The sequence below is a fragment of the Hordeum vulgare genome, chromosome 3H (genome assembly GCF_904849725.1).
Source record: "Hordeum vulgare subsp. vulgare chromosome 3H, MorexV3_pseudomolecules_assembly, whole genome shotgun sequence".
NCBI classification, from domain to species: domain Eukaryota; kingdom Viridiplantae; phylum Streptophyta; class Magnoliopsida; order Poales; family Poaceae; genus Hordeum; species Hordeum vulgare.
The window spans coordinates 587662753-587734841 of NC_058520.1; the positions used below are offsets into that span (position 1 = coordinate 587662753).

At 44.3% G+C, this 72089-nt stretch overlaps 1 protein-coding gene across 1 annotated transcript; it reads left to right on the forward strand.

The window, feature by feature from the left end:
* The first annotated feature begins 36686 nt into the window (after positions 1-36686).
* LOC123445400 (vesicle-associated protein 2-2-like) lies at positions 36687-42103 on the forward strand. Its single transcript, XM_045122377.1, has 8 exons — positions 36687-37053; positions 38365-38435; positions 38737-38818; positions 39272-39387; positions 39478-40038; positions 40636-40698; positions 40858-40935; positions 41754-42103. The coding sequence occupies exons 1-8, from the start codon at positions 37005-37007 to the stop codon at positions 41859-41861; spliced, it is 1128 nt and encodes a 375-aa protein (XP_044978312.1). The 5' UTR covers positions 36687-37004; the 3' UTR covers positions 41862-42103.
* Positions 42104-72089: the final 29986 nt, after the last annotated feature.

Sequence of the window (72089 nt, forward strand, 5' to 3'; positions counted from 1 at the left end):
CGTGTTAGGAGCGCTCAATTATGGAACATAACACCGGTAGCCGAAACTAAGGGAGCAAAGGTGGAACAAAACACCAGGCTAGAAAGGCCGAGCCTTCCACCATTTACCAAGTATATAGGTGCATTAAATTAAATAGCATTTAACATGGTGATATAACAAGGAACCCATGCTGCCACATGGAAGCATCTGCACCTGCAACTAGCAACTCTATCAACAGGGTTAAGCAAGCAATAACATAGCCAATCAGTGGTTTGCTAGGTCGAACAGGTTGAAGGTTTCATGGCATTGTTGAGAGGCTGACATTTAACAGGTGGTAGGCAACGAGACTTAAACGACAGCATCGAGATAACTAGCATGGCAATGATAGTAATGGTATCTGGGGAAATGATCATCTTGCCTGAGATCCCGCTTGGAAGAAGAATGCCTCCGTGAAGCAGACGAACCGACGTAGTCGAACGGGTCCTCACAATCCGACACGCTTGCGGAACTCTGTCGAGACGGGGAAACCGGAAACAAGCATCAACACACGATATTCACCACACAATGCACAACACATATGATGCATGAGCAGCTGAATATATGCAAGTCACGGCATGACAATTCACACAATCAAACACTACACATTAAGTGAAGTTCAATATGCAACGAGTTGCATATTGACGAAACTCCACGTTAATTATTTAGTTCACTCCCGGTTATCTACACGGCAGTGTTAATGTTGTCAAACATGCAAGAGGTGAAGCGGAAATTAAACTACCTGTCTAGGCATTTTAAGTGAGGTCGGAATGACATATAGCACCTCCGAAATGACCTCACATGTTAATTTACAATTATGTCCAGATCTGAACTAGTGCATTTAATTAGTTGTTAAACAACAAGACAAATAGGTTCACGTGATTCTACGCGTCAAGGCAAGCAATCTACACATAAAGAACATCTCCAACGGAGCTACGGAACAAAAGTTACGAGCACCGCAAGATATGATGGCATGAATGCAAAATGTGTGCAACGGCGGCTACGAGCACTTCAATACATACAAACAGCAAGAGAAAAATGAAACTACACGAGATTCTAAGCAAGTATCATGTAGGACACGATCAAAACGGAGCTACGGTTCGAAAACTACGAGCAAAACAAGAAAACACTACAATCTGCCAAAATCAGCCACATAGCACTTTCTTCGCCCCACAACTACGGATACACAACTCCGATGAGCTCAAGCAAGGCATGGCATGAAAGAGGGCAAGACGCACTACTACAATCAACTAACACCAACTAGCATGGCAGCAAGGAGCACTAGGAAAAGAAGACACAAAATGGCATCTCACGCACTATTTCAGACTTAGTGAAAATAACACCTCAAGAAGGTGTAGTTTTCGATCTGAAGCTATATTGACAGCAGCAAAAAACCTAAGCTACAGGTCTCCAAATGGCATGAAACTCTACAACATTCTAGAGAAACACAAGGGCTACAACTTACTCCATTGGACCAACCTCAAAAGAGCTACAGATCACAAGATGCAAGCAAGACAAGACAGCAACAAAATAATAACAGATTCCAGACTTAGAAATATTTCAGCACCTCTAAAACAGCACTATTTATAGCAAGTTGAGAGCAAGCAAAACACACCTAAACATGCATTTCTATTGCAACCAAAAATACCAGGGGCTAAACAAAACATCCAAGATCAACTCTCCAGTTGACAACTCCGTCAAACGACGCACGGAATAAATCCTATGAATTAATCAAAAGGGCAACACGGCAAAATATCTCGCGAACTAACTTACTCAAAAGCCAAAACTAATTGCACAGAAAAATCCCTGGGATTTTTCTACCCCGGAAACATATATAATATGTGGGGTTTGCAACACAAAATTATGCCGCACATAAATACAGGAAAAATAACCTATATACGGGAAAATAAACTACCGGCAATCCATACACACGAAAATACAAATGACTGGTCTAAAATACATGATAAAATGGTCCCTAAAACATAGACATTTCTAAAACGGCATTCGGGCAAACCGTACACGCGCGGAAAATAAACTACGGGCAAAAACATTATAGGCAGCACACTATTCTAGGCATACGGCGCGTTAACGACGTCAAATAAATATGCAAGTCTCAAATTCGTATTCTACGCGCGAAACTACCACAAAACCATATATAATACGCGTCGTTCCGAATTACGGAATAGAAACTACGGACGTTCTAAAATACGTCTATTTCCTGGAAAAGAAATCAATTCGGATTAAATCCTAAAAATTCTATTGGACCGAACAGCTTGGCGCAACTTAGCTAACACGTCGCCTAGGCGAAAGATCAGAGAACAGGGGGAAGGGAGGCTCACCTTGGGCCGGCCCGGTCGGGTGGAGAGGCAGGCCGGGCAAGGCGGAGCTGGGCCGGGGCGAGGCGGCCCACGGGGCGAAGCGGGAGGCCGGGCAGCTCGGGCCTGCGCGACCCTGGAGGCGGCGCTGGCGCTGGGCCTAGGCGCTCGGCCCAGGCGCGCTGGGGGCGGCCCACGCGCGCGACGGGCGGTTGCGGGAGCAGGCAACGCTCCTCGTTCGGTCTCCTCCCGTGCCCGATGGCACGGGCCTGGCGGCGCCGGCGCAAGCAGCGAGGGCGGCGGCGAGCATGGAGGCAGTCAAGGCAGAGGCGACGGGGGCCGCGAGCGGCGGATCTAGCCGGATCCGCTCGCCGGCGGGGCGAGGCAACAAGGCGCGGCTGCACGGAGACGGCCGGCGGGGAAACTCCGGCCGGGGCGAGGCAGCACCGCGGCGGCCGAGGGGCTCCGACGGGGAGGCGCGGAGAGGACTCCGGTGGCGGCGGCGGGGCTGAGATCCGGCTTGCCGGCGGGATGAGCCCCGGCGGTCGGCGACCAGCGAGGGGCGACACCGGGAGGAGAGCTCGGGCAGGGAGCTCGAACGGGGGCGGCGGCGCGATGCGGGCTCGGGCGGGCCCCGGATGGGCTTCGCGGGCCCGCGGCGGCGGGGCTGGGGAGAGAGAGAGGAGAGGCTGTGGCGGCTAGGGTTAGGTTTAGGTGGGGCGCGGAAAACGAGGAGGTTTTTGAGGGAGGCTGTCTAATTAAGGCATGGGGGCTATATATAGACAAACGGGGGGGCTCGATTAACCGGAATCGCGATCCGGATCCAACCGCGGGGTCGGATTCGGACGATTCCGAATGCGGGACGTGCTACGTGGCCGTGTAGAGGGAATATCTGGAGACGAGAGGGAGAACGGGCGGCGCGGCACGAATTTTTTTAAAACACCGACAAACGTCCGACGGTAGCCCGAATACGGTGCCGCTACGGTCGACCGTTCGAGTACCAGACGGTCTCCGATCGCGACGAAACTTGACAGGCGGCCTACCTATATTAAAATAACACCGCACGTCAAATCTCAACCCAAACAGAGAAAGTTTTGAACGCACTTTTAAAACAGGGTTTCGACGGTGCCGCGGGCGCGTGCGAGTGCGGTCAGGCTGGGAACGAACAACGACGCAAACCGGCAACTAACAACGGACGCAAGTTTTGAAAACTGGCGGCAACGGAGATGCCGATGCAATGCAGATGATGCGGCAAATAAAATAGCCACACGACGAAAACAGAAATAAAGGGGAATCTTCTGGGGCGTCGGCAACGGGCAGTCACATATATGTTTGTTGGCGTGAACTATGACCGCTGACCGAACTATGGCCATTGGCATGGGAGCCACGTCTTTATTTGTTTGTTTTGCATGGAGCCAGCCGAAATGCGACCAAGATGCCGCGTGTGTCGGATGCACCGTGTGTGCATCCAGAAAACAGCTGGACGTTCGCCACATTGTCATATCCAAACGTACGAAACCGAGATAAAACGGACGTCGTCGGTTGGAGTTGGTCTAAAAATCCGACATTGGCTACATATTTGAATTTACTCCATACTACTACACTATACACATGCGTATACATATTCGTTCGTGCATGCACGCTATTTTAGTTTACTTTCAAATCGCATAGACATCTTAGACTATCATCATCATACAAATCAGAAAGGCAGTCGATCGATCGACCAAATCGTGAGCCTTTGCGGAAAGATTGCCTTCACAAATCAGGCAACTTTTGCTGTACCCATGGCGATCCTCATCATGTGAGTCATTTGCATCATTGCATCACAAAAACATTTCTCCCCTCTAGCTAGCTTCCACCGCTTTGCCAAACAGAAATACTAAAAAAGACGGGCATGCATGCACGTACTACTGTTTGGCTAAGCAACAAAACAGCATGCAAAGCCATTTCCTTTTTCCTAAAGTGCTTTGCACCATATATATATATGTGTGTGTATAAACTTTGTGAACGTGGAAACATATGTACTCCACTGACCCATTTCTTTTGTGCAACCACCGCCATTAGCACCAGTACTGCACTAGTTAGACGGTACTGTTCCGTAGCAAGCGCGTAACTACTCTTGCACGGTTGTCACAATGCTGCTGCAACACCCTTCGCTCCTGCTCTCGTGCAAACTCCGGTCTAGGGTTTTCTTGCCTCTCGCCGGCGCAGCCGTCGGTCCACCTCGTCTTCGTGGTCCTTGGACCATGGGGGTGCGGTGGGTGCCGGCCCTTGCCGGCAGAAGAGCTTCGTGTTAGGTGTGTTTTCAAGTTTTATTAGGTTTTGTGTCAGGTTTAAGAAGATGAAGGAGTGACGGCTTTTTATAAATGGAATAAGGTTCTCACGCCTAGATAATGTCCAGGTAATTTTTAAGTGTTGTCGGAGGACGTGTGGAGGTGTGTTTTCTACACATATCATGGGATTTAATGTGCGCTTGCCTTCGATAGATCCAGTATGTATAATCGTCGGTAGATAGTCTACGGATTTGGATATAAACTATACTTGGAGCGTCCATTGTACTGCCTTGCCAATTGATGAATAGGTAAGAAATTTTCTCGTATTTTTTTTCTTGCTGCAACAGATTGCTAATTGACATGGTGTGATTGTGACGAAGACATGACGTGGCGGACTATGCATCCACGTGGAGACCTTGGTACATGGGTGCCTGGCAGGCAGCAGGAGCTACTCTTTCTTTAACCCACGCACCTCCCGACCAATGGAGTGGTTCCAGATGGCACCACCCGTGTGGACCTGCCGACTGCTTGGAGTTGGAGGGCCCATCGACAACGGTAGGCAGCAGCACAGCGTCTGAATCGGGTGACCACAGTGAGCTGATAAGTTCAAATTTATTCTAAACAAAAACAGTGGCCTGATGATCCAACATGTGCCGGTGGCAGAGGGAGAGCGGCGCTCGCTGCATTCGCTTTTTGCGCCGTCCACGTCACCGCCAACATGGCCGTGAAAGTTGCGGGCCCGCCTGACACCCTCCACCTGACAGATCTACTACATGTTTCAAGCCTGCATTGGAGTGCAAAGGACCCAAAGAGATGTTGTATTTGCAAGCAAGTACGTGCTCTCTTGCCAGTCCGAATTCCAAGCTTGTGTGCGTGAACTGTTGTGCCAAATCCAAAGTTTAGGGCTGATTTGCTTCATGACAAAATTGTACTTCCTCCATTTCGTAATGTAGTTAGTGCCTTCGTGCTTCCTGAGGTGTAAGTTTGATCATATATTTAACCAACAAGACCGATTGCGACGAAAGAAAAAATATATCATCTTCATCCTACACATCTCACGGATTGGTAAACCTTAGGTCATCCATTTGAAGGAAATTTGTTGTTGTCCTACGAAACTCCGCACTCGGAGGTCCAACAACGTCTACAAGAGTAAAGTTGTGTAGTAGACATCAGTGTCAAGTCATGCAATTTGTGTACTCTTTAACACGCTTCAAATTTTTATTACTTACTCAATATATGATAGTGAACCATGGCTATAGCATAAGGATGAAATAGAATATGGTGGTAAGTTTCAAAGGAGTGAAAGTGGAGAAGAAAATCTCGCACGAATTAGGCGTATCAACGGGCTAAGGAGGTGTCAATAGATATCAATGCGAGGAGTAGGGATTGCCATGCAACGGATGCACCAGAGCTATAAGTGTATGAAAGCTCAACTGAAGTTAAGTGAGTGTGCATCCAACTTCCTTGCTCATGAAGACCTCAGACATTTGAGGAAGTCCGTCATCGAAATATACAAGCCAATTTTTGTAATGAAAAATTCCCATTAGCAAATGGAAGTGACAAAACAAGAGACTCTCTATATGAAGAACATGGTGCCACTTTGAGGACCAAGTGTGGAAAAGGAGGTAGTAGCACTGTCCCTTCTCACTTTTCTCTCATTTATTTATTTTTCTTTCTTTTTTCCTTTCACTTTTTTTTTATTTTACGCCCGAAGTCTTATCCTGGCTTGTGGGGGAATCATTGTTCCCATCATCCTTTCTTCACTGAGATAGTGCCCTAATAATGATAATTATCACACTTTTATTTGCTTACAACTCAACATGAAAACTGTAGTATGACTCTATATGAATGCATCTCGCAGTGTACCAGGATGTGCAATGATCAAGCATAACATGTATAAAAAATGATGAACGGTGGCTTTGCCACAAATACTATGTGACCTTATATGATCATGCGAAGCAATATGACAATGGAAGTAATAGTCATATGATATGACGGTGGAAGTTGCATGGCAATACCTTGGAATGACTATGACAATGCCATGATAGGTAGGTATGGTGGCTGTTTTGAGGAAGATATAATGAGGTTTATGTGCGACAAAGCGTATCATGTCACGGGTTTTGGATGCACCAACGAAGGTTGCACTGATCCTCGAGGTGAGAACGGGCAATGCACGATGCTGAAGAGGCTAGCAAATATGTGGAGGTGAGAGTGTATGTGTATATCCATGGATTCACGTCAGTCATGAAGAACTCACATACTTATTGCAAGATTTTATTAGCTCTCTCGAAGCAAATCACTACTCGCATGCCCTGAGGGAGGAGGTTGGTAGGAGTTAACCATCGCTCTCCCCCGACTCAAACAACACTAGGATTTCAACAAGGAATAAGTATGCTCACATATCATCACCATGCCATGCATAAACATATTTGGACGAACAACAAGTTGAAACCTCTAATTCACAATACCTATATTAACCAATGATCATGGACTCATGTTTTTTCACATTACCACATTAATATCATTAACCATGGTTTCTCTTTTATGTGCTACATGTGGTTTTGATTATGCACTCATTGGATACTTATTATTTTTGAACTAATCTTATAACCCATGCAAATTACCGTTGATTTTTATTAGCTCTCAAACAAATATAAGTGCAGAATGGGAATGCAATTATTTCTTTAAAATCTATACACCATCGTGCTCTAAAAGATATAAGTGAAGCACTAGAGCAGCTCCTAAGCTCAAAAGATATAAGTGAAGCACAAAGAATATTCTAATAAATCATGGTGGTGTCTCTCTCAAGTGGGTGTATTCAGAGAACGATGATTGTGGAAAACTAAAACAAAAATCAAACTAAAACAAACAACGCTCCAAGAAAAACTCATATCATGCGATCAATAAAAACTTAGCTCCAAGTGACATACCGATGGATTGAGACGAAAGAGGGGATGCCTTCTCGGGCATCCCCAAGCTTAGACGCTTGAGTATTCCCTGGAATATTACCATGGGGTGCCTTGGGCATCCCCAAGTTTAAGCTCTTGCCGCTCCTTATTCCTTCATCCATCGTGATAACACCCAAAACTTGAAAACTTTAGCACACAAAATACAACAGAAACTTCGTGAGATCCATTATTATAATACACACATCACACACTTTAGATACTGTATAAATTGATTCATATTTTATTATTGCATAAGGTATTGTATTCTAACTTCTTCATGAATTATACCCCCACCTCCCGAGTACTGTATTCTAACTTCTTCGTGACTTATACCCCTGATGCAATCCATGGCATCATCATAACGGGCAAAGTATGCAAGCAAAAACAGAATCTATCTAAAACAGAACAATCTATAATGATATAGTTAATTACCATATTTTTGTAACTCCATTTTTTTTAATATTAGAAAGAACGGAGTAATTTGTATATCAATATTGTGTAAAAAAACTCTGATCAAAAAGGCGTTTCAATAAAATCAGAGAAATTCTGCACTGGATGCTAAAGTTTCTGTTTTTGCACCGCATCAATTCTACTATCACTTGAATCATCCCAAAGGCTTTACTTGGCACAAACACTAATTTAAACACAAAACACAACCATTACAGGGGTAAAAATCATGTTATCACACACAAACAGAAATAAATGATAACTATTGGGTTGTCACCCAACAAGCTCTTTCTTTATAGCCATCAAGATAGGCTCGAGATTTCAATGATGCTCACATGAAAGATAATAATTGAAACACAAAGAGAGTATCATATAGCATATGAAATACACATCTAAGTCTAACATACTTGCATATGCGTTTTATAGAAAAATAAATTGTCAATACATGTAATATTTAGCATATGCGGGTAGGAGGAGTAAAGTATTAATAATTTGAAGACAAAGAGAGATGATTGAGTAACATGAAAACTCCTATAAGCATATTTGCCTCTCTCATAATAATTACATGTATGATCGTAATCAAACTCAACAATATAACTATCATGGAAAACATTCTCTTTATGATTCACATGCATCCAAGTCTTATAATCTTCCATGGTAGTGGGAATAACATCAACTAAAGCCATGACCTCTCCAAACCCACTTTTAGTGGAATCCAGTTCTTTGCCGTCAGCCATGTCTTTGTCGTATGCTGGCTGATGGCAAAGAAGCTCTTTGCCGTCAGTTGGCGCAAGGCGGACGGCAAAGGGCTGACTGATGGCAAAAATACTATTTGCCATGTGTCGGGCCTTTGTCGTCGGCCAGCGGACGGCAAAGGGACCAAGGGCAGACGGCAAAGAGCACGGGTGGGTCCCATGCTTGACGTGTCCGACGGAAGGCTAACTTTGCCATGGGTCAGCCTTTGCCATCTGCCGTGGGGCCCTTTGCCGTCGGGGGGCGGACGACAAAGGGGCCGACCGTGTAACAGCCGTCTTCTCCCCCTCGCGCTCACTGTCTGTCTCCCCCCCGGCCCCACAGTACTGTCTCTCTCTCCCCCTCGCGCTCACTGTCACTCGCCGCCACCGCCGCCCCGCCTCACTCCCAACGGCGACCCCCTCCCCGCGGTGCTCGCCTCCCCGCGGCGACCCCCTCCCCGCGGCCACTCTGGCCCCTCCCCGCGGCCACCCCCTCCCCGCGGCCACACCCCTCCCGGCGACCCCTCCCTGCGGCCACCCCCTCCCCGCAGCCACACCCCTCCCCTGCGGCCACCCCCTCCGCAGTGCATCTGTTAGTTTAGGTTACTCTAAGTGTTAATTAGGTTAATGTTAGTTTAGGTTAATTAGGTTACTATTAGTTTAGTTATAATTAGGTTACTGTTAGAAGAGGAGGAGGAGGAGGAGGAGAAAGAAGAAGAAGAAGAAGAAGAAGAAGAAGAGGAGGAAGAGGAAGAGGAGAGAAAAGAAGAAGAAGAAGAAGAAGAGGAGGAGGAGGAGGAGAAAGAAGAAGAAGAAGAAGAAGAAGAAGAAGAAAAAGAGGAGAGAGGAGAAGAAGAAAGAAAAGGACCCCGACGCCGACCCCCCGCCCTTGACCCCCGACGCCTGACGCCACCAACCACCGAGGCCCGACGCCACCAACCCCCGAGGCCCGACGCCACCAACCCCGGACCCTCGACCCCCGACCCCCGACGCCACTGACACCCGACTCCCGACCCCCGACACCCGACACCACTGACCCCGACACCCGACTCCCGACCCCCGACGCCCGACGCCACCAACCCTCGATGCCCGACGCCACCAACCCCCGACCCTCGACCCCCGACCCCCGACGACACTGACACCCGACCCCCGACCCCCGACGCCCGGCACCACTGACCCCCGACCCCCAACTCCCGACGCCCGACACCACTGACCCCCGACCCCCGACGCCACTGACCCTCGACCCCCGACCCCGACCCCCTACCCCCAACCCCCGACGCCCTAACCCCCAACCCCGGGCCCCCGACACTGTTGGAATTATGCCCTAGAGGCAATAATAAATATAGTTATTATTATAATTCCTGTATCAAGATAATCGTTTATTATCCATGCTATAATTGTATTGAATGAAGACTCATTTACATGTGTGGATACATAGACAAAACACCGTCCCTAGCAAGCCTCTAGTTGGCTAGCCAGTTGATCAAAGATAGTCAGTGTCTTCTGATTATGAACAAGGTGTTGTTGCTTGATAACTGGATCACGTCATTGGGAGAATCACGTGATGGACTAGACCCAAACTAATAGACGTAGCATGTTGATCGTGTCATTTTGTTGCTACTGTTTTCTGCGTGTCAAGTATTTATTCCTATGACCATGAGATCATATAACTCGCTGACACCGAAGGAATGCTTTGTGTGTATCAAACGTCGCAACGTAACTGGGTGACTATAAAGATGCTCTACAGGTATCTCCGAAGGTGTTAGTTGAGTTAGTATGGATCAAGACTGGGATTTGTCACTCCGTGTGACGGAGAGGTATCTCGGGGCCCACTCGGTAATACAACATCACACACAAGCCTTGCAAGCAATGTAACTTAGTGTAAGTTGCGGGATCTTGTATTACGGAACGAGTAAAGAGACTTGCCGGTAAACGAGATTGAAATAGGTATGCGGATACTGACGATCGAATCTCGGGCAAGTAACATACCGAAGGACAAAGGGAATGACATACGGGATTATACGAATCCTTGGCACTGAGGTTCAAACGATAAGATCTTCGTAGAATATGTAGGATCCAATATGGGCATCCAGGTCCCGCTATTGGATATTGACCGAGGAGTCTCTCGGGTCATGTCTACATAGTTCTCGAAGCCGCAGGGTCTGCACACTTAAGGTTCGACGTTGTTTTATGCGTATTTGAGTTATATGGTTGGTTACCGAATGTTGTTCGGAGTCCCGGATGAGATCACGGACGTCACGAGGGTTTCCGGAATGGTCCGGAAATGAAGATTGATATATAGGATGACCTCATTTGATTACCGGAAGGTTTTCGGAGTTACCGGGAATGACGAATGGGTTCCGGGAGTTCACCGGGGGGGGGACCCACCCCGGGGAAGCCCATAGGCCTTGGGGGAGACACACCAGCCCTTAGTGGGCTGGTGGGACAGCCCACAAGTGGTCTATGCGCCAAGAGAAGAAAAATCAAGAGGAAAAAAAAGGGAGGAGGTGGGAAGGGAGGAGGACTCCCTCCCACCAAACCTAGTCCAACTCGGTTTGGGGGGGGAGAGTCCTCCCCCTTGGCTCGGCCGACCCCCTTGAGGGTCCTTGGACCCCAAGGCAAGGCCCCCTCCCTCCCACCTATATATACAGAGGTTTTAGGGCTGATTTGAGACGACTTTTCCACGGCAGCCCGACCACATACCTCCACGGTTTTTCCTCTAGATCGCGTTTCTGCGGAGCTCGGGCGGAGCCCTGCTGAGACAAGATCATCACCAACCTCCGGAGCGCCGTCACGCTGCTGGAGAACTCTTCTACCTCTCCGTCTCTCTTGCTGGATCAAGAAGGCCGAGATCATCGTCGAGCTGTACGTGTGCTGAACGCGGAGGTGCCGTCCGTTCGGTACTAGATCGTGGGACTGATCGCGGGATTGTTCGCGGGGCGGATCGAGGGACGTGAGGACGTTCCAGTACATCAACCGCGTTCTGTAACGCTTCTGCTGTACGGTCTACAAGGGTACGTAGATCACTCATCCCCTCTCGTAGATGGGCATCACCATGATAGGTCTTCGTGCGCGTAGGAAAATTTTTGTTTCCCATGCGACGTTCCCCAACAGTGGCATCATGAGCTAGGTTCATGCGTAGATGTCTTCTCGAGTAGAACACAAACGTTTTTTGTGGGCGGTGATGTGCGTTTTGCTGCCCTTCTTAGTCTTTTCTTGATTCCGCAGTATTGTTGGATTGAAGCGGCTTGGACCGACATTACTCGTACGCTTACGAGAGACTGGTTTCATCATTACGAGTAACCCCCTTTGCTCAAAGATGACTGGCAAGTGACGGTTTCTCCAACTTTAGTTGAATCGGATTTGACCGAGGAGGTCCTTGGATGAGGTTAAATAGCAACTCATATATCTCCGTTGTGGTGTTTGCGTAAGTAAGATGCGATCCTACTAGATACCCTTGGTCACCACGTAAAACATGCAACAACAAAATTAGAGGACGTATAACTTGTTTTTGCAGGGTATGATTGTGATGTGATATGGCCAACGATGTGATGTGATATATTGGATGTATGAGATGATCATGTTGTAATAGAAATATCGACTTGCATGTCGATGGTACGGCAACCGGCAGGAGCCATAGGGTTGTCTTTATACTAACGTTTGTGCTTGCAGATGCGTTTACTATTTTGCTAGGATGTAGCTTTAGTAGTAATAGCATGAGTAGCACGACAACCCCGATGGCAACACGTTGATGGATGATCATGGTGTGGCGCCGGTGACAAGAAGATCGTGCCGGTGCTTTGGTGATGGAGATCAAGAAGCATGTAATGATGGCCATATCATGTCACTTATGAATTGCATGTGATGTTAATCCTTTTATGCACCTTATTTTGCTTAGAACGACGGTAGCATTATGAGGTGATCTCTCACTAAAATTTCAAGACGAAATTGTGTTCTCCCCGACTGTGCACCGTTGCTACAGTTCGTCGTTTCGAGACACCACGTGATGATCGGGTGTGATAGACTCAACGTTCACATACAACGGGTGCAAAACAGTTGCGCACGCGGAACACTCGGGTTAAGCTTGACGAGCCTAGCATGTGCAGACATGGCCTCGGAACACATGAGACCGAAAGGTCGATCATGAATCATATAGGTGATATGATTAGCATAGGGATGCTTACCACTGAAACTATACTCAACTCACGTGATGATCGGACTTGGGATAGTGTAAGTGGATCATGAACCACTCAAATGACTAGAGAGATGTACTTTTTGAGTGGGAGTTTAGCATATAATTTGATTAAGTTAAACTCTAATTATCTTGAACATAGTCTAAGTCCACTTTGAATATATTTGTGTTGTAGATCATGGCTCACGCGACAGTCATCCTGAATTTTAATACGTTCCTAGAGAAAGCTAAGTTGAAAGATGATGGAAGCAACTTTGTAGACTGGGCTCGTAATCTTAAGCTAATCTTACAAGCTGGGAAGAAGGATTATGTCCTTAATGCTGCGCTAGGAGATGAACCACCCGCTACGGCTGATCAGGATGTTAAGAACGCTTGGTTAGCACGTAAGGAGGACTACTCAATAGTTCAATGTGCAGTCTTGTATGGCTTAGAACCGGGACTTCAACGTCGCTTTGAGCGTCATGGAGCATTTGAGATGTTCCAGGAGTTGAAGTTTATCTTTCAGAAGAACGCCTGGATCGAGAGGTATGAGACCTCCGATAAATTCTATGCTTGCAAGATGGAGGAAAACTCATCTGTCAGTGAACATGTGCTCAAAATGTTTGGGTACTCAAACCGTCTAGCTGAGCTGAGGATTGAACTCCCGCAAGAGGCTATCACTGACAGAATCCTTCAATCACTGCCGCCAAGCTATAAAGGCTTTGTGTTTAACTACAACATGCAAGGGATGAACAAGTCTCCCGGCGAGTTGTTTGCGATGCTGAAAGTCGCAGAGTCTGAACTCCGTAAAGAGCATCAAGTGTTGATGGTGAGCAAGACCACTAGTTTCAAGAGAAACGGCAAAGGCAAGAAGGGCAATTCGAAGAAGAGCGGCAAGCCTGTTGCCAATCCGACGAAGAAACCCAAAGCTGGACCTAAGCCTGAAACGGAGTGTTTCTATTGCAAGGGTATGGGTCACTGGAAGCGTAATTGCCCCAAGTATCTGGCAGATAAGAAGGCGGGCAAAGAAAAATCAGGTATATTTGATATACATGTTATTGATGTGTACTTAACCGGCTCTCGTAGTAGTGCGTGGGTATTCGATATCGGTTCTGTTGCTCACATTTGCAACTCGAAACAGGAACTGCGGAATAGACGAAGGCTGGCGAAAGACGAAGTGACGATGCGCGTAGGAAATGGTTCCAAGGTTGATGCAATCGCCGTCGGCACAGTGTCACTTCAGCTACCATCGGGATTAGTGATGAACTTAAATCATTGTTATTTAGTGCCTGCGTTGAGCATGAACATTATATCTGGATCTTGTTTATTGCGAGACGGTTACTCTTTTAAGTCTGAGAATAATGGTTGTTCTATTTCTATGCGTAACATCTTTTATGGTCATGCACCGAATGTGAGAGGATTGTTCATATTGAATCTTGATAGCGATACGCATATACATAACATTGAGACCAAAAGAGTTAGAGTAAACAATGATAGCGCCATATCTTTGTGGCACTGCCGCTTGGGTCATATTGTTGTAAACCGCATGAAGAAACTCCATGCTGATGGACTTTTGGAGTCACTTGACTTTGGTTCACTTGACACGTGCGAACCATGCCTCATGGGCAAGATGACTAAAACTCCGTTCTCCAGAACAATGGAGCGTGCAAGTGACTTGTTGGAAATCATACATACCGATGTGTGTGGTCCAATGAGCATAGAGGCACGCGGCGGATATCGTTATTTTCTCACCTTCACTGACGATTTAAGTAGATATGGTTATGTCTACTTGATGAAGCACAAGTTTGAAACATTTGAAAAGTTCAAGCAATTTCAGAGTGAAGTGGAAAATCATCGTAACAAGAAGATCAAGTTCCTACAGTCTGATCGTGGGGGTGAATATCTGAGTTTTGAGTTTGGTGCTCACTTAAGACAATGTGGAATTGTTTCGCAGTTAACACCGCCTGGAACACCACAACGTAATGGTGTGTCCGAACGTCGTAATCGTACTTTGTTAGAGATGGTGCGATCTATGATGTCTCTTACTGATTTGCCGTTATCATTTTGGGGTTATGCATTAGAAACAGCTGCATTCACTTTAAATAGGGCACCATCAAAATCCGTTGAGACGACACCATACGAACTGTGGTATGGCAAAAGGCCAAAGTTGTCGTTTCTTAAAGTTTGGGGATGTGATGCTTATGTCAAAAAGCTTCAGCGTGAAAAGTTGGAACCCAAAGCGGAAAAGTGCGTCTTCATAGGTTACCCAAAAGAGACAGTTGGGTACACCTTCTATCTCAAATCCGAGGGCAAAGTGTTTGTTGCTAAAAACGGAGCTTTTCTCGAGAAGGAGTTTCTCTCGAGAGAATTGAGTGGGAGGAAGATAGAACTTGACGAGGTTGTCGAACCTCTCATCCCTCTGGATGGTGGCGCAGGGCAAAGGGAAACCTCTGTCATTGCGACGCCGGTTGAGGAGGAAGTTAATGATGATGATCATGAAACTCCAGTTCAAGTTTCTGTCGAACCACGCAGGTCGACGAGACCACGTGCTGCTCCAGAGTGGTACGGGAATCCCGTCTTGTCAATCATGTTGTTAGACAACAATGAGCCGGCGAATTATGAAGAAGCAATGGTGGGCCCAAATTCCAACAAATGGCTAGAAGCCATGAAGTCCGAGATAGGATCCATGTATGAGAACAAAGTGTGGACTTTGGAGGTACTACCTGAGGGCCGCAAGGCTATTCAGAACAAATGGATCTTTAAGAGGAAGACGGACGCTGACGGTAATGTGACCGTTTATAAAGCTCGACTTGTGGCAAAGGGTTTTTCACAAGTTCAAGGAGTTGACTACAATGAGACTTTCTCACCCGTAGCGATGCTTAAGTCCGTCAGAATCATGTTAGCAATAGCTGCATTTTTCGATTATGAAATCTGGCAGATGGATGTCAAAACGGCGTTCCTTAACGGTTTCCTTAAGGAAGAGTTGTATATGATGCAACCCGAAGGTTTTGTCGATCCTAAAAATGCTGACAAGGTGTGCAAGCTCCAACGATCCATTTATGGACTGGTGCAAGCATCTCGGAGTTGGAACAAACGCTTTGATGAGGTGATCAAAGCATTTGGGTTTATACAAGTGGTTGGAGAATCTTGTATTTACAAGAAAGTGAGTGGGAGCTCTGTGGCGTTTCTAATATTATATGTGGATGACATATTACTGATTGGAAACAACGTAGAGCTTTTGGAGAGCATAAAAGGTTACTTGAATAAAAGTTTCTCTATGAAGGACCTAGGAGAAGTTGCTTACATTCTAGGCATTAAGATCTATAGGGATAGATCAAAACGCCTGATAGGGCTTTCACAAAGCACATACCTTGATAAAGTTTTGAAGAGGTTCAAAATGGAACAGTCCAAGAAAGGGTTCTTGCCAGTTTTACAAGGTACGAGATTGAGTAAGACTCAGTGCCCAGCAACTGATGAAGATAGAGAGCATATGCGCTCCGTCCCCTATGCTTCAGCCATAGGTTCTATCATGTATGCGATGTTGTGCACTAGACCGGATGTTAGCCTAGCCATAAGTATGGCAGGTAGGTTCTAGAGTAATCCAGGAGTGGATCACTGGAGAGCGGTCAAGAATATCCTGAAGTACCTGAAAAGGACTAAGGAGATGTTTCTCGTGTATGGAGGTGACAAAGAGCTCGCCGTAAAGGGTTACGTCGATGCAAGCTTTGACACAGATCCGGACGACTCTAAGTCGCAAACCGGATACGTATTTATTCTTAATGGGGGTGCAGTAAGCTGGTGCAGTTCCAAGCAAAGCGTCGTAGCAGATTCTACATGTGAAGCGGAGTACATGGCTGCCTCGGAGGCAGCTAAGGAGGGTGTCTGGATGAAGCAGTTCATGACGGATCTTGTTGAACATGTCCCCCGACCCCCGACCCCCGACCCCCGACGCCACTGACCCTCGACCCCCGACCCAGACCCCCTACCCCCAACCCCCGACGCCCTAACCCCCAACCCCGGGCCCCCGACACTGTTGGAATTATGCCCTAGAGGCAATAATAAATATAGTTATTATTCTAATTCTTGTATCAAGATAATCGTTTATTATCCATGCTATATTTGTATTGAATGAAGACTCATTTACATGTGTGGATACATAGACAAAACACCGTCCCTAGCAAGCCTCTAGTTGGCTAGCCAGTTGATCAAAGATAGTCAGTGTCTTCTGATTATGAACAAGGTGTTGTTGCTTGATAACTGGATCACGTCATTGGGAGAATCACGTGATGGACTAGACCCAAACTAATAGACGTAGCATGTTGATCGTGTCATTTTGTTGCTACTGTTTTCTGCGTGTCAAGTATTTATTCCTATGACCATGAGATCATATAACTCGCTGACACCGGAGGAATGCTTTGTGTGTATCATATAACTCGCTGATACCATGAGATTGAAATAGGTATGCGGATACTGACGATCGAATCTCGGGCAAGTAACATACCGAAGGACAAAGGGAATGACATACGGGATTATACGACTCCTTGGCACTGAGGTTCAAACGATAAGATCTTCGTAGAATATGTAGGATCCAATATGGGCATCCAGGTCCCGCTATTGGATATTGACCGAGGAGTCTCTCGGGTCATGTCTACATAGTTCTCGAACCCGCAGGGTCTGCACACTTAATGTTCGACGTTGTTTTATGCGTATTTGAGTTATATGGTTGGTTACCGAATGTTGTTCGGAGTCCCGGATGAGATCACGGACGTCACGAGGGTTTCCGGAATGGTCCGGAAACGAAGATTGATATATAGGATGACCTCACTTGATTACCGGAAGGTTTTCGGAGTTACCGGGAATGTACCGGGAATGACGAATGGGTTCCGGGAGTTCACCGGGGGGGCAACCCACCTCGGGGAAGCCCATAGGCCTTGGGGGAGACACACCAGCCCTTAGTGGGCTGGTGGGACAGCCCACAAGTGGTCTATGCGCCAAGAGAAGAAAAATCAAGAGGAAAAAAAAGGGAGGAGGTGGGAAGGGAGGAGGACTCCCTCCCACCAAACCTAGTCCAACTCGGTTTGGGGGGGGAGAGTCCTCCCCCTTGGCTCGGCCGACCCCCTTGCGGGTCCTTGGACCCCAAGGCAAGGCCCCCACCTCCCACCTATATATACGGAGGTTTTAGGGCTGATTTGAGACGACTTTTCCACGGCAGCCCGACCACATACCTCCACGGTTTTTCCTCTAGATCGCGTTTCTGCGGAGCTCGGGCGGAGCCCTGCTGAGACAAGATCATCACCAACCTCCGGAGCGCCGTCACGCTGCCGGAGAACTCTTCTACCTCTCCGTCTCTCTTGCTGGATCAAGAAGGCCGAGATCATCGTTGAGTTGTACGTGTGCTGAACGCGGAGGTGCCGTCCGTTCGGTACTAGATCGTGGGACTGATCGCGGGATTGTTCGCGGGGCGGATCGAGGGACGTGAGGACGTTCCACTACATCAACCGCGTTCTGTAACGCTTCTGCTGTAAGGTCTACAAGGGTACGTAGATCACTCATCCTCTCTCGTAGATGGGCATCACCATGATAGGTCTTCGTGCGCGTAGGAAATTTTTTGTTTCCCATGCGATGTTCCCCAACAGACACCTCTTTAGCCTCTTGTTGATCGAAAAGACCCCAACCCCCGACGCTAGTGACCCTCGACCCCCGACGACACTGACCCCCGACCATCGACGCATTTAACCCAACTCCCGACCACCGACACCCGACACCACCGACCCTCGACGGCACTGACTCCCGACGCCACTAAGCCCCGACCCCCGACACCTCTTCTGCCTTATTTTGAACGAGAAGGTGCTTTTCGGCCTTCGAGAGGCCCACGAGGTCATAGTTTTGTAAATTATGAGTTAGGTCACATATTTTCCGATTATGTTAATTATAAAGACATCGTATTTGTGTTGATCGTGTGAATTTCAATGTGCAGTTGTTCGACGACCTCCACGTGCGTTGGACGAGCTCCGCCCTTGCGTTTGTTGGTGAGCACAAATGACTTCTCCTCCTACCCCCTTAATTTGCTCTTTCCCGGTCTTCGTGCTGATGAAACTTGCTAGCTATAGGTTTCTTCAATCATGAGTATGAGTGACCAGTATGCGTCTCCCGTTCGAAAGGGCGACATCTATAAATATGCATTTCTTTGCATATTTATAACCGCCATCCTTTCGAATTGTCCAACATTATCCATGGACAGCCCGAGTATGTCTAGATTGGGTTTGTTTTTCCGTATGTTGTGCTCTGAATCCGATGCGGAATTTCGTCAGTGCCTCCCCTGTTGTTCTCTGGGTACACATTCTCTTTGCTTATTGCCGAGACGTGTATCAGAAGAACATCGGGGAGGTGCTGCCGAAATTCTGCGTCGCATCTGGAGCAAAGCATGGGAAAACGAACCCAGTCTACACATACTCGGGTGGGATTAGGACCTATCTTTACCTATTAGCGTGTAGGTTGCATGGACGTAATAAAACTGACAAACTTGATTAACGTATGAATATAGATGATGAATTATATATTTATTTCTTGTGCCCCCATAGGTAGCTAGGTAACATGAGTGATCGTGCTTGGATGTACACTGGTCACCCTAGTCAGAAAGACATGACCCATGAATGGTTAACAAAAACCAGGAGGTTTGTGAGAGCCGCATTTGCAAATGGCCAGCAAAAAACATGGTGCCCCTGTCCCAACTGCGACAACTGGAAAAAGCAGACAAAGTTTGAAATGGGTAAACACCTGCAGAAGTGGGGTTTTACGCCTAATTATACGGTGTGGACTTTTCATGGTGAGTCTAACCAATGTGCCAGAGTTGAGGTGATTCGTCGACGCACCGACGAGCATGGTACCGGGATTGAAGACATGGTTCAAGACTTTGATGATGCTCGGGATTCGGACGATGAGATGGAGGAATCTGCAAAGGCCTTCTATGAAATGTTGGAGTCTTCAAAACGTCCTCTCCACGAGCAGACTGAGCTTTGTCAGCTGGATGCCATCGCGCAAGTAATGGCTCTGAAGGCTCAATTCAACCTAGGTAGAGAATGCTACGACGCGATGATGACGATATTTGGACGCTTTCTACCCAAAGGCCATAATTAGCTAATTATCCTACGAAATGACATAATTAGCTTAGTTAGCTCCAAAATGACCTATTTAATAAAAAATGACCTACAGTTAGCTAAGTTCTCTCCTAAATGACATAATAAGGCTTACATAGCTGCAAGATGACCTATTCCCCCTAACTTAGGTATTAAATGGCCTATAATTAGCCTAGCTAGGTCAAAAATGGCTTAATAAGCATAGTTTGCTCCGGAATGACCTATTTTACCCAAGTTAGCTCCGAAACGACCTATAGTTAGCTAGGGTTCCACCTAGATGACATAATTAGCTTAGTTAGCTCCTAAATGGTCTATTTAATAAAACATGACCTATACTTAGCTAATTATCCTCGAAATGACATAATTAGCTCCAAAAAGGCATTCTTAGCCAATTTAGCCCGAAGAAGGGGACAAGAGGAGAAGAAAGAGGAAAAATGAAAGGAAGGAAGAAGAAGAAGAGGAGAAGAAGAAGAAGGAGAGGCAGGAGGATAAGAAGAAGGAGAAGAAGGAGGAGAAGAAGGAGAAGGAGCTCCTCCTTCTCCTTCTTCTTCCTCCTTCTTCCTCCTTCTCCTTCTCCTTCTTCTTTTCTTCTTATTCTCCTCTTCATTCTCCTTCTCCTCCTCCTCCTCCTCCTCCTCCTCCTCCTTTTACTTCTTCTCTTTCTCTTCTTCTACGTAGCTTAGACTCATCCAAGAAAGGCTAAATTGGCTAATTATCCTACGAAATGACATAATTAGCTTAGTTAGCTCCAAAATGACATATTTAATAAAAAATGACCTACAGTTAGCTAAGTTCTCTCCTAAATGACATAATAAGGCTTACGTAGCTGCAAGATGACCTATTCCCTCTAACTTAGGTATTAAATGACCTATAATTAGCCTAGCTAGATCCAAAATGGCTTAATAAGCATAGTTTGCTCCGGAATAACCTATTTTACCCAAGTTAGCTCTGAAACGACCTATAGTTAGCTAGGGTTCCACCTAGATGACATAATTAGCTTAGTTAGCTCCTAAATGGTCTATTTAATAAAACATGACCTATACTTAGCTAATTATCCTCGAAATGACATAATTAGCTCCAAAAAGGCATTCTAAGCCAATTTAGCCCGAAGAAGGGGACAAGACGAGAAGAAAGAGGAAAAATGAAAGGAAGGAAGAAGAAGAAGAGGAGGAGAAGAAGAAGAAGGAGAGGGAGGAGGATAAGAAGAAGGAGAAGAAGGAGGAGAAGGAGGAGAAGGAGCTCCTCCTTCTCCTTCTTCTTCCTCCTTCTTCCTCCATCTCCTTCTCCTTCTTCTTTTCTTCTTCTTCTCCTCTTCCTTCTCCTTCTCCTCCTCCTCCTCCTCCTTCTTTTAATTCTTCTTCTCTTTCTCTTCTTCTACATAGCTTAGACTCAACCAAGAAAGGCTAAATTGGCTAATTATCCTATGAAATGACATAATTAACTTAGTTAGCTCCAAAATGACCTATTTAATAAAAATGACCTACAATTAGCTAAGTTCTCTCCTAAATGACATAATAAGGCTTACGTAGCTGCAAGATGACCTATTCCCCCAAACTTAGGTATTAAATGGCCTATAATTAGCCTAGCTAGATCCAAAATGGCATAATAAGCATAGTTTGCTCCAGAATAACCTATTTTACCCAAGTTAGCTCCGAAACGACCTATAGTTAGCTAGGGTTCTGTTGGGTAACGTAGCATAAATTCAAAATTTTCCTACGCATATTCAGATCTTCCTATGGAGAGACCAGCAACGAGAGAGGGGTAAGAGCATCTTCATACCTTTGAAGATCGCTGGGCGGAAGCGTTGCTAGAACGCGGTTGATGGAGTCGTACTCGCAGCGATTCCGATCTAGTGCCGAACTACGGCACCTCCGCGTTCAACACACGTGCAGCCCGGTGACGTCTCCCGCACCTTGATCCAGCAAGGAGGAGGGAGAGGTTGGGGAAGAACTCCAGCAGCACGACGGCGTGGTGTCGATGGAGAGACGAGGTCTCCCGGCAGGGCTTCGCCAAGCACCGGCACAGAGGAGGAGGAAGAGGGGCAGGGCTGCGCCGAGAGGGAGGGAAAACCGTGTGTCTCAATGGCCAAAACCCCTCTCTATTTATAGGAGGAGGGGGAGGGCTGCGCCACCCCTAGGGTTCCCTCCCTAGGGGCCGGCGGCCACCAGATGGGAGAGGGGGGCGGCGGCTAGGGTGGGAGGGGGTGTGGGGCACCACCTGGTGGGCCTAAGGCCCACCTGTGCCTAGGGTTGCCCCCTCTCCCCACCACTTGCGCATTGGGCTGGGTGTGGGAGGCGCACCAGCCCACCTAGGGGCTGGTTCCCTCCCGCACTTAGCCCATCTAGCCTCTCGGGGTCGTTGCCCCCCTTCGGTGGACCCCCGGGGCCACCTCCGGTGGTCCCGGTACGTTACCGGTGACGCCCGAAACACTTCCGGTGTCCGAAACCATCCGTCCTATATATCAATTTTTACCTCCGGACCATTCCAGAGCTCCTCGTGACGTCCGGAATCTCATCCGGGACTCCAAACAACTTTCGATAACCTCGTATAACAATTCCCTATAACCCTAGCATCGTCGAACCTTAAGTGTGTAGACCCTACGGGTTCGGGAGACAGGCAGACATGACCGAGACACCTCTCTGGCCAATAACCATCAGCGGGGTCTGGATACCCATGGTGGCCCCCACTTGCTCCACGATGATCTCATCGGATGAACCACGATGTCAAGGATTCAATCAATCCCGTATACGACTCCCTTTGTGTGTCGGTATAGAACTTGCCCGAGATTCGATCGTCGGTATACCTATACCTTGTTCAATCTCGTTACCGGTAAGTCTCTTTACTCGTTCCATAGCACGTCATCGCATGACTAACTCCTTAGTCACATTGAGCTCATGATGATGTTCTACCGAGTGGGCCCAGAGATACCTCTCCGTCACACGGAGTGACAAATCCCGATCTCGATTTGTACCAACCCAACAGACACTTTCAGAGGTACCCGTAGTGCACCTTTAGAGTCACCCAGTTACGTTGTGACGTTTGATACACCCAAAGCACTCCTACGGTATCCGGGAGTTGCACAATCTCAAGGTCGAAGGAAAAGATACTTGACATTGGAAAAGCTTTAGCATACGAACAATACGATCTAGTGCTATGCTTAGGATTGGGTCTTGTCCATCACATCATTCTCCTAATGATGTGATCCCGTTATCAATGACATCTAATGCCCATGATCAGGAAACCATGATCATCTATTGACTAACGAGCTAGCCAACTAGAGGCTTGCTAGGGACACATTGTGATCTATTTATTCACACATGTATTACTGTTTCCTGTTAATACAATTATAGCATGAACAATAGACGATTATCATGAACAAGGAAATATGATAATAACCATTTTATTATTGCCTCTAGGGCATATTTCCCACAGTCTCCCACTTGCACTAGAGTCAATAATCTAGTTACATTGTGATGTATCGAACACCTATAGCATTGTGGTGTTGATCATGTTTTGCTCGTGGAAGAGGTTTAGTCAACGGGTCTGCAATATTCAGATCCGTGTGTACTTTACAAATATCTATCACTCCACTCTGGACATGGTCCTGGATGGAGTTGTAGCGGCGTTTGATGTGCTTCGTCTTCCGGTGAAACCTGGGCTCCTTGGCTATGGCTAGGTTGGTGATGAGCTCCTTCATCCAAATTCCTTCATGAGTTGCTTCTGAAGAAGCTATGTACTCCGCTTCACATGTAGATGCTGCCACGACTTCTTGCTTGCTGCTGCACCAGCTCACTGCCCCACCATTTAACACATATACGTATCCGGTCTGTGACTTAGAGTCATCCGGATCTATGTCGAAGCTAGCGTCGACGTAACCGTTTACGACGAGCTCTTCGTCACCTCCATAAACGAGAAACATTTCCTTAGTCCTTTTCAGGTACTTAAGGATATTCTTGACCGCTGTCCAGTGTTCCATACCTGGATCACTTTGGTACCTCCCTACCAAACTTATGGCAAGGTTTATATCAGGTATGATACACAGCATGGCATACATTAGAGAGCCCACGGCTGAAGCGTAGGGGACAGAACTCATCTTCTCTCTATCTGTTGCCGTGGTCGGCGACTGAGTCTTACTCAATCTCATACCTTGAAAAACTCGCAAGAACCCTTTCTTTGAGTTTTCCATATTGAACTTCTTCAATATCTTGTCAAGGTATGTACCTTGCGAAAGACCTATGAGGTGTCTTGATCTATCTCTATAGATCTTGATGCCTAATATGTATGCAGCTTCTCCAAGGTCCTTCGTTGAAAAATTCTTGTTCAAATAGGCCTTTATGCTCTCCAACATCTCTATATTATTCCCCATCAATAATATGTCATCCACATACAGTATGAGGAAAGCTACCGAGCTCCCACTCACTTTCTTGTATAGACAAGCTTCTCCGTAAACCTGTATGAATCCAAACGCTTTAATCACCTCATTAAAGCGAATGTTCCAACTCCGAGATGCTTGCACCAACCCATAGATGGAGCGCTGGAGCTTGCACACTTTGTTAGCACCCTTAGGGTCGACAAAACCTTCTGGTTGCATCATATACAACTCTTCCTTAAGGTTCCCGTTAAGGAACGCTGTTTAGACGTCCATTTGCCAAATTTCATAATCATAAAAGGCGGCAATTGCTAACATGATTCGGACTCATTTCAGCTTCGCTACGGGAGAGAAAGTCTCTTCGTAGTCAACTCCTTGAATTTGTCGAAAACCCTTTCCGACAAGTTGAGCTTTGTAAACGGTTACATTACCGTTTGCATCAGTCTTCTTCTTGAAGATCCATTTATTTTCTATGGCTCGCCGGTCATCGGGCAAGTCCACCAAAGTCCATACTTTGTTCTCATACATGGATCCTATCTCGGATTTCATAGCCTCAAGCCATTTGTTGGAATCCGAGCTCGCCATCGCTTCTTCATAGTTCGAAGGTTCACCGTTGTCTAACAACATGATTTCCATCACAGGGTTGCTGTACCACTCTGGTGCGGAGCGTGCCCTTGTGGACCTTCGTGGTTCAGTAGTAACTTGATCTGAAGCTTCATGATCATCATCATTAACTTCCTCTTCAGTCGGTGTAGGCGCCACAGGAACAACTTCCCGCGCTGCGCTACTATCCTGTTCGAGAGGGGGTGTAATTACCTCATCAAGTTCTACCTTCCTCCCACTTACTTTTTTCGAGAGAAACTCTTTCTCTAGAAAGGATCTGTTCTTGGCAACAAAGGTTTTACCTTCGGATCTAAGATAGAAGGTATACCCAATAGTTTCCTTAGGGTATCCTATGAATACGCATTTCTCCGCTTTGGGTTCGAGCTTTTCTGGTTGAAGTTTCTTCACATAAGCATCGCAGCCCCAAACTTTAAGAAACGACAACTTAGGTTTCTTGCCAAACCATAGTTCATACGGTGTCATCTCAACGGATTTAGACGGTGCCCTATTTAAAGTGAATGTTGCAGTTTCTAATGCGTATCCCCAAAATGATAGCGGTAAGTCGGTAAGAGACATCATAGATCGTACCATATCTAATAAAGTGCGATTACGACGTTCAGACACTCTGTTGTGTTGTGGTGTGCCAGGCGGCGTCAGTTGTGAAACGATTCCACACTTCCTTAGGTGTGTGCCAAACTCGTGACTCAAATATTCTCCTCCACGATCAGATCGTAGACATTTAATTTTTCTGTCACGTTGATTCTCAACCTCACTCTGAAATTCCTTGAACTTTTCAAATGTCTCAGATTTGTGCTTCATCAAGTAGATATACCCATACCTACTCAAATCATCGGTGAGAGTGAGAATATAACGATAACCACCGCGAGCTTCAACGTTCATTGGACCACACACATCAGTATGTATTATTTCCAATAAGTCGGTTGCTCTCTCCATTATTCCTGAGAATGGAGTCTTAGTCATCTTGCCCATGAGGCAGGGTTCGCATGTGTCAAATGATTCAAAGTCAAGAGACTCTAATAGTCCATCAGTATGGAGCTTCTTCATGCGCTTAACGCCGATATGACCAAGGTGGCAGTGCCACAAGTATGTGGGACTATCATTATCAACTTTACATCTTTTGGTACTCACACTATGAATATGTGTAACATCACGATCGAGATTCATCAAGAATAAACCATTCACCAGCGGAGCATGACCATAAAACATATCACTCATATAAATAGAACAACCATTATTCTCTGACTTAAATGAGTAGCCGTCTCGCATTAAGCAAGACCCTGATACAATGTTCATGCTTAAAGCTGGTACTAAATAACAATTATTAAGGTTTAAAACTAATTCCGATGGTCGATGTAGAGGTAGCGTGCCGACGACGATCACATCGACCTTCGAACCATTCCCGACGCGCATCGTCACCTCGTCCTTGGCCAGTCTCCGCTTATTCCGCAGTTCCTGCTTTGAGTTGCAAATGTGAGCAACAACACCGGTATCAAATACCCAGGAGCTACTACGAGCGCTGGTAAGGTACACATCAATAACATGTATATCTCATATACCTTTAACGTTGCCAGCCTTCTTGTCCGCTAAGTATTTGGGGCAGTTTCGCTTCCAGTGACCTTTTCCCTTGCAATAGAAGCACTCAGTCTGAGGCTTGGGTCCATTATTTTCCTTCTTCCCGGCATCTGGCTTACCGGGCGCGGCAACAGCTTTGCCGTCTTTCTTGAAGTTCTTCTTACCCTTGCCTTTCTTGAAACTAGTGGTCTTGTTGACCATCAACACTTGATGCTCTTTCTTGATTTCTACTTCTGCAGACTTGAGCATCGAGTACAACTCGGGAATGGTCTTCTCCATCCCTTGCATGTTGTAGTTAAGCACAAAGCCTTTGTAGCTTGGTGGGAGAGACTGGAGGATTCTGTCAATTATAGCATCATCCGGAAGTTCGACTCCAAGTGAAGTCAGAGGACCGTGTAACCCAGACATTTTGAGTATGTGCTCACTGACAGAACTGTTCTCCTCCATCTTACAGCTAAAGAACTTGTCGGAGACTTCATATCTCTCGACACGGGCATGAGCTTGAAAAACTAGCTTAAGCTCCTGGAACATCTCATATGCCCCGTGTTGCTCAAAACGCCTTTGGAGCCCCGTTTCTAAACTGTATAACATGCCACACCTAACCAGAGAGTAGTCATCACTCCGCGTTTGCCAGACGTTCAGAATGTCCTGGGCTGTTGCGGGAGCGGGAGGGTCACCTAGCGGCGCATCAAGGGCATAAGCCTTTTTAGCTGCTTCAAGGATGAGCTTCAAGTTGCGAACCCAGTCCGCATAGTTGCTACCATCATCTTTCAGCTTGTTTTTCTCTAGGAATGCATTGAAATTGAGGTTGACGTTGGCCATCTACAATATTTATAAAGACAACTTTTAGACTAAGTTCATTTAATAAAATTAAGTATGAACTCCCACTTAAATCGACATCCCTCTAGTCATCTAAGTGATACATGATCCATGTTGACTAACCCGTGTCCGATCATCACGTGAGACGAACTAGTCACCATGGTGAGCAACTCCATGTTGATCGTATTCAACCATACGACTCATGTTCGACCTTTCGGTCTCTTGTATTCGAGGTCATGTCTGTACATGCTAAGCTCGTCGAGTCAACCTAGGTGTTTCGCGTGTGTAAATCTGGCTTACACCCGTTGTATGCGAACATTAGAATCTATCACACCCGATCATCACGTGGTGCTTCGAGACAACGAACCTTCGCAACGGTGCACACTTAGGGGAATACGTTCTCGAAATTTTTAAGAGGGGTCATCTTATTATGCTACCGTCGTTCTAAGCAATAAGATGTAAAACATGATAAACATCACAATGCAATCATATAGTGACATGATATGGCCATTATAATCTTCGCCCTTTCGATCTCCATCTTCAGGCATCGCATGATCATCATCGTCACCGGCGTGACACCATGATCTCCATCATCATGATCTCCATCATCGTGTCTCCGTGAAGTCGTCACGCCAACTACTACTATCACTACTACTATAGCTAACCGTTAGCAATGAAGTAAAAGTAGTAAGCACATGGCGTTGCATCTCATACAATAAATTAAGACAACTCCTATGGCTCCTGCCTGTTGTCATACTCATCGACATGCAAGTCGTGAAACCTATTACAATAACATGATCATCTCATACATCATACATGCAACATAACAACTTTGGCCATATCACATCACATGTCAAACCCTACAAAAACAAGTTAGACGTCCTGTAATTGTTGTTGCAAGTTTTACGTGGCTGATTTGGGTTTCTAGCAAGAACGCCTTCTTACCTACGTGACAGCCACAACGATGATATGCCAAAGCTATTTACCCTTCATAAGGACCCTTTTCATCAAATCCAATCCGACTAGAGTAGGAGAGACAGACACCCGCTAGCCACCTTTATGCACGGTGTGCATGTCTGTCGGTGGAACCAGTCTCACGTAAGCGTACGTGTAAAGTCGGTCCGGGCCGCTTCATCCCACAATACCGCCGGAAAAGAATAAGACTAGTAGCGGCAAGAAAATTGACAAATCATCGCCCACAACTTTTGTGTTCTACTCGTGCATAGAATCTACGCATAGAAAACCTGGCTCGGATGCCACTGTTGGAGTAACGTAGCATAAATTCAAAATTTTCCTACGCATATTCAGATCTTTCTATGGAGAGACCAGAAACGAGAGAGGGGTAAGAGCATCTTCATACCTGTGAAGATCGCTGAGCGGAAGCGTTGCTAGAACGCGGTTGATGGAGTCGTACTCGCAGCGATTCCGATCTAGTGTCGAACTACGGCACCTCCGCGTTCAACACACGTGCAGCCCGGTGACGTCTCCCGCACCTTGCTCTATCAAGGAGGAGGGAGAGGTTGAGGAAGAATTCCAGCAGCACGACGGCGTGGTGTCTATGGAGAGACGAGGTCTCCCGACAGGGCTTCACCAAGCACCGGCAAAGAGGAGGAGGAAGAGGGGCAGGGCTGCGCCGAGAGAGAGGGAAAACCGTGTGTCTCAATGGCCAAAACCCCTCTCTATTTATAGGAGGAGGGGGGAGGGCTGCACCACCCCTAGGGTTCCCTCCCTAGGGGCCGGCGGCCACCAGATGAGAGAGGGGGGCGGCGGCTAGGGTGGGAGGGGTGTGGCGCACCACCTGGTGGGCCTAAGGCCCACCTGCGCCTAGGGTTGCCCCCTCTCCCCACCACTTGCGCATTGGGCTGGGAGTGGGAGGCGCACCAGCCCACCTAGGGGCTGGTTCCCTCCCGCACTTAGCCCATCTAGCCTCTCGGGGTCGTTGCCCCCCTTCGGTGGACCCCCGGGGCCACCTCCGGTGGTCCCGGTGGTCCCGGTACGTTACCGGTGTCCGAAACCATCCGTCCTATATATCAATCTTTACCTCCGGACCATTCCAGAGCTCCTCGTGACGTCCGGGATCTCATCCGGGACTCCGAACAACTTTCAGTAACCTCGTATAACAATTCCCTATAACCCTAGCGTCATCGAACCTTAAGTGTGTAGACCCTACGGGTTCGGGAGACAGGCAGACATGACCGAGACACCTCTCTGGCCAATAACCATCAGCGGGGTCTGGATACCCATGGTGGCTCCCACTTGCTCCACGATGATCTCATCGGATGAACCACGATGTCAAGGATTCAATCAATCTCGCATACGATTCCCTTTGTCTGTCGGTATAGAACTTGCCCGAGATTCGATCGTCGGTATACCTATACCTTGTTCAATCTCGTTACCGGTAAGTCTCTTTACTCGTTCCGTAGCACGTCATCGCATGACTAACTCCTTAGTCACATTGAGCTCATGATGATGTTCTACCGAGTGGGCCCAGAGATACCTCTCCGTCACATGGAGTGACAAATCCCGATCTCGATTCGTACCAACCCAACAAACACTTTCGGAGGTACCCGTAGTGCACCTTTATAGTCACCCAGTTACGTTGTGACGTTTGATACACCCAAAGCACTCCTACAGTATCCGGGAGTTGCACAATCTCACGGTCGAAGGAAAAGATACTTGACATTGGAAAAGCTTTAGCATACGAACAATACGATCTATTGCTATGCTTAGGATTGGGTCTTGTCCATCACATCATTCTCCTAATGATGTGATGCCGTTATCAATAACATCTAATGCCCATGATCAGGAAACCATGATCATCTATTGACTAACAAGCTAGCCAACTAGAGGCTTGCTAGGGACACATTGTGATCTATTTATTCACACATCTATTACTGTTTCCTGTTAATACAATTATAGCATGAACAATAGACGATTATCATGAACAAGGAAATATGATAATAACCATTTTATTATTGCCTCTAGGGCATATTTCCAACAGGTTCCACCTAGATGACATAATTAGCTTAGTCAGCTCCTAAATGGTCTATTTAATAAAACATGACCTATACTTAGCTAATTATCCTCGAAATGACATAATTAGCTCCAAAAAGGCATTCTTAGCCAATTTAGCCCGAAGAAGGGGACAAGAGGAGAAGAAAGAGGAAAAATGAAAGGAAGAAAGAAGAATAAGAAGAGAAGAAGAAGGAGAAGGAGGAGGATAAGAAGAAGGAGAAGAAGGAGAAGAAGAAGGAGAAGGAGCTCCTCCTTCTCCTTCTTCTTCCTCCTTCTCCTTCTCCTTCTTCTTTTCTTCTTCTTCTCCTCTTCCTTCTCCTTCTCCTCCTCCTCCTCCTCCTCCTTCTTTTACTTCTTCTTCTCTTTCTCTTCTTCTACGTAGCTTAGACTCATCCAAGAAAGGCTAAATTGGCTAATTATCCTACGAAATGACATAATTAGCTTAGTTAGCTCCAAATTGACCTATTTAATAAAAAATGACCTACAGTTAGCTAAGTTCTCTCCTAAATGACATAATAAGGCTTACGTAGCTACAAGATGACCTATTCCCCCTAACTTAGGTATTAAATGGCCTATAATTAGCCTAGCTAGATCCAAAATGACTTAATAAGCATAGTTTGCCGGAATGACCTATTTTACCCAAGTTAGCTCCGAAACGACCTATAGTTAGCTAGGGTTCCACCTAGATTACATAATTAGCTTAGTTAGCTCCTAAATGGTCTATTTAATAAAACATGACCTATACTTAGCTAATTATCCTCGAAATGACATAATTAGCTCCAAAAAGGCATTCTAAGCCAATTTAGCCCGAAGAAGGGGACACGAGGAGAAGAAAGAGGAAAAATGAAAGGAAGGAAGAAGAAGAAGAAGAGAAGAAGAAGGAGAAGGAGGAGGATAAGGAGAAGGAGAAGAAGGAGGAGAAGAAGGAGAAGGAGCTCCTCCTTCTCCTTCTTCTTCCTCCTTCTCCTCCTTCTCGTTCTCCTTCTCCTTTCATTCTTCTTCTCCTCTTCCTTCTCCTTCTCCTCCTCCTCCTCCTTCTTTTACTTCTTCTTCTCTTTCTCTTCTTCTACGTAGCTTAGACTCATCCAAGAAAGGCTAAATTGGCTAATTATCCTACGAAATGACATAATTAGCTTAGTTAGCTCCAAAATGACATATTTAATAAAAAATGACCTACAGTTAGCTAAGTTCTCTCCTAAATGACATAATAAGGCTTACGTAGCTGCAAGATGACCTATTCCCCCTAACTTAGGTATTAAATGGCCTATAATTAGCCTAGCTAGATCCAAAATGGTTTAATAAGCATAGTTTGCTCCGGAATGACCTATTTTACCCAATTTAGCTCCGAAACGACCTATAGTTAGCCAGGGTTCCACCTAGATGACATAATTAGCTTAGTTAGCTCCTAAATGGTCTATACTTAGCTAATTTCTCTCCGAAATAACCTATATATACACTTCTTAATCTAGTATTATTCTTCTAACTTTCTTATTTGTCATTTTGTAGATTACCTTCACTTCACGGGAAGCTTGGATTATATTGATGGAATGCTTGAAGATGATTTCTTGTACCATGGCTTGTATTGAAACTACTGTAGTATATGGATATATATGAAACTTTGTATGCATGTGGATGAAATTGGTGGAATATATGGTTTGGTACGGATGCAACTTGCATAATATGTATGCACTATGGATGAGAGTTATTTTAATATGGTTATGAGTACGGAAAGAAATTTATTTATGTCAAATATATATATATATATATATCCTGATTATTGTTAAAAATGCTGGATATAATAAAAAATAAATTAAAATGGGGCAGGTTCCCCTCTTTGCCGTCTGCCCCCACATGGCAAAGGGGGGGGGGGTGGGCAGACGACAAAGGGGGGAATCTGCCCCCTCTGTTTCCCCTCTTTGTCGTCTGCCCCCACATGGCAAAGGGGGGTGGGCAGACGACAAAGGGGTGAATCAGCCCCCCCCTCTCTCCCCTCTTTGCCGTCTGCCCCCACATGGCAAAGGGGGGGGGGGACGGCAGACGGCAAAGAGAAGACGCCTGCCGTTAACACTTAACGGGGGCGTTGCAGTATATGCCGTCCCAGTTAATTTTCCGTCTGCCCCCTCATGGCAAAGAATCTTTGCCGTCCGCTTTACAAAACAGACGACAAATAACCTCTTCATCGGATTTTTTGTACCGTCTAGTTTGTCGTCTGCTGACCGACGACAAAGCCTTTGCCGTCCGTGGTTGCCCCCTTTGCTGTCTGCCATGGTAGACGGCAAATTTATGAATTTCAATAGTGAATAGTGTTGAAAAATATCATAATCAATAATAGATTCGCCATGAAGCTTAGAATTATCAAGGTCACAAGGAACATCATGATTATCACCCAAATCGTGATCATTAGCACAATTGATATTCACAAAATTTATACTAACACCATGGCAATCATGCTTTTCATTGAAGGAACTATCATTAGTCACTTTATAAATTTATTTTAACACTTCATCACAATTTCTAGATTCATGATTTTCAAGAAAGACCTCATAAGGATAATCTAGTGCACTCAACTCACTAGCAATGGTTCAACATAATCCGGCCTTTTGAAAATATTATGAAGTGGATGAGGATCCATTTATCTTAAATTTTTTGCTTTTACTTTCTATTTTTGTGTGACAAAATAAAGATAGTATGGCTAGGCAAGTAAACTAGCAAACAAAAAAGTAAACTAGTGGCCAGTAAACATAAATATTTTTTTGTTTTTTTATGAAGCAAGCAAAATATAGCATCAAATAAAAATAAGAACAATTGAATGATAATTTGTGAAAAGTTACTTGATAGTAGGTTGGTGATACTCCCTCACAACGGTGCAAGAAAATCCTTCCTAATGCTTGTGATGTGCGTTGAGTTTTTCGTGAAGAGGAACGGGTGATGCAACACAATATAGGTAAGTATTTTCCTCATTAGAGAAGCAAGGTTTATCGAACCAATAGGAGTAACAACCAACCCCCGTCTTCAGCGACTGCACACAAAAGAAACAAACACTTGCACCCAACGCGGTCAAGAGGGTTGTCAATCCCTTGTCTCGTCATTTGCAAGCAAGTAAAGTGTGTAGATAGAAGTTGCAAAGTGAAAAGTAAATAAAAAGTAAATTAAGGCAGCGATTAATTGTAACGTTTGTAAACTTATAAGTGCATAGGCACGGGGGCCGTGGTTTTCCCTAATGGTATCTCTCATGTAGTAGGCATACGGTGGGTAAACAAATTACTGCTGGGCAATTGTAGAAAAGTGCATAGTTATGTGATATTCACGACAATGATCATATGTATATAGGCACCACGTCCACAAGCAAATAGGCCGACTCCTGCCTACACCTATTATTGTTACTCCACTTCAAGAGCACTTCTATGCTTGCCTCTCTACGTATTAAGTTCATGACAAACAAAGTAATGCTTGGAGAATGATGCCATGATGTAGACAAAGAGAACTCAATCAATATGAACTAACCCCATCATTTTATCCTTAGTTTCAACAATACAAAGACGTATTTTGTCCCCTTCTATCACTGGGATATAGAAATCTGTCAATTTGAACCCACTACACGCACCCCTCCCACTGAAGAAATATCAATCCAGTTGGCCAAACTATTTCAATAGGTCAAAGAGATTTACGAAGCTATGATAATCATGCAAATAAAAATCATACTTAGAATTCAGAGAAGACCCAAATCTTTATCATGAACAATCTGAATATAAATCCATAATTCAACGGATCCCAACAAACGCACCGCATAATAGGATTACATCGGATAGATGAAAGCAAAGATGCGATGATCATTATATTGAAGATCGAGAGAGAGAGAGAGAGAGAGAGAGAGTAAGAGAGAGAGTAAGAGAGAGATAGCCATCTAGGTACTAGCTACGGACCCATAGGTCTGTGGTAAACTACTCACATATCACCATGGGAGCAACAAGGTTGATGTAGAGGTCTTCCGTGATCGCCCCCCCTCCGATAGGGCACCGGAAAAGGTCTCTAGATGGCCTCACGTCAAAACACAGACTTGCGGCAATGGAAAAAGTGTTTTGGGTGGCTCCCTAGTTTTTTTGGGGTATTTGAGAATTTATAGCACGAAGAGTTGCGCCACGGGCCACAAAGGGGGGCCCAACACACATTAGGGCGCGACCACCCCTTGAGCACACCCTGTTGTGTGTTGCCTCCATTGTGCAGCGTCTGCTCTCGTCCCGATGCTTTCAGGTCTTCTTTTGATCCAGAGAAAAATATAAAAAAGTTTCGGGGCAATTGGACTTTGTTTGGTATTCTAATCCCGAAAAGCCAAAAATATGCAAAAACAACAACTGGTACTGGACACTGGTTCAATAGGTTAGTTTAAAAAAAATTATAGAATGATAACATGAGAGAATGATAAAATTATAGAATGATAAAAAAATTAATTGGTACATAAACATCACAAAAGCATCCTAGAATGATAATATTATAGCATAAAGCAACCAAAATTTATAGATACGTTGAAGACGTATCAGCGACCACCCCCTGGGCATGCCCTGATGCCTTATGGTGCCCCTCTAGGCCTTGTGGTACTCCCTCGAAGCCTCATGTGCCTCTTTCCTCCCAAAAAAAATCGACAATTTTTTTGTTCAATTATGAGAGCTTTCATTTTCTTCACAAAAACAACACCACAGTAATTCTGGTAAAAACCACGTCAATCCGGGTTAGTTCCATTGAAATCATATGAAGTGCATCCAAATCATCCAAAAGTATTGTAAACATGGGTAAATATGACATTAATACTTTATAAATTATCGATACATTGAAGTCGTATCATGGTGCAGACAAATCTTCTGTTTGGCACTGAAGTGCAAATCCACGTTGCCTATGTTGGTTAGTGATATGCTGGTCTTCTTTGCTTCAAATAAATATTAGTGGATTTGTAGAGGACTCTAATTTTTTAGACCTATAGAGGTCGTCCGATTCAGAAAATTAGAATCCTTGTGATTTCTACTTAAATATTTGATATATATTTTTCCAAACGCTAACTAGAGTACTAGTTTCACCCTCAGACGAGCTTTTCAACCGTTGCTACATCAACTGTTTGATCTCAAAGAAAAAAATCAATTGGCTCAAACCACTCAGAAAGGGTTTTCCTACTTTAATTCACTATATTTTGCATGTGTGTTAGTTTTATAGTAAAGACTTATTTGACTCACCGGGTTCTAAAAGTAGACAATAGAGACACCAATATTAGAATGTCATGGTCACTTGAATCATAGAAGATTGTGATTTGTTCGATAGGATAAAAGGAAAAGCAAAAGATTCGTTCCAAGAGGTTTTGAGTGATCATATGAAATATTAATACTCCCTCTCCTAAATCAGCGACACGTAGGCCCTCTTTGATTTGTAGAATTTCCAGAACGCAGGAATAGGAAAAATTCAACATTTGAATGACATGTCCATTTGAATCGTATAAAATTAACATAGAGTATGATGCTACAGGAAAAAATTCAAAGAAATTGTAAATAAAAGTTCTAGTGAAAGCTTGATTTTCAATGAAATGTACTCCCTCCGTTCAAAAATAAGTGACTCAACTTTATACTAACGTTAGTACAAAGTTGAATCACTTATTGGGGACGGAGGGAGTAGTACACTAGATTACATAGAGAAAACAATCTTAATTCAATCGTGTGAATTAAACGATCAACATAGAATTTTTTTTCAAAAGATTCTAACCCTCCAAAAATTCTATAAAATTTATTCAAATAAAAAGTGCCCTCCATATGAATAGGAGGGACTAGTAGTGTTTTGTGTAGAGCATCTCCAACAGTCTGTATGTTCAATCGTTGGTATAAGTGTCCACATCATCAACCAACAACACATCATACAAGCTCTTTAATAGAGTGTATGTTAACCGTATGTAAAATAACTAAGTGGGTCCATTAAATGTTGAAGAAATAACCATGTTTGCCTCGGAGCTTGTGCATGAACCGTTGCTTCAACTTCATACGATTTCATTCTCTCTCTTCTTTTATTATGTGTCATGTCATTAAAATCATCTATGTGACAATTTTACCAACGATGATCATACGACCATTGGAGATGTCCGTATTGCTTCCTTTTTTGAATCTTAGCAAGTGATAGGCGTAGATTATAGCCTTTTCTCGGGGGCCAATGCGCAAAAAGAAGCAATCATGTTCAGCCCCCACCCCCACAAAAGGTGACCCCACCGGGCTCACCCTGGAAAACCTCGCCCCTCCCCCTGCTGCTACGCGTCCCCAGACCCAGAGAGAGAGAGAGAGAGAGCCGCACCGCAACCGTCCCCCTCGTCAAACCCGCCGACGAAGGGGGAGGACGGCGACGAAGTGCCCGTCGCCCTCAAATCCCCCCTCGCCTTCTCCCCTCTCCACTCCAACTCCTCCCTCCCTCCCTCCCCACCCCCGTCCAAACCCCTCCTGCCGTCCCAGTCGAAGCCGCGGACTCGGGGGGAGGGATTAATCGGAGGCCTCCGCAGCGCGGCTTACTGATTCGCCTGCCGTCCGACCCTCTTCGCGGCAGCGATGGGCCAGGGCGTCGTCGAGATCCAGCCCCGCGAGCTCCAGTTCACCTGTAAGCGCGCGCGCGCGCCCACGATCTCCCCCACCTCTGCAGTTATTTACTAATTCCGATCCGTGCCGGGCGAGGGACGAACTGGTCCACCCGGCGCCGCGCGTTCGTGGCGCGGCCCCTCGCCCCGCCTGCTCCGATTCGATGTCTCGCACGGCCGCGTCGTCCCAGCCGGCCGTCGATTCGGCCGTTTCGGTGTGCGCCGCGTAATCTGGCAACTCGTTCGGTCGGCCGGTGGTTTATTCCGGTAGTTTTTTTTTTGGGTGTGTATGTGTGTGTACGCTCCCTTGGGATTGATTGGAGCACAGGCTTAGTGTCAAGTACTAGTACTATCTAGTTTGTTCTGTGGTCGGGCTACGAGATTTGATTTGGAAATTGGTGTGACCCGACGGACGAACATCAAGTTTGGGAGGCAACAGATTTGTGAACATCAATTTTAGCTGATTAGTTCCACGTTTTCCGAGGTTTAGGCACTTGCAGTTTTCGTATCCTGAACCTGAGGGCACTGGGAAAGCAGGAATGCCTGTATTCTTTTTCCGTGCGAGCTAGTACTGGTGTTAATATTTTGTACTTTGTAGTAACATAAATGACAGAGTTCTTCCCTGTAGTTTTTTATATTCAGGCCTGGCTTTGTTTTTCCAAAGCTGTTACGGTACTACCATGTTATTTAGTTGGTTGCTGCCTTTCGGTTCGATTGGTTACAGACAGGTAGATTATGTGGTACGAGTGGTTGTGAAGTCCCTCTCTCGGTAGTTGGCAGTTGGCACATACTCGGCTCAGTGTGAGTAGCTTGCTCACTCCACTGATTGTGATGACACAAATGGGAGCTAAGGCTTGCAAAGACTGTAAAGTTAGTATCCCACTATGCAATGCAGGACCTGATGCATTCATTGTTGCAACTGAAAAATGTCCTTATGCAGTGATGCACATGCTACTGATAAAAGGAAGTGGGCCGCTAGTGAAATGGAAAATCTTCCCATGAAGTTTGTACTATTGGTCTCCTGTAAAATTATGAATCATTCAACGTACTCTGTTAATAAGTGCAAATCAAGTGATCTTTAATTCTCCGCATTTCAAAATGTCTCAGTGCTGGTACCTACTCTCAGCATACGTTTGTAGTGTGGCTACTTCCTACTTGCTGTGCTTATTTTGTGTCATGCAGTTCTGAATATCTATGCCTATGCTTGGTAATTATGTATAATTTACTGAATACCCAAAAAAATCTGAGTGAATCTATTTTCAGTATAATATATCAGGTCGGCATTTATCTGGATAAATTTCTGACTTTGTTTTCTCATTTTTTGTTGTTGTCAGTTGAGCTGAAGAAGCAGAGTTCATGTTCTGTCCATCTTGTCAACAAATCCGATGAATATGTCGCTTTCAAGGTTTGCCCCTTCTATTTTTCCACTGATGATCTTGATAGCTTGATTTAATATCTATATACTGTACTTCCGCATGTTGTGCAAAGGCACATTTTTCTTTTCTAGGTATGGGTATGCACAATGTAGGGAAAATGTATGATGGATTTATCTCAAAATGGTAAAGCAACACTTATAGTAACAGAGGGAGCATTTCCGATTGGTGCCTAAACACTACCTGTTCTGTTGCTTTTTAGTTTCAATTGAATGATCATGGTTTGAGCATAAGTGAAACTGCAGCATCTGATCACCATTTTGAAATTGCTAGGTTAAGACAACTTCCCCTAAAAGATATTGCGTCCGACCAAATATTGGAGTTATCCTTCCAAGGGCAACATGTGATTTCACAGGTGTGTACGCTACTGCTACTGACCTTGTTGATACCTTATAGTAAATAGGCAACTTGATTTTTTATTGAAACTACTCTATAAAGCTGAATTGCTTTTTGACTCATTCTATATTTGTGTAAGTGGGTTCACTCTCAGTTCAGTTGCTTTCTAATCTTCTTAATTGGTTTGTGGAATGAACTAAGTTGGCCCATCGCCACCTCGTCCCTCATAAGCACGACACTAAAAAAAGAGGAAACAGGCCATCCCAGAAAAATCATAGCATGAACCCTCATGATGGACCAACCCATCTGTTCCTTAAAGCAAAACATGCCATAATGTGCTTGCTTCCAAGAGAGGCTAGCAATTATACAATTTTGTTCTTCTTGTATTCAACTATTCTTGCCTTGATTCTGTTAGGTTTCTTCTGTTATATTTCTCTTGATTTATTTGTTTTTTATTGTCTCTTAAATGCAGTTACCATGCAAGCACAGCGTACTGCGCCACCAGACATGCAATTAAAAGACAAATTTTTGGTGCAGACCACAGTTGTGCCTCCTGGTACATCAGATGAGGACCTCATTCCTGCTTTTGTAAGCAACTAAGCGCATAGTTGAGAAACTTTACGTGCATAATATTCCTTATATGTTACTTGTCCTCATCTTCTTAACTCTTTTCCACAGTTCTCCAAAGAAACCAATGCATATATTGAGGAAAGTAAATTGAGAGTTGTCCTTGTTGATGCATCTCGTCCTCCTGTGGAGCAACTGATAAATAATGTCCCTAGCACAACTGTGGCAGTTGAGGTTCCCGTGTTAAAAGATACACTGAATGTTCAGAATGAAGTGCCAGCTATGGAGAAAAAGGTTCCTGTTCAGAATGAAGTGCCAGCTATGGAGAAAAAGGTTCCTGCCTCCCAGGAAAAAATTTCAGCTGTTCCTAACATACCTTCCCCTGTCAGGGAGTCTCCAATCCTTCAAGAAGTTCCTGTGCTACTGCATGAAGAACCTGCTATTTTGGCAGAATCTCCACCCCCTCTAAAAGACGAATCTCCTCCCCCTCTAAAACATGAATCTCCTTCCTCTATAAAGGATTCTTCTGCAATTACCATTGAAAAACTTTCTCCTTTGAAGGAAGAGACTGTAACTTCAAAGGTGTCTCCTCTGGAAGAAACTATTCCGCAAGAAACTGTCACCGTAAGTGACCGAGGTTTTTTCAGTGTGCAGAATCATCAATTATCTCATGTAAGTATCCATCCTGTAGTTTTATTTATGCCTATTTTCCCTATGTTTAACTTAATAAGACAAAAAAGAACATAATGGGCTTTTAAACATGTTCTGTTACTGTGATGCTGGGTTGCTAGTCTTTGTCTAGCTTGTAGCTGGACAAGATCTTGCATAGCCTCCAAGTGGAACCTAGTTTGAGACTCTGGCTAGATTTCGGTAGAAACCTATATGTTTCTAGCTAAATGGTCTAAATTCTAAATCACTCGGATTTTTTAGTATAGTTGCAGGAAAAAAATACTCAAAAGAACAGCTGGAATCAGCTTCATTAGTGGCCACACATTTGTCTAACTTGGTATAGCTTTGGACAAGTGCTACCTGTATTATTTGACCAAGACTCACCCTAGCTAGAAAATCCTGTAGGCTTTTGTAAATGGATTTATTCTCCCCGTAAATTAAGCTAGAAACAGCTTTGTAAGGTAAGTTTATTTTGCATAATGCACTTTAACTATGATATACGTGGAGATCTTGACACTGCAGAGTATAGTCGTGATCTTTTCATTTTCCAGAGACCGAGGTTATTTTAATTGACTACTTTGTTTTATCAATATGTAACAGGTGACCGAGGATGTTCAGAATCTGAAGTCAAAACTCAACAACCTTGAATCAAAGTTGGAAGGGGTAAGTTGACCACCATAAAATGTGTTTGGATTGTTCAAACAAGTTTGTTGATAAGATCCTCATGAGACAATGGAGCTCATATTGTCTTGTTATCTTTGATTGCTTACATTTTGGAGAATACCCTGTGACGGGAAACAATATTATACTTCTGTTTTGTAGGCTGAGAAGATGATAATAAAGCTGAGAGAAGAGAGCAGGACTATGACCCAGGAGCGGGATAGGCTGCAGCAAGAGATGGTATGACTTCTTCACAGAAGCTTCTAGATTCTTCTTTTTCCTTCATACGACCAACCATTGCCCAGATTCCACTATTCTGCAATAACAGAACACAACATCGAGTCTCCACAATATCTTGGTCGTTCAAAACAAACCATTATTTAATGGATGATCAACTGTGGCCTAAAACCCGTACATCCTTCGCCGCTCTAGAGATTGGGTTCTAGCCTTTAACTCACAAAGCACACAAAACTAAAAGTACCTTCCTCCAGGCCGTAACCCCCTGCATGTTACATGTCCCTCAGGTCATTTACTGCAGTTGCATAAGATAGTACAATGATCTTTCATGTTTAGTGTTGCACATAAAGCAATCCAGCTGGAAGTTCCTTGCTTATGTTGTGTCCTATCATGCATCCTGGGTCTATTTCGTGTGGAAAAAAACCAGGTTACTCATGGCGCGTTTATATTTGAAATAAGTGCAAGTGTTGGTTGAGTATTCTGAAATATTAAGTATGTATTAAATTATATTGAGCAGTAGCACACTCTGAAAGAGTCTCAGGACAAAATGTGATTGTTCCTTGAAGAATTATCAATTTTATTGAAATATATGGCCACTGTCACTACTGTTTCTCAATTAGTGTATACCGAGGTATCTGTGTTGTGTGTATTTTGCAGTATTTGTTGGATACCAATACAGCACACTTAAGACAAATTTGATCTTAATTGTATTTGATTTGCTTTGAATTATTATATGTTTTTGGTTACTAAACATTGTTGATGACTACTTGTTGATCTGCATCTGCTAGTAATTTAGTTTCTAACAGCAGTGGCTTGGGCAGGTATTTTTGAAGAAGGGAACCCCAAAGAGTCAGCTAGGCTTCCCGTTGCTGTTTGTGGTCTACGTGGCGCTTCTGGGCACGTCCCTCGGCTACCTCTTCCGCCTATGAGTTGGAGTTTGATGGAAATCCAAGCCGCGGGGTGCTTCAGTCTTCGTCAAGAGTTGAAGGGCAGCTATATACATAAATGTTGCAGGAGCATCCCTGTTAGCAGCACCATGGTTGTTATTAATTAGTTGAGACGGTTTTGAATATACCGGGGTTATTGCCAGTAGTCTGCCTGTATAGAACAGCGTTTACATTGTATAGAACTGCCTGAAAAAAGTGCTTGCTGCTCCTGTGGGCTAATTTAACCTTGAGTTCGTTCCTCTTGGTGATTTTTTTTTGCGTGTTTGGGTTCAGTTCTAGGCTTCTAGCGAGAACAAAACAGCGCAATTTTCTGCATTATTTACCCTGGTCGGTGTCGATTTGTGAACTATGGAGAAAGGTACACACCTTCACGAATTTCATTCAGTCACCGAAATGACATTAATTAGTAGTACTCCATCCGCTGATCTAGATGCTCTTATATTTCTTTATGGAGTGAGTAACAGGTAACTAGGTCATATTGCTGCAGCTATTATTCTGTGACCGGATCTGGATAAATGATGATTTCTCAAGTTCTTCTGCAGCTATTATTCTGTGGCTGGATAATTGACGACTTCTCAATCCCCTACCCGGGCAGAGAACTTGAAATATCGTCCGTGATCCACATTTTGCAACGTCGACCATAATCTGCAATCGTTATACAGTACGTATGATTCTAAACAGTACTCCGGAGTAGGGTTCTTGACGGCACCAAGTGAGTTCTTCAGCAAGCCAAGGACCATTGTGTTAGTTTGTCGTGGTGGATATGTTTGGCATTCTGTCAGAAGGGTGGCGGTGACCCGCCCGGGCCAGGGTGTCCGAAGAGCGGGCCACAACAATATTGGAGCAGTCAGCAACAACAGAAGAGGTAGAGGCTTCAGAAGAACCACTCGTTCAAACTTCAGAGATATTCGCTTCGAAAAGAAATACATGAAGCTTTGGAGGACGAAAGCTAAACTACTGGTGTGTGTGCTTCATCACTGTTTACATGAAAAATTCCATACTTGGCCCATGAAACTAACACCATGTAACTTGACTGACTGAATTGACTATACTTGGCCAAAGCACTGAAGGTTCACAAAAAAATTATATAATTTATATATGTACCAATAACTCATAATTTAGTGACTAGCTCACTTTGATCATTTTGGGATTGGCTATATAGATTTTAGTCATATCAATCCTACTGAGTTGTACTTGCATCTAAATATTATCCTTTCCTAACTTCCCATCAAAAATATTATTGTCTAGTTGCTTGGTTTAACTTTATTTAACGCAACCATTTTTTGTATGAACGAGTTACTAATTAACACCTTGATCTATTCCAAAGTCGAAGACTTTTTAGGAGATCCGATGTCATAATGTTATTTAAGAAAGGTTGTAGACAATATTTAGCTCGGTCGCATCCATGAAATTTGCATCTTTAAATTAACTACTTATGACAATATTTCGTCTAAATTTTCAATTTTCTTTTGTTTGCATGTTTCATTCAAAAAATAGTGATCAAGGTAACATGCTAGAAACTATAAATACTTAGAAATTTCAAATATTATTGGGATTTAGAGTGATTTTTTAATATTACCTGTCCCTCTCATACCGGGCCTAGAAACTATAGAATCTTGTTTTCTTTTCCTTCTTTGCGATGGAGAAGAAGAAACTTACTGACTACATATCGCCTCTCGATTTATGGCCGTCCTATTTAGGGATTGTGATCTAGAGCTGGTTTTGGTACACCATCCAGAGTAGGGTCTCCCTTCTTCTGCACGTATGTTGTGATGAACTTCCACCTGGTGTGTGTACTCCATGGGACATAGGACAACCGATATATAATTAAATTAATAGGTAAACAGGAAATGTATATACATACTGGCTGCAGCTACTGTAGATATGGACCCCAAATGACTACGTACATCCACATAGATATATATATATAGATTTGTATGCATGCAAGGCTCAGTTAGTATATTTTATTTAGATGGCACATTTTTTATGGGGGATAGCTAGGCGTCCACCGGTGGATCCGTATTAATTATCCATCACGTGACTAGCCGTTGGATGTATGCGTGCGCAGCCGTCCGATGTACACACATCCTGCAACAACGTTCCAGTTGCCGAAACTAGCTCGTTGTTTCGGCCCCGACATCGCACGTTCGATGTACACGCGCGGTCGCCTCTCCCGATCAAATACATCCTGAAACAACGTTCCAGTTGCTGAAACTAACTCGTTGTTTCGGCTCCGACATTGCACGTCCCATGTACACGCGCGGTCGCTCCTTCGATCAAATACATCCTGAAACAACATTTCATTTGCTGAAACTAGCTCGTTGTTTCGCCCCCGACATCGCACGCCTGATGTACACGCGCGGTCGCTTCCCTCGATCAAATACATCCTGAAACAACGTTTCAGTTGCTGAAACAAGCTCGTTGTTTCGGCCCTGACATCGAGCGGCCGAACGGCGTTCTTCACTTTTGCAATATAGGTAATGTTGCGAAAACATTTGCATCAGAGGTCATGCCGCAAAAACTTCTGCAACAAAGGTCATGTTGTAGAAAACTTTTGCAACATAGGTCAGGTTGCATAATTTTTTTCTTTGTATTTTTGCAACACATGTACTATTGCGAAAGAAACTTTTGTAACAAAGATCATGTTGCAAAAAACTTTTACAACATAGGTCTGGTTGCAGAATTTTTATTTCTTCGTCTTTTCCAATGTAAGTACTGTTGCGGAAAAAACTTTTGCAACAAAGGTCATGTTGCAGAAAACTTTTGCAACATAGGTTAAGTTGTAGAAAAAAACTTCGTCTTTTGACAACAGAGCTGATGTTGCAAAAACTTGTCTAAATTACAGCCGCCGTTCACCGTTATAGTTAGCAACACAAGATAAAATAAAAAAATGCACGTCATAGGCAAGAGGAATGACAAACTATGCATGCGAGCGTCAGAACGTGCCTGACCAAGCATGGATCAAGCGATCCAACGGCTGCGTGGGTGACGGAGCTCTCCGCGCGATCAATCGGTAGAGAGTTAGCGTTTTCCTTTTTTATGACAAAAAATGTAGACGGCATGTATGAGTGAGGAACAGAGAAAAAGTCAAAGTAGTATTTTCTTAATGGTATGTAATGTGTCGTATGTTTATTTGACATAATCGATCAACCTAATTTACCTTTTTTGATTGGACTGAGCGAGTACGTGCACGCGCCAACATCACAAGTGACAACACGGCTTGTGGAACGTTCCGCCCATCGGCGCAATCTTGAACATGTGTTTGATGGTGAATGATGTATACCAGCTGGCCAGAACGGCCATGAAATTGTTGTAATTTTTCTGAGGTCTAAGCATCGAAAGAATAACCTTACAACGCAATAGCCCAATCCTCTGAGCTAACCTCATTTAAGAAAATATTCAAACATTGTCACACAAACATAGACTACAACCCCATGCTCCGTTCCTCGGCAAAACCCCTAAAACATGTTTGCCTTACACACTGACATACGGCCTTAAGAATGGTATCAAATTATTATTTTCTATGTTCTAATATTTTTATCCCAACATTGAAAATGTTACCACCTAAGATATCTAGAGAAAAAATAGTAACAAGCCTCATCATTTAATAATAATATTATTCTATCTCAAAATTGATGGAACGTAGTCTAAACAGCGCAAGAATCAGATAGCCATAGCCTGCATACCGTAAATAGGAATTGAACAGAAGTGGTTTTGTTGGATATCTTAGTACACATGCCATGAAAATAATAAGTTAGTCTCAAAAAACACGAAAAAAATACGGAAAAAACAGGAACTGACACTTGACACTGAGTTAATAAGTTAGTCCCAAAAAGATATAAAAGACATACAAAACATCAAAAGTATGACAAGATAATAGCATGAAACCAACAAAAATTATAGATACGTTGGAGACGTATCAAACATTCCCAAGCTTAACTCCTGCTCGTCCTCGAGTAGGGAAGTGATAACCCACAAGTATAGGGGATCGCAACAGTTTTCGAGGGTAGAGTCTTTAACCCAAATTTATTGATTCGACTCAAGGGGAAGCGAAAGAATATTCTCAAGTATTAGCAGTTGAGTTGTCAATTCAACCACACCTGAAAGTTTTAGTATCTGCAGCAAAGTATCAGTAGCAAAGTAGGGTGATAGCAGCAATAGCAACAGTAACCAGTAGCAGCAGAGTAACAGTAGTAGCAACAGAGTAACAGTAGCAGCAGTGACAACAGTAGCGGCAAAGTAACGTAGCAAGGACTATTAGTAAAAGACTCGTAAGCATTGGATCGGTGATGGATGATTATGCCGGATGTGATTCATCATGTAACAATTATAACACGGATAGATATGTAACTAGCTCCAGTTCGTCAATCTAATGTAGGCATGTATTCCGTATGTAGTCATACGTGCTTAGAGAAAAGAACTTGCATGACAACTATTGCCCATCCCTCCCGTGGCAGCGGAGTCCTAATGAAAACGACGGGATATTAAGGTTCTCCTTTTAATAAAGAACCGGACCAACGCATTAACACTTGGTGAATACATGAACTCCTCATACTATGGTCATCTCCAGGAGTGGTTCCGACTATTGTCACTCTGGGGTTGCTGGGTCATAACAGATAGTAGGTGACTACAATTTGCAAGATAGGATCTAAAACACACATATATTAGCGACAACATAATAGGTTCAGATCTGAAATCATGGCACTCGGGCCCTAGTGACAAGCATTAAGCATGGCAAAGTAGTAGCAACATCAATCTCAGAACATAGTGGATACTAGGGATCAATCCCTGTCAAAACTAACTCGATTACATGATAGATCTCATCCAACTCATCACCGTCCAACAAGCCTATGATGAGATTACTCACGAACGGTGAAGAGCATCATGGAATTGGCGATGAAGGAAGGTTGATGATGACGATGGCGACGATCTCCCCTCTCCGGAGCCCAGAACGGACTCCAGATCTGCCCTCTAGATGAAGAACATCAGGTGGTGGCGCCTCCGTATCTTAAAACGCGATGAACTCTTCTCCTTGATTTTTTTCCGGGCGAGACGGACTAAATAGAGCTGGATTTGGAGGCGGTGGAGCTTTGTTGTAACGACCAAGATGCGGTCCTTTCCGATCTGGGGGTCGAGGCCCCCGAATAGGAAAGAAGCGCATCTAAGCGTTTCGCAAGCAAGTAACATAGCACAAATAATAATAAAAGTAGACAATTCGGGATTCAACTGTCTTCTTATTAATAACTCAGAGTACAACACAGATACAATCAAGGTAGTTCCGCTACGGACTACAAAACATGGAAAATGCTATGCTACCCTGCTGCAGGCCCACGATCACGACCATGCCTCAGTCCTCTGGATAGTTCACGTAGAGGCGGTCTGCCTCCTCGTCGTACTGCCACGCCAGCTGGGTGACGTCGGGATCATCTGTATCTGGGGTACCTGTACCTGCTGGGAGTTTCGGAGGAATCCGTGAGCCACGGGGACTCAGCAATCTAAGACCTTGGTGCCATAACTAGTCATGTTATTAGGTAGGGTAAGGATGAAGTGTATCTGGCTGCAGCAACCTATGCTTGATTAAGTGGCTAACTTACGCAAAGTAGAAGTAAAGGTGGTCTACACTAGCGGCCGGATTTACTTGATCAGTAAGTGATCCTGAACACCTACCTACGGCATTCATAACCCCACCGTGTTCCCGATCGAAGAGAGATCTTTGAAGGGACAGTCACGGTTACGCACACAGTTGGCAGTTTTTATTTGTTTATGTTTAAGTTCTCTAATACCGGATGTTGACAAAATATTCCAAGTTGCCACATAACCGCGGACACGGCTTTCCGAAAGATTAAACCGTGCAGGGGTGCTCCAACTAGTCCATCACAAACGAACACAGGCCGCAAAGGCATCCTCTATCACGAATCTCGTGATCTCGTCGGATTCCTTAGAGGAAAACCTCAACTCTGGGGGAACCCAAAGTTTCACTGGGATTCCTATACGCAAGATATACCGCTTAGGTAAGGCAAGGCTAGCAGGACCTCCCGGTGTGTCGACGACCCGATAAGAGCCGCATATCTCAGTCTCAGGACAACACCGTCTATGCAAAGTGGACAAGGACCAAACCTCAAGTTTCCCCGAGGTGGTCTTGCCGACTGCTAGGTGGGTGGACCAACACTCATGAGGAGCACTGGCCTGGGTTGTTGATTAAATTCCTCGGGGTAGCTATTCCCTATGCAGATTATTAGGTGATTAGCAAATAAAACCAATGTTGGGTCCTGCCGGACAAGCCTTAGCACTACGTGATTTATCGAGGGGGTCCCCATAACAACCCCGAACGTGTTAGGAGCGATCATTATGGAATCAAACACCGGTAACCGGTAACTAAGGCGGCAATAACGGAACGAAGCACCCGGCAAAAGGCTAGGCCTCCCGTCATTTACCAAGTATATAGGTGCATTAAATAAATAACAGAAATTTAAGATAATGATATCAATCTCATGTTATCACATGAGTCAAAGCACCTGCATCTAGCAACGCTAACATTAGTAGCTGAGCAAAGCCTACTTAGCCATACAAGTTTTGCTAGGAAGGGATCAGTGTTTGGGTTCATGGCATAACAAGAGGCAAATTAATTCAGTGGTAGGCAGCGAGCAATATGACATGGAAACAAAACTAGCATAACAAGTCTAGAGATGGAATCAAGGTCATATCATCTTGCCTGTGATATACTCAGCTTGGAATGGTTCTGGTTCGTCCTGCACGTACTCTCCTGACTCCACGTATTCGTTCTCCGATCCCGGTGCTACCCAACATAAGAATAACAACCAATGAAAAGCAGCACCACAAGATGCAACAAGCACATGATGCATGAGATGAAAAATGAGCATGCATCATTATTTCTATCACTAGCAAAAGCAAAAGGAACTACTATAAGTTTCTGGACAGAACTGTACACTAAGATATTTTTACATGCATGAGAATGGCATGAACAGATGCGTCTCGTGAAAACTATGCAAAACCATATAAAAAACATTACAATCGGAGCTACGGATCAACAGGAATCAACGAAACAAGGTAAGAAGTCCCACGTGTCAAAATCAACACCACACACCCAAATGGCATAAATCTGGTATTCCCAGGTTGCCAAGACATACAACAACCCAACATGAATGGATTGGAGCAAGGAAGAACACCACAACATCAACTAATCACCCACAATCATTAAAATGACTATACCACACAATCTGCCATAATCTGCATCTTAGCTCTTTGTGAGCTACATGCAACATAGCTACAGCCCTCCAAATATGACAAATAATATATGTGGCTGTAGCCAACCAATAACACTACATTCACCAGCAAGAATCACAGCAAAAGGAATTAAACACTAGAAGATACAAGGCCACAAACTTTTCCAAAACCATCAGATCTCAGGGACTTAGTGAAAATTCCTGCACCTGACTTTCTGTCGTTGTTCTGAAGCTTTTTGACAGCAACCAAAACATAATATACAGGGCTCCAAATGAGATGAAATTTGACAGGGAGCTTGACAAACATACCAGGTTCAAAATCCTAGCAGTGAACTAAGGCTAGTTCTGAACAAAATGACCAGCACATCCTCATCTATAAGAGAAGAAAATGTTTCCAGCATCCCAGACTTAGTGAAATTTCAGAGTTCACTAATCTGGAATTTTTCAGCCACATGCCCACTTTGTCTAGGCATAGTTTGCACACACATTACAACAAGTGATAGTTGACACCACTATAGTGTAGAGCAAAACCCCTACTTCTATCACACAAAAACTCATGCCCTTGGGCTCCACCTATTCCATGGAATCAAAGATCAAACTTGCTACAAATCTGAATATGCAACTCCATAAAGTACCCTTCTAAGACAACAACTAAAAAGGTAGGGTTCATGTGCACAATGACAAAGTGACATGGGGGTTTGAACCCCATGTTTGTGTCATGCACATCAACAACACCAACACACCTACCAAACTATCCCCACACACAAACACCATGCCCTCTCACATATAGACATGTGAAGGTGCATAATTTTGCAAAGGTGGGGAAGTTCCACACACACACACACATACTCCACATCATTCACCACAACATCAACTCCTAAAACCAAGAACAACATGAGGGGGATAACTACTAAGCAAGTAACTTGGAAGCATCACCTCTCAAGCATCTTTAGTAGGAACCACAAGTGGTGTGCACTCACAACAAACACATCTCCATGCATACACTATCAACTTCACTTACAACCCCTATGCACCCATGCCTATTTGCAATCACACCATCAACATAAACTAACAAGACCACATGCACACATATATCACTTAAGCCACCAACACCAACTATCACTATTCTAGTGTGTGCAAACACACACACAATACACTCTGCACCCACCTACACTAGCAGGGACAAAAAAATACATAGGACACCTTGCTGTCTATGCATAAGAAAGAGGAAGAACAAAAATAAAAATAAAAGGACAACAAAAAAAGAAATATGCATCAGGGCTCCTGGGAATCGAACCCAATACCTTCTAGTGCAACAACCTACCCTTACCACTCTGCTACTGCCATATAGTCGATAGAACAGAGGGAAACAGGCGAGTTAAGGCTGCCTGCTGGAGCCACCACTTTCAATTCGATGGGAAAAATACTGCAAAAAGGGGGGGGGGGGTGGTGCGCCGAATGGGACTCGAACCCTGCACCTGCCGGCAAACAAACAGAGACAACATCACTGCGCTACGAGACGACTACTGGCAGAAGGGGGGGGGGCTATTCTAGGAATACCTCCACATCCTCACGATTCCTGCTCTGCACCTGCGCGCCAGGGATGCGCCGGCGACAGAGAAGGGCACCAGCTTCTCTACTGATGCTGCGCGACGAGAAGATCCAGACGCTAAGCTGCTGCACCACGAGGAGGGCGACTTCCTACTGCTACTGCTACTGCATGCACAACTATCGTCCTGCACGTACACTTGCTGCAACCGCCCGGCACGGCTTCCTGCAACCGGCTCGTCGGAACCAACGAGGGAGAAGGAAGAGAGGGCTGGCTCACCTGGGGGGAAGAAGGATGTGCCGTTCGGTGGAGGAGGCCGGCCGGAGAGAAGGGAGGCGCGCGGGAGAAGGCCCTGCTGCCGGCTGATGTCGACGGAGGTAGACGGGGTAGATCACCGGAGCCGGCTTCTTGACGTGCTCCTGGCCGACGTGGTAGACGACCCTCGACCTCACCGAGGGCAAAAATCGGGCGCGGGCACCGTCCCGGTGCCCCTGGACATGGGCGCCGGCGCTGCTCAACGGAGTAGACGGGGTAGACGCGGCGGCCGAACTCTCTCTCTCTGCTCCTACCCTACAGAGAGCTTACCAGGGAGAGGGAAGAGGAAAGGAGGGAGGTGGCGGCGCTGGGGAGAAGGAGAGGGAACCCTAGGGGAGGAGGAGGGTTCCCTCCACCTTATATCACCTCGGGGGAGACACTGGAGGCACATGATCAAGGGGAGGCGATCGAGAGGTGGAGCTGCGTTCGTACAGAGGTGACGTCGCCAGGAGGAAGACGACGTCTCCTGGGCTGCTGCTGCTGCTCGAAGGGGTATGGGCCTAGGAGGAGATACTGGGCCTCTCTGGGTGGGAGGGAGCCCACCAGAGAAGGAAAAAAAGAAAACAGCCCTGGAGATTATTTCTAATTAGGTAAAAAACAGAGAAAGAAAAGAAACCCTCAGGACTACTGCTGATTATAAAATCAAAACAAAAAATGTCCCTGGGCCTAAAAATACCTAAGCTTTTAAAATAAAATGCAAAAGGAATTTTATGGGGCATTTAAATAAATACAAAACAACAATTAATTATACTGTTTTATGATTTATATACACCCTCAAGACCAAAATAAAACTCCACATCATCACATCATCATCCCCACAATAACCTCTAAATACAAGACATTTTAAAATAGCTCTTGTGAAGATGGAATTTTGAACATGAGATAATAGGAGAGGAAAAGGGTTTGAAATTGCAATGAGCTTTGAAAATCCCAAGCAACCACTCCTACACTCCACACACCATCATCACATGACATCACACATGAAATCACAAGGTAGCTAACCACAAGATCACCACCTACATTTATTACTAACACCACAAGAAATCATAGTGCAACAACTCAAGGTAAGGGCATGCAATGATATGCTATGCATGCATGCATGAGAAGGAAATAGAAGGAACACGCATGAAATCATGGTATCAACTTAAACATCATAATCTCTGACAAGGTGGTCCCACATGAAGTAGGTCCAAAAAGGGTAGGTTCTACACTTGGGGCATTACATTTGTGGGCCCCACAAGCCTACCAGGCGCGACCAGGGGGGCCCACGCCTGGTGGGCTTGTGGGCTCCATGCTCCACATCCTCTGCTGATTCTTGCGCTAGTATTTTTCATAAATTCCAGAAAATTTCTCCGTAAATTTTCAGGTCATTCCAAAAACTTTTATTTCTGCGCAAAAACAACACCATGACAATTCTGCTGAAAACAGCGTTAGTCCGGGTTAGTTCCATTCAAACCATGCAAATTAGAGTCCAAAACAAGGGCAAAAGAGTTCGGAAAAGTAGATACGACGGAGACGTATCAACTCCCCCAAGCTTAAAGCCTTGCTTGTCCTCAAGCAATTCAGTTGACAAACTGAAAGAGACAAAAGAAAAACTTTGACGAACTCTGTTTGATCTTGTTGTTGCAACTATGTCTGGCTCATATCCCGAGTTTCAGCAAGATCACAAGCAAACCACATAAGCAAATGACATCTAGGTCTCACGGTAAACTCATATCAAATGCATAATCAACTAGCGAGCAAATAATAATAAGTCTCAACGTCAACACTTCAATCAAAACAAACATGAAATAGTACGAACAGATGGTATCTCGCTAGCTCTTTCTGAGACCGCAAAACATAAATGCAGAGCACCTTCAAAGACCAAGGGCTGACTAAACATTGTCATTCATGGCAAAGAAGATCCAGTCACAGTCATACTCAACACAGTTAAAAGCAAAGCATAAAAATGACAGAGGTGCTCTCTAATTGGTGCTTTTATAAGAGGAGGATGACTCAACTGGAACATAAATAGACAGGCCCTTCGCAGAGGGAAGCATTGATTTGAAGAGGTGCCAGAGCTCAAGCTTTGAAAACAGAGATAATAATTTTGGGTGGCATGCTTTCATTGTCAACGCAATGACTAAGAGTTCTCAACATCTTCCACGCTACACATGCTATAAGCGGTTCCCAAACAGAAAAGTAAAGTTTTGACTCCCCCACCACCAATCAATCACACTCCACGGCTAGCCGAATCCTCGGGTACCGTCCATACCAACATCAATCCAGGGGGAGTTTTGTTTGTAATTATCTTTTCAATTTGAGCATGGAACTGGGAATTCCAATTACCGACCCCTTTCTCGTGAATGATAGTGAATAAACACATATTGAGGATAACACGCCTAGCATGGAAGATACTGATAGCCCCCTGTCACCACATGAGCGGTTCGGGCATGCAAAACAAATTATTTCTTGAAGATTTAGAGAGTGGCACATGCAAATTTACTTGGAACGGCAGGTAGATACCGCATATAGGTAGGTATGGTGGACTCATATGGAACAACTTTGGGTTTATGGAAGTGGATGCACAAGCAGTATTCCCGCTTAGTACAAGTGAAGCCTAGCAAAAGACTGAGAAGCGACCAACTAGAGAGCCACAACAGTCATCAAAATGCATTGACATTAACTAACATTGAGTGCAAGCATGAGTAGGACATAAACCACCATGAACATGAATATCATAGAGGCTATGTTGATTTTGTTTCAACTACATGCGTGAACATGTGCCAAGTCAAGCCACCTGAAACATTCAAAGGAGGATACCATCCTATCATACTACATCATAGTCATCTCAAAATTCATGTTGGCATCCAAGACAAACCATTATAAGCTCCTAGCTAATTAAGCATGGCATCAGAAACTATGATCTCTAAGTTGTCATTGCAAACATGTTTCTCTCACAACAAAGCTGAACTAGGAACAGTGAGCTAGTCATATTTACAAAAACAAAATAGTTCGAGTTCATACCAGCTTTTCCAGGCTCAGTCACTTCATCATATATCGTCATTATTTCATTTCACTTGCACGACCGAATGATGTGAACAATAATAAGAGTGCTTGTGCATTGGACTAAAGCTGGAATCTGCAGGCAAACACAAAGGAGAAGGCAAAGTAATATGGCTCTTTGACAGATAAACAGGTATGCATGCGAGAGCCACTAAACATTGTAACCATGGTCTTCTACCTTGACCCAAAGAAAAATAAAACTATTTACACGGGAAAGCTCCGAACAAGCAAAAGAAGAACAAGACAGACACACGAAAAGAAAATGAGAGAAAGAAAATAACTAGCATGGATGATACAGTGGCAAAGTGTGAACACCGATGAACAAAGTGAAAGCATAAGCAAGAATGTAAAAACGGTGAGAAACACGTACTCCCCCAAGCTTAGGCTTTTGACCTAAGTTGATCTACTCCCATGGATGGTCCGGGCAATACCCAAAATCATAATGGGGGTTATACGGGAGCGCTGCAGCCAATACCTGAATAGCTGCCTCACGGAGACGAGTAACCTTTGCCTCCCTCTCATACTCCTCTGCCTCTCCTCTGGTTATGTAATGTATCTGTTTTACCTGAAAGTCAAAGAAGGCAGGAGCAGGAAGGGTAATATGGAAAACACGCTGTCGGTTAAATATCAAACGGTATAGGAGGGATTCATCATCCCTCTCAAGGAACCGATAGCGTGTCAAAGCGGTGCAATCAAGGAAAGCTGTATGGAGCGGGGGAGCTCCTTCGCGCATGGGTACTCCAAGAAAATTTGCTATGCGAGTGGCATAGATCCCACCAAAGAAATCCCCTTCATTAGCATTATTATTCAGCCGCCTTGCTATAGTAGCTCCCATGTTGAAACTTCTATCACCCGTTACTGCGCTCTTAAGAATACTAAGGCCGGGTGCGCAGAGGTGACAATGCTCAATCTTGCCATTAATGCATCTGCCTATGAAGAGGGCAAAATAATGCAAGGCAGGAAAATGAATGCTCCCCATGGTAGCCTGTGTAATATCTCTAGTTTCTTCGACAGCTATACCAGAGAAAAAAAAATCTCTAACCGAAGATTTAGGAGGATCACTGAGACTACCCCAAATAGGTATCTTGCAAATTCTATTGAAATCCTCTAAATCCATGGTATACGATTTGTCATAGAGATCAAATAGTACAGATGTATGACGACGAACTGAAAATTTGAATCTACGAACAAAAGAGGCAGTGAGAGCAACATATTGTTTACATTTATCGGAGATGAATTCTTCGAGTCCGACGTTGTGAAGAAGTGTATCAAACTCGTCTTTGAAACCTGCCTCAATCATAAATTCATCAGAAGACCATTCACATGGTTGTACCTGTGCGTTCCTCGGTTGGTAAGGATCGGGCTCCCGAATCGCAAGACGGGGACCTCTCTTGCTTGAGGAACCACCATGATAGTTTCTCCTAAACATCTTCCTTTTCTGAAATTTTCAGTGAACCAAAGGAAAAGTGAACAAGGTTCAACTAAACTCGTAGCAACTACTCCCACAAGTGCCTAGAGGCCATATTACGCATCAAAACTACTTGGGACCAGCTAAAATTAGCATGCGAAGCTCAAGAACAGGGTCACCAAGGCAGCAAAAATACATGAAGTATAAGGCACTAGAGCAAAAACTAATTGGACGAATGGAGGAGTCACTTACCAAGGAGTAATTTCCCCAAAACAGTTCGGAGAATGGTGCTTTGAGCAAGGAGATCGAAAATCCCAGCAAGAAGTGCAAGAACACGGGTTTGAGTTGCGAAACGATTTTTTGTGGAGTTAGGAGAAGCAGATGGGAGCTAGAATGAGTGGAGGGGGTGCACGTGGGCCCCACAAGCTAGGTAGGCGTGGCCAGGGGGTGCCCGTGCCTCCAGGGCTTGTGGCCCACTGGTGCAGCCCCCAGACTAGCTCTTCGTCCCAGTATTTTTCAAAAATTCCAGAAAAAATCATACTTGATTTTCAGGACGTTCGGAGAACTTTTATTTTCGGGGTACTTTTCTACGGGACGCTAAAACAGAAAATAGGGAAAACTAAACTAAATCTATCATTTTTCTTCTAAGCAATCGAAGGTGAAAGCTTGGAACAGAGGTTTGTGACTCCTCGATTCATCCATCTCATGGTCATCGAAAGAAATCCGTCAATGAGGTTGATCAAATCTCCTTGACAAACCTTTTCGAATCGCAAAAGAGAACGGAGAATTTTCGAATAGCCACTAAGTTACCTCGAAGGGGATGTGTATCTCCCCAACAAGCAAATCATACTTCATCTTAACATGAGGTATAAGGCATTCAAAGCTCCCAATAGGAATCGATGAAGTTTTTTCGATAGCAGTGCTGTAGTGTAGTCAATATTGTTTCTTTGGAAAGTGCACCGTATGCTTGATACGTCCATTTTGCATCATGTTTTCATGTTGATATTTATCGCTTCTTTGGTTGTTATTTTGTTGGGGAACGTCGCATGGGAAACAAAAAAATTTCCTACGCGCACGAAGACCTATCATGGTGATGTCCATCTACGAGAGGGGATGAGTGATCTACGTACCCTTGTAGATCGTACAGCAGAAGCGTTAGTGAACGCGGTTGATGTAGTGGAACGTCCTCACGTCCCTCGATCCGCCCCGCGAACAATCCCGCGATCAGTCCCACGATCTAGTACCGAACGGACGGCACCTCCGCGTTCAGCACACGTACAGCTCGACGATGATCTCGGCCTTCTTGATCCAGCAAGAGAGACGGAGAGGTAGAAGAGTTCTCCGGCAGCGTGACGGCGCTCCGGAGGTTGGTGATGATCTTGTCTCAGCAGGGCTCCGCCCGAGCTCCGCAGAAACGCGATCTAGAGGAAAAACTATGGAGGTATGTGGTCGGGCAGCCATGAGAAAAGTCGTCTCAAATCAGCCCTAAAACCTCCGTATATATAGGTGGGAGGGAGGGGAGGAGGCAGCCTCAAAACCTAAAGGTTTGGCCGAAATTGGAGGTGGAGGAGTCCTACTCCAATCCTACTTGGAGTAGGATTCCACCTTCCCACTTGGAAACTCTTTCCACCTTGTGTTTTTTCCTTCTCAAACCTTATGGGCCTTAGTGGGAACTTATTCCAGCCCACTAGGGGCTGGTTTATCTCTTCCCGTAGCCCATGAGACCCCTTGGGGCGTGACACCCCTCCCGATGGTCCCCGGCACCCCTCCCGGCACTCCCGGTACACTACCGATGAGCCCGAAACTTTTCCGGTAATGCACGAAAACCTTCCGGTAACCAAATGAGGTCATCCTATATATCAATCTTCGTTTCCGGACCATTCCGGAAACCCTCGTGACGTCCGTGATCTCATCCGGGACTCCGAACAACATTCGGTAACCAACCATATAACTCAAATACGCATAAAACAACGTCGAACCTTAAGTGTGCAGACCCTGCGGGTTCGAGAACTATGTAGACATGACCCGAGAGACTCCTCGGTCAATATCCAATAGCGGGACCTGTATGCCCATATTAGATCCTACATATTCTACGAAGATCTTATCGTTTGAACCTCAGTGCCAAGGATTCATATAATCTCGTATGTCATTCCCTTTGTCCTTCGGTATGTTACTTGCCCGAGATTCGATCGTTAGCATCCGCATACCTATTTCAATCTCGTTTACCGGCAAGTCTCTTTACTCGTTCCGTAATACAAGATCCCGCAACTTACACTAAGTCACATTGCTTGCAAGGCTTGTGTGTGATGTTGTATTACCGAGTGGGCCCCGAGATACCTCTCCGTCACACGGAGTGACAAATCCCAGTCTCGATCCATACTAACTCAACTAACACCTTCGGAGATACCTGTAGAGCATCTTTATAGTCACCCAGTTACGTTGCGACGTTTGATACACACAAAGCATTCCTCCGGTGTCCGTGAGTTATATGATCTCATGGTCATAGGAACAAATACTTGACATGCAGAAAACAGTAGCAACAAAATGACACGATCAACATGCTACGTCTATTAGTTTGGGTCTAGTCCATCACATGATTCTCCTAATGATGTGATCCCGTTATCAAGTGACAACACTTGCCTATGGCCAGGAAACCTTGACCATCTTTGACCAACGAGCTAGTCAACTAGAGGCTTACTAGGGACAGTGTTTTGTCTATGTATCCACACAAGTATTGTGTTTCCAATCAATACAATTATAGCATGGATAATAAACGATTATCATGAACTAAGAAATATAATAATAACTAATTTATTATTGCCTCTAGGGCATATTTCCAACAGTCTCCCACTTGCACTACAGTCAATAATCTAGTTCACATCACCATGTGATTCCAACGAATCCAACACCCATATGGGGTCTGATCACGTCTTGCTCGTGAGAGACGTTTTAGTCAACGGTTCTGAAACTTTCAGATCCGTGCGTTCTTTACAAATCTTTATGTCATCTTATAGATGCTGCTACTACGTGCTATTCGGAAATGCTCCAAATATATACTCTACTATACAAATCCGTTTCACTACTCATAGTTATTCGGATTAGTGTCAAAGCTTGCATCGACGTAACCCTTTACGACGAACTCTTTAACCACCTCCATAATCGAGAAAAATTCCTTAGTCCATTAGTTACTAAGGATAAATTTTGACCGCTGCTAGTGATTCAATCATGGATCACTCTCTGTACCTCTCAACATACTTTGAGTCAAGGCACACATCAGGTGCGGTACACAGCATGGCATACTTTAGATTCTACGGCTAAGGCATAGAAGACGACCTTCTGCTATTCTCTTTATTCTGCCGTGGTCGGATTTTGAGTCTTACTCAAATTCACACCTCACAACGCAACCAAGAACTCTTTCTTCGCTGATCTATTTTGAACTCCTTCAAAAACTTGTCAAGGCATGCATTTTATTGAAACTTTCATTAAGCGCTTTTGATCTATCTCCATAGATCTTTGATGCTCAACGTTCAAGTAGCGCAATCCAGGTATTCCTTTGAAAACTCCTTTCAAACAACCTTATATGCTTTACAGAGATTCTACATCACTTCTGATCCACAATATGTCAACCACATATACTTATCAGAAATTCTATAGTGCTCCCACTCACTTCTTTGGAAATACAAGTTTCTCATAAACCTTGTACAAACCCAAAATCTTTGATCATCTCATCAAAGTGTATATTCCAACTCCGAGATGCTTGCACCAGTCCATTGAAGGATCACTGGAGCTTGCATACTTGCTAGTACCTTTAGGATCGACAAAACCTTCTGGTTGTATCACATACAATGTTTGCTCAAGGAAACCGTCGAGAAAACAATGTTTTGACATCCTACGTGCAATATTTCATAAATAATGCATCAACAACTAACATAATTCTAACAGACTTTTAGCATCGCTACGAGTGAGAAAGTCTCATCATAGTCAACTGTTTGATCTTATCGAAAACATCTTTGCGACAAGTCGAGCTTTTCTTAATAGTGACTTATCACCATCATTGTCTGTTTTCCTTTAAAGATCCATCTTTACTCAATAGTCCTCTGACCATCAAGTAGTTCTTCCAAAGTCTACACTTTGTTTTCATACATGGATCCTCTCTCGGATTTCATGGCTTTCAGCCATTTGTCGGAATCCGGGCCCACCATCGCTATCTCCATAACTCGTAGGTTCACTGTTTCTCGACAACATGACCTCCAAGACAGGGTTACCGTACCACTCTGTAGTAGTACGTGACCTTGTCAACCTACGAGACTTGTAGTAACTTGATCCGATGCTCGATGATCACCATCATCAGCTTCCACTTCAATTGGTGTAGGCGCCACAGGAACAACTTCCTGCACCCTGCTACACACTGGTTGAAGTGATGGTTCAATAACCTCATCAAGTTCTACTACCCTCCCACTCAATTCTTTCGAGAGAAACCTTTCCTCGAGAAAGGATCCGTTTCTAGAAACAAACACTTTGCTTTCGGATCTGAGATAGGAGATGTACCCAACTGTTTTGGATATCCTATGAAGATGCATTTATCCGCTTTGGGTTCGAGCTTATCAGACTGAAACTTTTTCACATAAGTGTCGAAGCCCCAAACTTTCAAGAAACGACAGTTTAGATTTCTCTAAACCTCAGTCTATCCTGTGTCATCTCAACGGAAATACGTGGTGCCCTATTTAAAGTGAATGCGGTTGTCTCTAATGCATAACCCATAAACGATAGTGGTAATTCGATAAGAGACATCATAGTATGCACCATACCAAATAGTGCGTGGCTATGACGTTCAGACACATCATCACACTATGATGTTCCAGGTGGCATGAACTGCGAAACAATTTCCACATTGTCTTAACTGCGTACCAAAACTCGTAACTCAGATATTCATTTCTATGATCATATCGTAGACAGTTTATCCTCTTGTTACGACGAACTTCACTCCGAAATAGAATTGAACTTTTCAATATTTCAGACTTGTGATTCATTAAGTAAATACTCTAGTATCTACTCAAATCATCATTGAAGTAAGAACATAATGATATCCACTGCGTGCCTCAGCACCCATTGGACTGCATACATCAAAATGTATCACTTCCAACAAGTTACTATCTTGTTTCATCTCAATGAAAACAAGGCCTTGCTCATGTGGTATGATTTGCATGTCACTAGTGATTCGAAATCAGGTGAGTACAAAGATCCATCAGCATGGAGCCTCTTCATGCAATTTATACTAACATGACTCAAGCGGCAGTGCCACAAGTAAGTGGTACTATCATCATTAACTCGTATCTTTAGGCACCAATATCATGAACATGTGTAACACTACGATCGAGATTCAATAAACCATTGAAGGTGATTATTCAAGCAAATAGAGTAACCATTATTCTCTTTAAATGAATAATCGTATTGCAATAAACACGATCCAATCATGTTCATGCTTAACGCAAGCACCAAATAACGATTATTTAGGTTTAACACCAATCTCGATGGTAGAGGGAGCGTGCGACGTTTGATCATATCAACCTTGGAAACACTTCCAACACGTATCGTCACCTCGCCTTTAGCTAGTCTCCATTTATGTCGTAGCTTTCATTTCGTGTTACTAATCACTTAGCAACCGAACCGGTATCCAATACCCTTATGCTACTAGGAGTACTAGTAAAGTACACATCAACATCATGTATATCAAATATACTTCTTTCGACTTTTGCCAGCCCACTTATCTACCAAGTATCTAGAGTTGCTCCGCCTTAGTGACTGTTCCCCTCATTACAGAAGCACTTAGTCTCGGGTTTGGGTTTAATCTTGGGTCTCTTCATTAGCGCAGCAACTGTTTTGCCGTTTCACGAAGTATCCCTTCTAGCCCTCGCCTTTCTTGAAACTTAGTGGTTTTACTAACCATCAACTATTGATGCTCCTTCTTGATTTCTACTTTCGCAGTGTCAAACATTGCGAATCGCTCAAGGATCATTGTATCTATCCTTGATATGTTATAGTTCATCACGAAGCTCTCACAGCTTGGTGGCAGTGACTTTGGAGAACCATCACTATCTCATGTGGAAGATTAACTCCCACTTGATTCAAGTGATTGTCGTACTCAGACAATCTGAGCACACGCTCAACGATTGAGCCTTTCTCCTTTACTTTGTGGACAAAGAATCTTGTTGGAGGTCTTGTACCTCTTAACAAGGGCACAAGCATGAAATCACAATTTCATCTCTTTAGAACATCACTTATGTTCCGTGACGTTTTACAACATTTTCGGCGCCTTGCTTCTAAGCCATTAAGTATTTTTGTACTGAACTATCGTGTAGTCATCAGAAACGTGTGTGTCGGATGTTCACAGCATCCACAGACGACGCTCGAGGTGCAGCACACCGAGTGGTGCATTAAGGACATAAGCCTTCTGTGCAGCAACGAGGACAATCCTCGGTTTTACAGACTCAGTCTGCAAAGTTTGCTACTATCAACTTTCAACTAAATTTTCTCTAGGAACATATAAAATAGTAGAGCTATAGCGCAAGCTACATCGTAATTCGCAAAGACCATTAGACTATGTTCATGACAATTAGTTCAATTAATCATATTACTTAAGAACTCCCACTCAAAAAGTACATCTCTCTAGTCATTTGAGTGGTACATGATCCAAATCCACTATCTCAAGTCCGATCATCACGTGAGTCGAGAATAGTTTCAGTGGTAAGCATCTCTATGCTAATCATATCAACTATATGATTCATGCTCGACCTTTCGGTCTCATGTGTTCCGAGGCCATGTCTGCACATGCTAGGCCCGTCAAGCTTAACCCGAGTGTTCCGCGTGCGCAACTGTTTTGCACCCGTTGTATGTGAACGTTGAGTCTATCACACCCGATCATCACGTGGTGTCTCGAAACGACGAACTGTAGCAACGGTGCACAGTCGGGGAGAACACAGTTTCGTCTTGAAATTTTAGTGAGAGATCACCTCATAATGCTACCGTCGTTCTAAGCAAAATAAGGTGCATAAAAGGATTAACATCACATGCAATTTATAAGTGACATGATATGGCCATCATCACGTGCTTCTTGATCTCCATCACCAAAGCACCGGCACGATCTTCTTGTCACCGGCGCCACACCATGATCTCCATCATCATGATCTCCATCAATGTGTCGCCATCGGGGTTGTCGTGCTACTTATGCTATTACTACTAAAGCTACGTCCTAGCAAAATAGTAAACTGATCTGCAAGCACAAACGTTAGTTATAAAGACAACCCTATGGCTCCTGCCGGTTGCCGTACCATCGACGTGCAAGTCGATATTTCTATTACAACATGATCATCTCATACATCCAATATATCACATCACATCGTTGGCCATATCACATCACAATCATACCCTGCAAAAACAAGTTAGACGTCCTCTAATTTTGTTGTTGCATGTTTTACGTGGTGACCAAGGGTATCTAGTAGGATCGCATCTTACTTACGCAAACACCACAACGGAGATATATGAGTTGCTATTTAACCTCATCCAAGGACCTCCTCGGTCAAATCCGATTCAACTAAAGTTGGAGAAACCGTCACTTGCCAGTCATCTTTGAGCAAAGGGGGTTACTCGTGACGATGAAACCAGTCTCTCGTAAGCGTACGAGTAATGTCGGTCCAAGCCGCTTCAATCCAACAATACCGCGGAATCAAGAAAAGACTAAGGAGGGCAGCAAAACGCACATCACCGCCCACAAAACCTTTTGTGTTCTACTCGAGAAGACATCTACGCATGAACCTAGCTCATGATGCCACTGTTGGGGAACGTCGCATGGGAAACAAAAAAAAATTTCCTACGCGCACGAAGACCTATCATGGTGATGTCCATCTACGAGAGGGGATGAGTGATCTACGTACCCTTGTAGATCGTACAGCAGAAGCGTTAGTGAACGCGGTTGATGTAGTGGAACGTCCTCACGTCCCTCGATCCGCCCCGCGAACAATCCCGCGATCAGTCCCACGATCTAGTACCGAACGGACGGCACCTCCGCGTTCAGCACACGTACAGCTCGACGATGATCTCGGCCTTCTTGATCCAGCAAGAGAGACGGAGAGGTAGAAGAGTTCTCCGGCAGCGTGACGGCGCTCCGGAGGTTGGTGATGATCTTGTCTCAGCAGGGCTCCGCCCGAGCTCCGCAGAAACGCGATCTAGAGGAAAAACTATGGAGGTATGTGGTCGGGCAGCCATGAGAAAAGTCGTCTCAAATCAGCACTAAAACCTCCGTATATATAGGTGGGAGGGAGGGGAGGAGGCAGCCTCAAAACCTAAAGGTTTGGCCGAAATTGGAGGTGGAGGAGTCCTACTCCAATCCTACTTGGAGTAGGATTCCACCTTCCCACTTGGAAACTCTTTCCACCTTGTGTTTTTTCCTTCTCAAACCTTATGGGCCTTAGTGGGAACTTATTCCAGCCCACTAGGGGCTGGTTTATCTCTTCCCGTAGCCCATGAGACCCCTTGGGGCGTGACACCCCTCCCGATGGTCCCCGGCACCCCTCCCGGCACTCCCGGTACACTACCGATGAGCCCGAAACTTTTCCGGTAATGCACGAAAACCTTCCGGTAACCAAATGAGGTCATCCTATATATCAATCTTCGTTTCCGGACCATTCCGGAAACCCTCGTGACGTCCGTGATCTCATCCGGGACTCCGAACAACATTCGGTAACCAACCATATAACTCAAATACGCATAAAACAACGTCGAACCTTAAGTGTGCAGACCCTGCGGGTTCGAGAACTATGTAGACATGACCCGAGAGACTCCTCGGTCAATATCCAATAGCGGGACCTGTATGCCCATATTGGATCCTACATATTCTACGAAGATCTTATCGTTTGAACCTCAGTGCCAAGGATTCATATAATCTCATATGTCATTCCCTTTGTCCTTCGGTATGTTACTTGCCCGAGATTCGATCGTTAGCATCCGCATACCTATTTCAATCTCGTTTACCGGCAAGTCTCTTTACTCGTTCCGTAATACAAGATCCCGCAACTTACACTAAGTCACATTGCTTGCAAGGCTTGTGTGTGATGTTGTATTACCGAGTGGGCCCCGAGATACCTCTCCGTCACACGGAGTGACAAATCCCAGTCTCGATCCATACTAACTCAACTAACACCTTCGGAGATACCTGTAGAGCATCTTTATAGTCACCCAGTTACGTTGCGACGTTTGATACACACAAAGCATTCCTCCGGTGTCCGTGAGTTATATGATCTCATGGTCATAGGAACAAATACTTGACACGCAGAAAATAGTAGCAACAAAATGACACGATCAACATGCTACGTCTATTAGTTTGGGTCTAGTCCATCACATGATTCTCCTAATGATGTGATCCCGTTATCAAGTGACAACACTTGCCTATGGCCAGGAAACCTTGACCATCTTTGACCAACGAGCTAGTCAACTAGAGGCTTACTAGGGACAGTGTTTTGTCTATGTATCCACACAAGTATTGTGTTTCCAATCAATACAATTATAGCATGGATAATAAACGATTATCATGAACTAAGAAATATAATAATAACTAATTAATTATTGCCTCTAGGGCATATTTCCAACATATTTCACTTCACGGTACTATTCTTAAGCCTTTTCTCTCTTATTTTGCAAGGTTTACATGAAGAGGGAGAATACCGGCAACTGGAATTCTGGCCTGAAAGTGGAGCAAAGTTGAGATACCTATTCTACGCAACTCAAAACGTCGTGAAAATCCACGGGGATGTTTTTTCCTAATTTATCAAAAATACTGGGCCGAAGAAGCGCCAGAGGGGCGCTAGGGGGTGGCCACAAGCCTGCACGGCGCGGCCACCCCCCAGGCCGCGCCATGGGGGCTTGTGGGCACCCTGCTGGCCCACTGGCCCCCCTCTTTTTCTATGGAGGGTTTCATCCAGAAAAAAATCAAGGAGGAGTTTTTTCATGGTTTCGCCGCCGCCACGACCCACGAGGCAGAACTTGAGCAGAACCAATCTAGAGCTCCGACAGGACGATCCTGCCGGGGAAACTTCCCTCCCGGAGGGGGAAATCGTCGCCATCGTCATCACCAACACTACTCTCAACGGAGGGGACTCATCTCCATCAACATCTTCATCAGCACCATCTCATCTCCAAACCCTAGTTCATCACGTGTAACCAATCTCTGTCTCGCGACTCCGATTGGTACTTGTAAGGTTGCTAGTAGTGTTGATTACTCTTTGTAGTTGATGCTAGTTGGATTATTTGGTGGAAGAGTTTATGTTCAGATCCTTGACGCTACTCATTACATCTCTGATCATGAGTATGATTATGCTTTGTGAGTAGTTACTTTTGTTCCTGAGGACATGGGATAAGTCATGCTAATAATAGTCATGTGAATTTTGTATTCGTTCGGTATTTTGATATGTTGTATGTTTTTTTTTCCTCTAGTGGTGTTATGTGAATGTCGACTACATAACACTTCACCATTATTTGGGCCTAGAGGAAGGCATTGGGAAGTAGTAAGTAGATGATGGGTTGCTAGAGTGACAGAAGCTTAAACCCTAGTTTATGCGTTGCTTCGTAAGGGGCTGATTTGGATCCACTAGTTTAATGCTATGGTTAGACTTTGTCTTAATTCTTCTTTCGTATTTGCGGATGCTTGCGAGAGGGGTTAATCATAAGTGGGATGCTTATCCAAGTAAGGGCAGTACCCAAGCATCGGTCCACCCACATATCAAACTATCAAAGTAACGAACGCGAATCATATGAACATGATGAAACTAGCATGACAGAAATTCCCGTGTGTCCTCGGGAGCGCTTTTCCTCCTATAAGACTTTGTCCAGGCTTGTCCCTTTCTACAAAAGGGATTGGGCCACTTTGCTGCACTGTTGCTACTTTTGTTACTTGTTGCTTGTTACGAATCATCTCACCACACAATCACTTGTTACCGACAATTTCAGTGCTTGCAGATTTTACCTTGCTGAAAACCACTTGTCAGACCCTTCTGCTCCTCGTTGGGTTCGACACTCTTACTTATCGAAAGGACTACGATTGATCCCCTATACTTGTGGGTCATCAAGACTCTTTTCTGGCATCGTTGCCGGGGAGTGAAGCGCCTTTGGTAAGTGGAACTTGGTAAGGAAACATTCATATAGTGTGCTGAAATGTATTGTCACTTGTCACTATGGATACTAATCCTTTGAGGGGCTTGTTCGGGGTATCTTCACCTCGAACGGAAGCACAAATAGTTGCTCCTCAGCCTGCTGCACCTACTGAAAATATTTGTTTTGAATTTCCTTCGGGTATGCTTGAGAAACTGCTGGCTAATCCTTTTACAGGAGATGGAACATCACATCCAGACTTGCATCTAATCTATGTAGATGAAGTTTGTGGTTTATTTAAGCTTGCAGGTGTGCCCGAGGATGAGGTCAAGAAGAAGTTCTTTCCTTTAACTTTGAAGGATAAGGCGTTGACATGGTATAGGCTATGTTATGATACTGGATCATGGGACTACAATCGGTTGAAATTGGAATTTCATCAAAAGTTTTATCCTATGCATTTAGTACATCGTGATCGAAATTATATTTACAATTTTTGGCCTCGTGACAGAGAAAGCATCGCTCAAGCTTGGGGGAGGCTTAAATCAATGCTATATTCATGCCCCAATCATGAGTTCTCGAGAGAAATTATCATTCAGAACTTCTATGCTCGACTTTCTCATGATGATCACACCATGCTTGACACTTCTTGTACCGGTTCTTTTATGAAGAGAGATATTGACTTCAAATGGAATTTATTGAAGAGAATTAAATGCAACTCTGAAGATTGGGAGCTTGAAGAAGGTAAGGAGTCAGGTATGAATTTCACGTTTGGTTGCGTTAAATCCTTTGTTGAGACAAATACCTTTAGTGATTTTAGCACTAAGTACGGACTTGACTCTGAGATAGTAGCTTCATTGTGTGAATCCTTTGCTGCTCATATTGATCTCCCCAAAGAGAAGTGGTTTAAATATCATCCTCCTTTAGAAGTCAATGTAGTTAAACCCACTCTAGTTGAAGAGAAAGTCATTGCCTATAATGATCCTGTTGTTCCTAGTGCTTACATTGAGAAATCACCTTTCCCTGTTAGGATAAAGGATCATTCTAAAGCTTCAACTGTGATACGTAGAGGCTATATTCGAACACCTACACCCACTGAGAAAATTAGAGTTGAACCTAGCATTGCTATTATCAAAGATCTTCTGTCTGAAGAAGTTGAGGGACATAATATTCACTTCTGTGAAGATGCTGCTAGAATTGCTAAACCTCACGCTAGAGACAAACATAGGCCTGTTGTTGGCATGCCTGTGGTTTCTGTTAAGATAGGAGATCATTGTTATCATGGTTTATGTGACGCGGGTGCTAGTGTTAGTGCAATACCTCAATCCCTATATGATGAAATCAAAGATGAGATTGCACCTGTTGAGATAGAGCCTATTGATGTCACTATTCAGCTTGCCAATAGAGATACTATCTGCCCTGTGCGGATTGTTAGGGATCTTGAAGTCTTGTGTGGTAAAACGAAGTATCCTGCTGATTTCCTCATTCTTTCTACCACACAAGATAGCTTTTGTCCCATCATATTTGGTAGACCTTTTCTCAATACTGTCAATGCTCATATTGATTGTGAGAAGCAAACTGTCACTGTTGGCTTTGAAGGTGTGTCACATGAGTTCAATTTCTCTAAGTTTGGTAGACAACCTCATGAAAAGGAGTTGCCTAGTAGGGATGAAACTATTGCCTTAGCCTCTATTGCCGTGCCTCCTACTGATCCCTTAGAGCAATACTTGCTTGAGCATGAAAATGATATGCATATGGATGAAAGGGATGAGATAGATAGATTTGTCTTAGAACAATATCCTATCCTTAAGAATAACTTGCCTGTTGAACTGCTTGGGGATCCACCCCCACCAAAGGGTGATCCTGTGTTCAAGCTTAAACAGTTGCATGATACTCTTAAGTATGCCTATCTTGATGAAAAGGAGATATATCATGTTATTATTAGTGCTAGCCTCTCGGAGCATGAAGAAAATAAGTTACTAAAAACTCTGAGGAAACACCGTGCTGCTATTGGATATACTCTTGATGATCTTAAGGGCATTAGTCCTACCCTATGCCAGCACAAGATTAAAACTGATCCTGACTTCAAACCAGTTGCTGATCATCAAAGGAGATTGAATCCTAAGATGAAAGAGGTAGTAAGAAAAGAAATACTAAAGCTCCTAGAAGCAAGTATCATTTATCCTGTTGCTCATAGCGATTGGGTGAGTCCGGTGCATTGCGTTCCTAAGAAGGGAGGCATTACCGTTGTCCCCAATGATAAGGATGAATTGATCCCACAGAGGATTATCACTGGCTATAGGATGGTGATCGATTTTAGGAAATTAAATAAAGCCACTAGGAAACATCATTACCCTTTGCCTTTTATCGACCAAATGCTAGAAAGGCTGTCCAAACACACACACTTCTGCTTTCTAGACGGTTATTCTGGTTTCTCCCAAATACCAGTTGCACAATCTGATCAGGAGAAGACCACTTTCACCTGCCCTTTCGGTACCTTTGCTTATAGACGTATGCCTTTTGGCTTATGCAATGCACCTGCCACCTTTCAAAGATGTATGATGGCTATATTCTCTGACTTTTGTGAAAAGATTGTCGAGGTTTTCATGGATGACTTCTCCATTTACGGGTCTTCCTTTGATGATTACCTCAACAACCTTGGTCGAGTCTTGCAGAGATGTAAAGAAACCAATCTGGTCTTGAATTGGGAGAAGTGCCACTTTATGGTTAATGAAGGCATCGTCTTAGGACATAAAATTTCTAAAAGAGGTATTGAAGCCGATAAGGCTAAGGTTGATGCAATCGAGAAAATGCCATACCCCATAGATATCAAAGGGATAAGAAGTTTCCTTGGTCATGCTGGTTTCTATAGAAGGTTCATTAAAGACTTCTCTAAGATTTCTAGGCCTCTTACCAATCTCTTGAAAAAGGATATTCCTTTTGTTTTTGACGAGGATTGTGAGGAAGCCTTCGAAATACTTAAGAGGGCTTTGATAACTGCACCTATTGTTCAACCACCTAATTGGAACTTGCCTTTTGATATCATGTGTGACGCTGGTGATTATGCTGTTGGTGTTGTCCTAGGGCAAAGAGTTGATAAGAAGTTCAATGTTATTCACTACGCTAGTAAAACTCTAGACAGTGCCGAGAGAAACTATGCCACTACGGAGAAGGAGTTTTTAGCAGTCTTGTTTGCATGTGAAAAGTTCAGGTCTTACATAGTTGATTCCAAAGTTACTATTCACACTAATCATGCTGCTATTAAGTACCTCATGGAGAAGAAGGACGCTAAACCTAGACTTATCAGATGGGTTCTCTTGCTACAAGAATTTGATTTGCACGTTGACGACATAAAGGGTGCTAATAACCTAGTAGCAGATAACTTGTCTAGGTTGGAGAACGTTCTTGATGACCCACAACCTATTGATGATAGCTTTCCCGATGATAAATTGAATGTCATCAATGCTTCACGTAGTGCACCATGGTATGCTGATTATGCAAACTATATCGTTGCCAAATACATACCACCTAGTTTCACGTACCAGCAAAAGAAGAAATTCTTCTTTGACTTGAGACATTACTTTTGGGATGATCCTCACCTTTATAAGGAAGGAGTAGATGGTGTTATTAGACGTTGTGTACCTGAACATGAACAGGGACAGATCCTACAGAAGTGTCACTCCGAGGCCTGCGGAGGACACCATGCGGGAGATAGAACTGCACATAAGGTATTGCAATCAGGTTTCTATTGGCCCACTCTCTTCAAGGATGCCCGTAAGTTTGTCTTGTCCTGTGATGAATGTCAAAGAATAGGTAATATTAGCAAACGTCAGGAAATGCCTATGAACTATTCACTTGTCATTGAACCATTTGATGTCTGGGGCTTTGCTTATATGGGACCTTTTCCAAAATCTAATGGGTATACTCACATCTTAGTTGTTGTTGATTACGTCACTAAGTGGGTAGAAGCTATCCCCACTAGTAGTGTTGATCACAACACTTCTATCAAGATGCTGAAAAAAGTCATCTTCCCTAGATTTGGAGTCCCTAGATATCTAATGACCGACGGTGGTTCACACTTCATTCATGGTGCTTTCCGTAAAACGCTTGCTAAGTACGATGTCAACCATAGAATTGCGTCTCCCTATCACCCTCAGTCCAGTGGTCAAGTAGAGCTAAGAAATAGAGAGATTAAACTAATCCTGCAAAAGACTGTCAACAGGTCTAGAAAGAATTGGTCTAAGAAGCTCGATGATGCACTGTGGGCTTATAGAACTGCCTATAAGAATCCCATGGGAATGTCTCCGTACAAAATGGTGTATGGGAAAGCATGTCACTTACCTCTTGAGCTAGAGCATAAAGCTTATTGGGGAATGAAAGAGCTCAATTTTGATTTCAAACTTGTCGGTGAGAAGAGGTTATTTGATATTAGCTCACTTGATGAGTGGAGAACTCAGGCATATGAGAATGCCAAGCTGTTTAAAGAGAAGGTTAAGAAGTGGCATGATAATAGGATACAAAAGCGTGAGTTCAATGTAGGTGATTATGTCTTGCTATATAACTCTCGTTTAAGATTCTTTGAAGGCAAGCTTCTCTCTAAATGGGAAGGTCCCTATGTTGTTGAGGAAGTATATCGTTCAGGTGCTATCAAGATCAACAACACGGAAGGTAATTGTCCGGGAGTGGTAAATGGGCAGAGAATCTAGCATTATATCTCAGGTACTCCCATAAATGTTGAAAGCAATATCATCAATACCATAACTCCGGAAGAATACCTAAGGGACATTTATCAGCCTGTTTCAGACTCCGAAAACGAAGAGGTATGTGATGCGGTAAGAAAACAGAGTCCAAAACTTTTCCAATAGGAAATTTTCTCTGTTTTGGAATATTTGAAAAAATACAAAAAATGGAAGTAGTCCAGAAAGTGCGCGAGGAGGCGACAAGCCTGCACGGCGCGGGCCCACCCCTGGCCGCGCCATGAGGGCTTGTGGCCACCTCGTGCACCTCCCGGACTCCGTTTTCGTGCAGGGTACTCCTTCTGGTCTGAAAAAAAAATCATTATATATACTTCCGTTTGGTATAACCCCTACATCACGCAGATTTCCTCTGTTTTTCGTTTCGAGCATGTTTCTGTTGCAGATCTAGATTGCCGTGACTTCCCCAAAAGCTCCGAAGGACAAGATCTTCGAGAAGGTCATCAATCCCTACCTCACGGAAGTGCTGCAACACCCTCAATCTATCGAGATGCGTGAGGGGATGTTGCACATCCGTGATGTTGAGGGGCCTAACAAGACCGGAAGCATGGAGACGAGGCTCGAAGCAATGGAGCAACAAGTCTTCAAGTGCCAAAGGGTGTTGAAGCTTGAATAGGAAAATGATGATCCGAGGGAGCAGAATTTTATGCTCAAGTGGAAATTAAACAAGCTCAAGACCTCTTCAACAACTCCACCACCATCACCACCAAAGGAAGACAACTGAGCGTTGGTATGGGCAATCCCCATGGCTTTTGCCAA

Coding starts and splice junctions, on each gene's coding strand:
- LOC123445400 (XM_045122377.1), top strand. CDS start 37,005: ATGGGCCAGGGCGTCGTCGAGATCCAGCCCCGCGAGCTCCAGTTCACC. Junction 37,054..38,364: donor CCGCGAGCTCCAGTTCACCT/GTAAGCGCGCGC, acceptor TGTTGTTGTCAG/TTGAGCTGAAGAAGCAGAGT. Junction 38,819..39,271: donor GGCAACATGTGATTTCACAG/GTGTGTACGCTA, acceptor TCTTAAATGCAG/TTACCATGCAAGCACAGCGT.